At 49.8% G+C, this 67,613-nt stretch overlaps 6 protein-coding genes across 9 annotated transcripts in view; 3 read left to right on the top strand and 3 right to left on the bottom strand.

The window, feature by feature from the left end:
* The window catches only part of MAPK3 (mitogen-activated protein kinase 3), a gene marked incomplete at its 5' end in the record, with an annotated part of 6,626 nt that extends 492 nt beyond the window's left edge, over positions 1-6,134 (bottom strand). The window contains 9 exons of the mRNA XM_079718373.1: positions 1-101; positions 933-1,087; positions 1,184-1,293; positions 1,454-1,585; positions 1,966-2,080; positions 2,381-2,497; positions 2,696-2,885; positions 4,719-4,901; positions 5,959-6,134. The exon at positions 1-101 is cut by the window's left edge and continues 492 nt beyond it. Coding sequence (XP_079574499.1) covers positions 965-1,087; positions 1,184-1,293; positions 1,454-1,585; positions 1,966-2,080; positions 2,381-2,497; positions 2,696-2,885; positions 4,719-4,901; positions 5,959-6,134 — 1,146 coding nt within the window. The 3' untranslated portion in view covers positions 1-101; positions 933-964. The remainder of the gene's footprint in view (positions 102-932; positions 1,088-1,183; positions 1,294-1,453; positions 1,586-1,965; positions 2,081-2,380; positions 2,498-2,695; positions 2,886-4,718; positions 4,902-5,958) is intronic.
* Positions 6,135-38,584: 32,450 nt separating this feature from the next.
* Positions 38,585-42,385, top strand: CORO1A (coronin 1A). The gene is made up of 10 exons (XM_079719623.1): positions 38,585-38,783; positions 39,942-40,064; positions 40,155-40,284; positions 40,377-40,561; positions 40,709-40,828; positions 41,024-41,128; positions 41,242-41,387; positions 41,503-41,560; positions 41,654-41,869; positions 42,172-42,385. Exons 1-10 carry the CDS (start codon positions 38,586-38,588, stop codon positions 42,274-42,276), a joined length of 1,386 nt encoding a protein of 461 aa, XP_079575749.1. The 5' UTR covers position 38,585; the 3' UTR covers positions 42,277-42,385.
* Positions 42,386-44,462: 2,077 nt separating this feature from the next.
* Positions 44,463-45,287, bottom strand: BOLA2B (bolA family member 2B). Its single transcript, XM_079720133.1, has 3 exons — positions 45,094-45,287; positions 44,905-45,002; positions 44,463-44,605 (listed from the first exon to the last, which is right to left on the bottom strand). The coding sequence occupies exons 1-3, from the start codon at positions 45,154-45,156 to the stop codon at positions 44,506-44,508; spliced, it is 261 nt and encodes an 86-aa protein (XP_079576259.1). The 5' UTR covers positions 45,157-45,287; the 3' UTR covers positions 44,463-44,505.
* Positions 45,288-45,507: 220 nt separating this feature from the next.
* SLX1A (SLX1 homolog A, structure-specific endonuclease subunit) lies at positions 45,508-48,264 on the top strand. 2 transcript variants are annotated; one of them, XM_079720131.1, is made up of 6 exons: positions 45,508-45,801; positions 46,343-46,394; positions 46,487-46,816; positions 47,681-47,808; positions 47,970-48,057; positions 48,139-48,264. In XM_079720131.1, the coding sequence occupies exons 1-6, from the start codon at positions 45,614-45,616 to the stop codon at positions 48,166-48,168; spliced, it is 816 nt and encodes a 271-aa protein (XP_079576257.1). In that variant the 5' UTR covers positions 45,508-45,613; the 3' UTR covers positions 48,169-48,264. The 2 variants fall into 2 exon arrangements, with proteins under 2 accessions (XP_079576257.1, XP_079576258.1); XM_079720132.1 differs by lacking the exon at positions 46,487-46,816.
* Positions 48,265-49,213: 949 nt separating this feature from the next.
* LOC307063753 (sulfotransferase 1A1) lies at positions 49,214-52,610 on the top strand (the record flags this gene model as incomplete). 3 transcript variants are annotated; one of them, XM_079720033.1, is made up of 8 exons in its annotated part: positions 49,214-49,425; positions 50,199-50,382; positions 50,489-50,614; positions 50,704-50,801; positions 51,316-51,442; positions 51,547-51,641; positions 52,140-52,320; positions 52,490-52,610. In XM_079720033.1, the coding sequence occupies exons 2-8, from the start codon at positions 50,235-50,237 to the stop codon at positions 52,492-52,494; spliced, it is 780 nt and encodes a 259-aa protein (XP_079576159.1). In that variant the 5' UTR covers positions 49,214-49,425; positions 50,199-50,234. The 3 variants fall into 3 exon arrangements, with proteins under 3 accessions (XP_079576159.1, XP_079576158.1, XP_079576157.1); XM_079720032.1 differs by having other exon boundaries at positions 50,164-50,382; positions 52,449-52,609; XM_079720031.1 differs by having other exon boundaries at positions 49,215-49,425; positions 52,449-52,609.
* Positions 52,611-52,780: 170 nt separating this feature from the next.
* On the bottom strand, positions 52,781-65,661 carry SGF29 (SAGA complex associated factor 29). The gene is made up of 9 exons (XM_079719918.1): positions 65,572-65,661; positions 61,140-61,215; positions 60,414-60,486; positions 55,841-55,905; positions 54,793-54,922; positions 54,575-54,721; positions 54,302-54,337; positions 54,031-54,193; positions 52,781-52,978 (listed from the first exon to the last, which is right to left on the bottom strand). Exons 1-9 carry the CDS (start codon positions 65,644-65,646, stop codon positions 52,862-52,864), a joined length of 882 nt encoding a protein of 293 aa, XP_079576044.1. The 5' UTR covers positions 65,647-65,661; the 3' UTR covers positions 52,781-52,861.
* Positions 65,662-67,613: the final 1,952 nt, after the last annotated feature.

Genomic DNA, 67,613 nt, shown 5'->3' with positions numbered 1-67,613 from the left:
AGGCCCGCCCTCTGCCTCGACCTGGGCTGTCGGGGTCTGGGCTGGGCACAGAGTCCATTTTCTAACAGTCCGGCAGGGGAGGGGCAGGCAGGAGGCAGGGCCTAAACAAAAAGGCAGGCAGGAAAGGAACCATTAGCACCCCTGAGCGGACCTGCCAGAGCCCCGACCTCCACTTCCCTCATTTCGTCCTCACAGCTGAGTGTGATGCGGCTGGGTTTCCTTATCTGTGAATGCGGGACGACATTAGTACCCATTTCAAGGTACTGCTATAAGGACTAAGTGAGTTAATACATGCAAATCTCTTACAACAATGCTTGGTGCTCGGGAGGTGTTTGCTCTCATTATCAGGACTGTGTCCAGGAAACTGAGCTGCAGAAAGGTGAGGTGTCTTGCACAATATCACACAGCCCTTATTGAGTATCAGAGCCGGGCTTTGAACCCAGGTGTGTCTGCCTTGCTGCTATTAGGCCACAGCTGGCCAGAGACAGAGAGGAAACTAGAGGAGGGACGGAGAGCAGTGTGGGTGGCGGTAGCCCCAGCCGGGTCCCCCAAAGGTATGGGAACTGCTGACCTGGACGCCAGGTGTGAAAAAGCCTGGCATGTGGGTCAGGCCGGGTGCTGCCGGCTCCTCCCAAAGCAATCACTGCCCCACCTGCCTCTCTGCCCATCCTGGGGGAGCCAAAGCCTGGCTCCGCTCCTCAGATGGGTGAAGGGGGCCCTCAGTGACCTGGGGCTGGAGTGTGCAGGGTGTGGACAGGTGGGAGACATGTGGGGCTGGGCGACCACAGGTCTGTGGCCGAGGCAGGCTCTGGCCCTTCTGTTGCCACCGTACACGTGGCGCATGGACGTGAGCAAGCTTGTGACTGCGTGGAGGCATGCTGGGCACCCTGGTCTCAGGGTGAATCTGTGCATGGGCGGTGGGGAGCACTCACCAGGCCCCAGGGAGCAGAGGCATCTGACCAGGTTAGGGGGCCTCCAGCACCCCAGGCTGGAAACGGGCTGTCTCCTGGAAGATGAGCTCCTTCAGCCGCTCCTTGGGTAGATCATCCAGCTCCATGTCGAAGGTGAAAGGTTCCTCGGCCACTGGCTGGGGTGGCAAAGAAGTGGGGAGGCTCAGGACAGGGACTGAGGGATGCCCACCCATCCACCTACCTGCCAGCCCTGCTGCTGGTGGCTGGCCCACCTCATCTGTTGGGTCGTAGTACTGCTCCAGGTAGGGGTGAGCCAGTGCTTCTTCCACTGTGATCCGTTTGTTGGGGTTAAAGGTCAACATCCGGTCCAGCAGGTCAAGAGCTAGGGAAGCGCAGGTGTCAGGGGTCAAAGGGAGGATCAGAGGAGCTCCCAGAAGCATTGTTTTTCTTCTCTGTGTCCAGAGGCCCAGGTAGCTACTGGGCTCATGTACCTTCTTCTACACCCGGTTTTTATCACACACCAGCCCCCAAGTCTCTCTCACCTTTGGGGTCTGACTTGGGAAAAAGCTTGGCCCAGGCCACCTTGGTCTTGGAGGGTAGAGACTGTAGGTAGTTTCGGGCCTTCATGTTGATGATACAATTCAGGTCCTCCTGGGAGGGGGAGCCCAGGATACCTGTAGGTAAAGCAGGTGACTTGGTGAGCAATCTCTCCCTTCTGGGAACAGAAGGCGCCAGGAACAAGAGCCTCCACCAACCTGCTCCAGGCCACCAGCCAGTACTATGGTGGTGAAGAGCAAGGGGTCTGGATTCGGGCAGCCCTAGGTTCAAATCCCGGCCCTAGCACTTCCTAAGCATGGGGTGTATGTAGCCTTACTGTTCCCATCTATCAAATGGGGACAGTATCTATACCTCAGTGAACTACTGTGAAATGCTGTAGGGGCCCCACACATGGTCGTCCCCCTGACCTGACTCCCCCAGACTCACTGACCCTAAAGAACTCTCACCTCCAATAAGTGAAATCTCCCTCCCACTCGGCTGGCCAGTCCCCCCTCACCCAGAATGTGGTTGAGCTGGTCCAGGTAGTGCTTGCCCGGGAAGATGGGCCGGTTGGAGAGCATCTCAGCCAGGATGCAGCCCACAGACCAGATGTCGATGGACTTGGTGTAGCCCTGGGGAGGAGGAGAAAGTGGTGGGCTCCTGGGCCAGCCTCAACCTGTTGTTGAGCCAACCCTGATGTTTGGGCCTACCCACAACCCCCGACCTAGGTTCAACACCAGCCAGGGAGGCAGAGGGCAGAGGCCCAGAGGAGCTAATCCACAGTTCCTTTCCAGAGCCCAAGGACCAGAATAATGTGACAAGACCTGCGGGTAGACTTCCTGCATCATGGGGGATCAGTGCCTGGCTTAGAGGCGCCTCCAGGGCTTTGTGGGACACAGCCCCTTCCCTTCAGGGGTGGGTGGCCCCCCTACCTTGGAGTTAAGCATGATCTCTGGGGCCCGGTACCAGCGTGTGGCCACGTATTCCGTCAGAAAGCCAGTGTGGTCATGCTCAGGATCGGCGATCCGGGCAAGACCAAAATCACAGATCTAGAATGCAAGCCAGGCTACTGAGCTCGGTGCTCAAGGCCTCCTGGGCCCAAGTAATCATATCACCGCGTCTCTGCCCATGCTGTTCCCTTTGCTTGCGATGGGAACTCTCCTACCTATGGTGGGGGGGGGTGGTACTGGGCACCTGCAAGCCTGAGACCCCAGGGGTAGGAGGAGACCGGCCCTCAACCCTCTGACCTTAAGGTCGCAGGTGGTGTTGATGAGCAGGTTGGAGGGCTTTAAATCCCGGTGGAGCACGTTGGCGGAATGGATATACTTGAGGCCCCGCAGGATTTGGTAGAGGAAGTAGCAGATGTGGTCGTTGCTCAGCTGCTGGCTTTTAAGCAACTTGTACAGGTCTGTCTCCATCAGGTCTTGCACAATGTAGCTGAGGTTGGTGCCAGAGACCCCCCAGATGGGGGCAGCGAGAGGCACTTGGTTAAGAAGAAGAGCCTTTGGTGAACAGGTTCCATATCCCTCCAGCTGATGCCCCTGGGACTCAACAGATTTGCCAACTCATATCATGAGCTGGGCAAGGCCCATACTTAGCAGTAGGGCTCAAGGCCTCTGCCGGATCTCAGCCAGTGACCCTGACCAAAGCACTTCAGTTCTGTGGCCTCAGTTTCCCTACTGGGAGAATAGGGCTAATAAACTGTGGGAAGCAGGAGAATGTCCCATTTAAGAGCAGTAACTCTGGAGTTCACCTGCCAGTGTCTGAATCCCCACTGCCCTGCTCATTGGCTTTATGGCCTCAACCTGTCTGCACCTCTATTTCCTCATCTGTAAAGTAAGGGAAAAAAACTGTTCTTTAGAAAGTGGTTGTGAAGATTAGCTGAGAGATGACCCATATAGAGCAGCCAGCCCAGGGCCTGGCATGTTGTAAGTGCTCGGCAAACATGAACTAGTACTGCTGTTATAAAAGCGTGAGCCGCATGGCTCTTGAGAAGGTTAAATGAGATAATGTATGAACACCATCTGGCATGCAATAAATGTTTGCTTAAAAATAAATGCCTGCGTTATGGGTATGGTTTGTGCAAGACGATGAGGAGAAACTCCCCACTGCACGCTCCTACTCAGGGTGCTTGGCCATACATCCAAAGACAGAGGAGTAAATGTCCTTTTATATTCTAAGATAAAAAGACTACACATAAATAAACAAATAAATGTCATGTGGTTTGTTTCTGGAAGACTAAATTAGGGCTGTCTTTCAGAATCAGCCTCCAAAGGGCCTTCTGAGAACACCTGGACCAACCCTGCTGTTTTAAAGATGAGGGGGCCCAACACGATGCAGTGACCTGGTTAAGGTCACACGGCAAGCTGGGGGTGAGTGTGGAGATTTCCTGCCCACGGTTTGTGGTGGAAGCTGCAGACAGTGCAATACTAATCCTCACTCTTGGGTGGAGGACTGGGACTGGCTGGGGTGGGTGGGGCAGGGGAGAGGTGATGGGTGTTATAAGCTGCTCACTGAGCAGCCAGGCAGGAAGTGGACAACAAACTAGGAAAGCAATATGGGGGGAGGGTAACAAAGGCAAGGCTGTCCCTCCCGGGGCAAGGTGCAAGTCCACAGGGGATTGGGGTGGGGCTCTGAGCAGGAAGTCCCAGAGAGAGGACAGGTTCTCATTTGGGGGAAAGGAGGAGGTAGCAACAGAAGCACTTGATTTTATTGAGGCTTTCTGAGTCTCAGTTGCCTCATCTTTGAAATGGAGCTGATGAGACCCATCTCATAGGGCAGTTGGGAGTTAGAATAAGAAATGTCAAAGCACTCGGCTTGCACTGCACCAGACTCATAGTAGCCCCTCCAAAAAGGGCAGTTTTCTTCCTTCCTGCCTTCCTTCCAGTCTGAGGACCCAGAGGAGAAAGAATCACCGTCTGTTAAACAAAAAAAACTGACTGTGGGCAGAGGCTGGATCTCATCACAGAACTGCAGATGTCAGAAGACAAAGCTCCCATAGAGACCATCTTGCCCAGCCCCCTACTGAGGCAGAACTCAGAGAACAGACTTGCCCAGGGCCATACTGCCTGGCTGCAGCAGGCCAGGATTCATCTGAGGCCTCCCCGTCGTCCTCTTACACTCTGTGGCCTCTTTACTGCTGGAAAGTTTCTTTTACTGGGTTTGTTTTGGAGGGTGGTAGGGAAGAAGGAAACAGAAAGCAAGCCAACATTCTCCCAGCCCAGCTCTGAGGCTGTGCCTGGCCAGCCATCTGGCCAAGGTGAAGGATACACATCCCTCATGGCTTCCAGGGTGGGTGCCCGCAGAATGTCTCGGATGCCGATGACGTTCTCATGGCGGAAGCGCAGCAAGATCTGGATCTCTCGCAACGTACGCTGGCAGTAGGTCTGATGCTCAAAGGGGCTGATTTTCTTGATGGCCACTCGAGTCTTGCGCACGTGGTCGTAAGCTGAGCTGAGAGGGCCAGAGATGTTGTTGGCGTGGCCTTACGAAAGGGGGAGTCCAGGCCTGGTGGCCCCACCCAGGTCTTGGCAGGGAGGGGAGGGAGCAGGAGAGGCTCTGGCCAGTCATAAACAATGCTGGTTCCTTCCTGCTGTGAAGGCCTGGGATCTCCAGGGAGAAAGCTGGGGACCAGCCAGGCAGCCCTTCAGTGACTTCACAAACAGAGGAAGAGACTGACCGATCACTGACTTCCCCTCTCCTCAACCCTTTCCATTCTAGTTGCCCTGACCCCTCATCCTCCCCTTCCCAGGATGGGCTCCCTCAACCCAAGGCAGGTCCCGGGGGTGGGAGGTGTGGAGGACGTACAGTGAGGCAAATACAGTGAGAAGGAGGGAATCATAGGAGGGACTGGAGAGAAGGGATAGGCAGAGCAGGGGTGGGTGTCAGGGGGAGGTTCCTGGGCAGCAGAGTTATTCCCAGATGAACAAAGGCCCAGAGCACCCAGTGGGGCTGGGAGAACTCACAGACCCCTCGGAAAAGTTGCAGGAAGGCATTCCTGGACCCCTCATTGCTCACTGGGTCCCTGGCCCCAGGCCCAAAGCCCCACCCCACCCGGCCTAGCCCTGAGCTCTGCTCTTTTCTCCCAAACTCCTTGGCAAGCCTCACTGAGGGGGGATTCCAAGGCATCCTCTCCCCAGTGAAGGGTCCTTCACTCCTTCACTAAGGATATTACCTCCCCCAGAAGACTTATTCTCTTCTCCTCACCCGTGTCTATAGGGTCCTCAAGGTCCCCACAGCTCCCCCACATATACTCAGATGCCCCTCTCTTTATTACAGAATGGTGGGTTCAAAGCTCCCAAGCCCCCTCTCCTTAGATTTTACGCAGCGCCCCCTCCCCCAGAAAGCACTCAAAGGCCCTATCCCTGGGACGCTTCCCAGCCTCCTGAAGCCTCAGCTTCTTCAGGATGCTCAGAGTCCCCAAGGCCCAGAGAGCTCTCAGCAACCCTCCCTGCCCCCTCCCTCGGAGCCCCCTCCCCAAAGACGCCCCCTCCCCCAGAACGCCCCTCACCTGACCATGCCATACGCGCCCTCGCCGATGTACTGCAGCTGCGTGTAGCGCGGGCCCACGTCGAACGGCTGCCCCTTTACTATCTCTACTTCCCCCGGGACCCCCGGGCCGACCCCGTCAGTTCCCCGGGGCTCCCCGCCCCCGCCCCCCTGAGCCGCCGCCGCCGCCGCCGCCATCTCCACTCCTCCCCTCCCGCCCGCCCGCCCGCCTCCCCCGGCGGCCCCGCCCGAGGCCCCGCCCCTTCCCGCCCGCCCTGTCACCCGCGGAGCCTGGCGCGCCAGGCCCCGCCCCCGCCCGTCCCCGTCACGTGACCCCCACCCCGCGCCCAGCTTAAGGATCCTGGTCCTTGGCACCTGTCGGCTCCGTCTACTCCAGTCAACCTAGAAGCTCCCCAGGACCATCTTGAGACTGTCCAGACCCTCCCCCCGAATGCAGACCAGTAGGGCCGCCCGGTGACCTCACCCAGAGCCACCCAGCAAATGAGTGCTGGACCGGGGATCAAGACCGGGCCACGTGGCCCCACTGCCCCCGCCAGCCCCACTCAGCCGGAGGAGTGGCCCGGGCTTCGAGATGGAACCTTAAGGGAACCCTCACCAGCCCTCTGGAGTTTGGCCTCCCGGAGCCAGGCCCGATGCTAAGTGATCCAATGCATATTTCACAGTGGCGGTGGGAGATGGATGCCTCACAGATGTGGCGTGCTTTTCACAGATGAGGAAACTGAAACCTGAGCTGGACAAGGTGACTTGAGAGCTGGAAAACCCAGGCTTCCAGACTCCCAGCGTAATGGCTTTCAGAAGGAGGCCTATCTGAGTGGGCTAGGGACCTGGCCTCAGCAACCAGGCTGTGCCTGTATCCTGAGGACAGATACTCCCAGCCTATCCTTACATGGAGAGCAGGGGAGAGGTGAGAGAGCTGCGTTGACTGGGTTTGGTGAAAATATACTGTTAGGTTTTTCTCAAAAACAGCAAGATAGCTAACGTTTTTGTTGTAGTTGGGTTTGGCAATCCTGTCAAGATCATCATCTTTTGATTCTGTACTAGACTTTACACAATACTTGGTCCACTTCAGTTTCTTCATTGGGACAACCCCACAATGCAGATGTCATCTGCTTTTCTGAGCTGGATGAGCAGGAGCCATGTCTGTCTTGTTCATCGCTGTATCCCCCACCCCTCACCCCTACACTCAAACTCAGACCCTCAGAAAATTTTGAATGGATGAATCGACTCTTACAGAATGGGAAACCTGAGAGTTGGGGAGCTGAGACTCAACATGGTATCTTCTGACACATAAGTAGAGGCTCTTTTTAATTTCATTCTGTCTCCCGGAATCATAGTCTGTTAAAACTGAAGAGAGGGCCCTCAGAGACCATACAGTCCATCTCCCTCACTTCACAGTGAAAATGTGAGCTGGGACCTTCACAGAAACACACCTCCTAGGCTTAAGTAATGATGTTTTTGTCTTCCTTAGAAGCTGGGAGTAGGTCCTTGTATGCATTAAAGATCAAGAGACAAAATGGACCTGTAATTATGATTCTGAAATTGCTCATACTTAGATCTATGGTGAGGCTCTAATTCAGATTGAGACCAAGTTGCTGGTTCCCAATAACCCACAAGTCAGTGAAGGTTCAAGAGGTACTAATTAGGACTTCCCTGGTGGCGCAGTGGTTAAGAGTCCGCCTGCCAATGCGGGGGACACTGGTTCGAGCCCTAGTCTGGGAAGATCCCACATGCCACGGAGCAACTAAGTCCATGTGCCACAGTTACTGAAGTCCGTGCGCCACAGCTACTGAAGCCTGCACGCCTAGAGCACGTGGTCCACAACAGAAGAACAACCGCAATGAGACGCCCGCGCACCGCAATGAAGAGTAGCCCCCGCTCGCCGCACGGAGAGAAAGCCTGCGTGCAGCAACGAAGACCCAACACAGCCAAAAAAAAATAATTAATTACTTTTAAAAACAAGAGGTGCTGGGCTTCCCTGGTGGCGCAGTGGTTGAGAGTCCGCCTGCTGATTCAGGGGACGCGGGTTCGTGCCCTGGTCCGGGAAGATCCCACATGCCGCGGAGCGGCTAGGCCTGTGAGCCATGGCCGCTGAGCCTGTGCGTCCGGAGCCTGTGCTCCGCAACGGAAGAGGCCACAACAGTGAGAGGCAGGCCCGCGTACCGCAAAACAAAAAAACAAAAAAAACAAAAAAACCCAAGAGGTGCTAATTAGATCCTTTTTTTTTTTAGTTATTCATTTGATAAGCTATTGAATGGTACTGTGTGCAAAGCTCTGAGCTAGGCACTAGGGCTGATAAAAGATTACTGTATGGTGTGAATTAGTGGTGAAGAGCAAGAGCTCTCTGGTGTCAGATTGCCTGGATTAGAATCCCATCTTTGCCACTTGCTATGTTATCCTGGACAGATTACACACTGGCCTCTCTACTCATCGAGTTTCTAATCTTAAAAAGAAATGATAGGACTTCCCTAGTGGCACAGTGGTTAAGAATCCGCCTGCCAAAAGCAATTATACTCCAATAAAGATGTTAAGAAAAAAAGAAAAGAATCTGCCTGCCAATGCAGGGGACATGGGTTCGAGCCCTGGTCCTCCAGGAAGATCCCACAGGCCATGGAGCAACTAAGACCATGCGCCAAAACTACTGAGCCTGCGCTCTAGGGCCCTCGAGCCGCAACTACTGAGCCTGTGTGCTACAACTACTGAAGCCAGCACACCTAGAGCCCATGCTCTGCAACAAAGAGAAGCCACCGCAATGAGAAGCCCGCGCACCGCAACGAAGAGGAGCCCTGTGGCAACAAGAGAAAACCCATGCGCAGCAACAAAGACCCAACGCAGCCAAAAAATAAATAAATGAAATTAATTAATTAATTAAAAAAAGAGAAAAGATGCACATACAGAAATCAATTTAATACAGGATAGATGGATGTAATATATGTGATATATAGATGTGAGATCACTCTAGAGAAGTGAGGAGGGAATAATGGAGGAGGTAGCATCTGCCTCTCTGAAAAAGAAGTAGGGTTTCAGAAGGACAGTATGGAGGAAAGGCATCAAGAAGGAGCAGCATGAACCACCGCATAGAGGCAGGAGCATGATTTGTCCCGTGTGGCTGCAGTATAAAGGGTTAAGGGGAGTTTAGGCTGGAGAGGTAGGTTGGGGCCAGGTTGAGGAAGGCCTCCGATTCCGGCAAGAAGTTTGGATGTTACTCAGTAAGCAGTAAAAGACTTTCAGGGACTTTTGCCAGATCATTTTGCAACTATGGGAGAATATAGTGACTCAGAGAAAACACCATGGAGTTGAGCGTGGAGCCAGGTTTCCTGAGTAGGAGTGAGTTTCCCGGCATGGGAAAGGCTGGTGTATCCGGAGGGGTGCCTGCCACCTCAGCTGTATCTGAGCCTCATTTAAAGGCGTGTGACTGAGAGCCCCCTCTAGTGGCTGGGGTTGGTACTTCCTTCTTCCTTGGAGATTGTATTGGGATTTCTTAGTCTATTTCATAAATTCATATTCAACTAATAGAGACTGAACATCTATTCTGTGCCAGACACTTATTTTTTTAATAGTTGGAGACTTCAATACTCCACTTTTTTTGTTTTTGTTTTTATTTTTTGGCTTGCTGCACGGCTTGCAGGATCTTAGTTCCCCGACCATGGATCAAACCCGGGTTCCTGGCAGTGAGATCACTAAGTCCTACTCGCTGAACGGCCAGGGAATTCCCTGTGCCAGGCACTTTTATGTACTTTATCTCCTGTCATCCTCATAGCAGCCATATGAAGTAGATACTATAAATATTTAACAGAAAAAAAATAAGCAGCAGCTCACTGAACTACGGAGTTGGAAGGAACTTTAGAATCATTTCCTCTGTCAGGTAGTGCAGTACCTCCACAGCCTCTGGATCTACCCAGACTAAGTCTTTTTAAGTCCCTTTTTTTTTTTTGACCACACCACATAGCATGCAGAGTCTTAGTTTCCTGACCAGGGATCGAACCCTCGCCCCCTGCAGTAGAAGCATGGAGCCTTAACCACTGGACCACCAGGGAAGTCCCAACCTAGACTAAGTCTTAAACCAGCTCTTATCTCTTTGTGATGTCAAAGTCACAAGAGAGGCCATTTGGTAATTTGCTCAGGGTGATACAAGCGAGTAACATTGGAAGAACACAAGTGAACAATCCCATTTCAGCTAACTCAGCTCACCAGCACAAACCGAGAAAGGAGCAAATGTACAGGAATAGGGGTCAGAACACAATGAATAATTTATTAAGATTTAAATACTGATCTCTTTTTTAAATCCAAAAAAAACCTCATTATAATTTTCTTGTGACACTTCTTCATATATGAGAGATTAGCTGGGTCTAAACATCTCTCCCCTGGTGTAAGCATTCTTCAGCTGATCCCTTCTCTGAAATCTTTGTGGTCAGCTTTGCCTGCCCCCACTGGGCTCCTTGCCTGGGCTGTCCTCACCAGCCTTCTTTCTTGATGTCTCTCTCTTAGTCATATCATACTCCTGTGATGTCAAGCTTTTCCTTTATGTTAAATCTCTCCTTAGCCATTGCCTTTCATCCAAGTTCCAGTTCCAAAATTTCAGTGTTTGATGGACATATTCACCTGGAGACAAGCTGATATAGAAAATTCAGGATGTCCAATGAAAGTCATTCTTTTTACTCCCAAACCTGCTTCTCTTACAGACTCTGTTTCAGGCCGACCACCATTCTCTCAGAGTTGAACCCTGTTATTTTCTCATTTTCCATTTCTCTCCACGTCTAGCCAACTCCTTGTCATTTTATTATCACAATATTTCCCAAAGCCATCTCTTCTACCATTGATCAAACCCTAATTTCAGGGACTTCCCTGGTGGTCCAGTGGCTAAGACTCCACGCTCCCAATACAGTGGGCCAAGGTTCCATTCCTGGTCAGGGAACCAGATCCCACATGCCACAGCTAAGACCCGGCGCAGCCAAATAAATAAATAAATATTTTTAAAAACCCTAATTTCATGTTTTTATTCTTTTACTTTCTAACTCTTTAACTAACTTCAGAACTTACCAAAAAGTTGCAGAAATAGTTCAAAAAGTTTCTGTATACCCTTCATCAACACTCCCTAAATGTTAACATTTTAAATAAACACAGTACAATCATTAAAATCAAGACATTAACATGAACAGAGTTAATCTACAGGTCTTTTTCAGCCACCTGTCCCCATAATGTCCATTTTCTAGCTCAGGATCCAAATCAGGATCACATGTTGCATTTAGTTGTTATCACTCAATTTCCTTTAATCTGGAATAGTTCCTTAGTGGGTTGTTTTTTTTTTTTTTTTTTTTTGCTCCTTCTTGACCTTGACACTTTTGGAGAGTGTGTCTGATGTTTCCTTGTGGTTCCTCCTTTCACTTTGCCTCTACTATTGTATGATGCTACTACTATTGTACTAACTAGCCTCCTTTTCTTCGGTCTTCTTCCTCCTCAGATATGCCTAAAACACAGAGCTTATAAGGTGTGTATGAAGCAGGAATCTTTCAGTAACAAGTGGTTAAAGATCAGCTCAAACCCACTTAAATAAGAAAGGAAATTTATGGGTTTACTTACTGAAAAATATAGAGGTAGATGTTAAGGCACAGTTGCCTCCAGGGACTTAAACAATGTCATCAGGACTTTGGTTCCACCTCTGACCTCTGCTTTCTTCTGAATTGTTTCCATTCTCTGGTGGTTCCTTTCATGGTGGCAAGATGGCTGCCAGCAGGTCCAGATTCATGTCTGATGTTTATTCCAGTAACTCCAGCAGGGGAAAAGCTCATCTCTGTCTTTCTGTCTCCTTGTAACAAAAATGCCAGATTTGACTCCCATTGGTTATTGGTTCTGTTTGGAGCCTGTGCAAATCCCTGAACCAATCAATGTAGAACTGGGGATTTAGTTATCTCTACTTGCATGACATGAACTGGTCTGGGGGAGGGATGATTTTCCTAATGAAAATTGGTGTGCTATCCTCAGAAAGTGCTGGACAGGCAAAATAACAGTGTCATTACAATGTTTCTCTTTAGAGATTCTTCATTCCTCCTTTAACTACCAAATTAAGTCCAAATTCCTTACCAACATCTAAGGCCCTACTTCCTTTGATCCAAATCTTATCTTTCTCAGGCTCATTTCCTAGATGAACATTTCTCTCTAGGAAAACTGAGTTTCTCAATGGCTTGCATACCATACATATTCCTGCTTCTGTACCTTTGCTCATGCAATTTCTGTTATTTGGGATGCCCGTTATGCAGGTTTTTCAATAAAAGGAATCCTTTCCATTTCCAGGATGAAGTGTTTCCTGGTATCCTCCAGCTACGTATGCTACATCTGCAGCTCTTAAGTCTTAGAGCAAATGTCAAATGTGTATTATATTTATTTATGTGCTCATCTTGCCCTTCCTACTAGATGGTAGAATTTCTTGAAGGCTGTAATGATGGTGTCTTTACTTTGCAACCCTCTTCAGTACCAAGATGTGTTTTGCACTCAATAAATATTTGTTGAAAGAGAGAATTGAATATTTATGGAATGGTCTCCACACCCTTTGTCAGCTGGGATGCACTTTTCTGTATGAGCTCAGGGTTGACTATGTTCCTGTTAAAAATGCAGCACCCAAAATAGAATACCATTTTCTATATGTAGTCTGACCAGTGGGAGTATAGTAGGAGTATTGCTTCCCTTGTATTGGTCCAATATTTTATTCTCTTCCACACAGAGACTTTCCCTGAACCTCATATGCCTCCTCACAGTGTTCTTTTCTTTAATGGGACTTAGCACAGTTTGTCAGAGATTCACTTGTGAAGTGTTAGAACACAGTAATTAGAAGTGTGGGGACTGCAAGTTCCCTTCTCTTTCTGCCTCCGTGAATTCACTTTCCAGAACTGCGGAGAGATGAGCTATAATCTTATTAACTGCAGAGGCTTGGGTTATTTTATTTCAACACACAATGAAATTGAGTACCTTAGGGCCAGGTAGGCAATGGCTAAACTGAAGGGGAAAACTGAGTGCCTCCCAAGTGCTAGATTTTTGAGGGCACATGATCTTATTTGATATTCACACAAGCCTTGTGAAACAGATGTCATCTTCTTTTCACACATGGGAAAGCTGGGGCGGAAAGCTTGGGTGACTCGCTGGAGACCACACCTGTGATAAGTGTCAGGCCTGGGACTCAAACACCTGTCTATCTGATTCTTCACTGGAGGCTGTAAACAAGTAACCCAAGGCCATATTCAGCCTGCAGATGTATATTACTTGACTCATGTCATTTTGCTTTCCTTTAATTTAAAAAAAATAAAAAAACAAAGCAAAACAAAAATTCAGGTCCTGGAATCAAACTGCTGGAGTTTGAATCCTGTCACCACTAATCAGTTGTTTAACTTCTTCCTCAGTTTTCTCATCTGAAAAAGAGGATATAGTACTTACTTCATAGGGGTGCTGAGATTTAAATGCTTTTAATATGTGAACCTGGGTGGGTGGCATAACTTTTCTAAACTCTAGTTTTATCAAATCCAAATATGGGATCATAAATTGATTCTGTCTACTTCACAAAGTTAGGTACAGTAAAGTTTTAGAGATTTTTTAAAAAATAAATTTTATTTATTTATTTTTGTCTGTGTTGGGTCTTCGTCGCTGCGCGCGGGCTTTCTCTAGTTGTGGTGAGCAGGGGCTACTCTTTGTTGCAGTGTGCGGGCTTCTCATTGTGGTGGCTTCTCTTGTTGCAGAGCACGGGCTCTAGGCGTGCGGGCTTCAGTAGTTGCGGCACGTGGGCTCAGTAGTTGTGGCTCACAGGCTCTAGAGCACAGGCTCAGTAGCTGTGGCACAGGGGCTTAGTTGCTCCATGGTGTGTGGGATCTTCCCGGACTAGGGATCGAACCCCTGTCCCCAGCATTGGCAGGCAGATTCTCAACCACTGCGCCACCAGGGAAGCCCCTAGAGATTTTTAAATATGCAGGCCTTAAAAACTGCAAAAAATATATAGATGTTATATGTCTCTTATCATAAGAGGTAACTCCCTAAGGTGACATCAAATTTTTGTTGTTTTTAAAATTAAGATATTAGGGCCTCCCTGGTGGCGCAGTGGTTGAGAGTCCGCCTGCTGATGCAGGGGATACGGGTTCGTGCCCCGGTCTGGGAGGATCCCATATGCCGCGGAGCGGCTGGGCCCGTGAGCCATGGCCGCTGAGCCTGCGCATCCAGAGCCTGTGCTCCGCAACGGGAGAGGCCACAACAGTGAGAGGCCCGCGTACCGCAAAAAAAAAAAAAAAAAAAAAAAAATTAAGATATTAATTACAATCAATAAAATCCACCCATTTTACATATACATCATAGCTTGATGAATTTTGGTAATTCAATACAATTATGTAACAGTCACCTCAATCAGGATATAGAACAATTTCTTCAAATTAAAAAGCTCCTTTCCAGGGACTTCCCTGGAGGTCTAGCGGTTAAGACTCTGCACTTCCAATGCAGGGGGCATGGGTTCGATCCCTGGTGAGGTAATAAGATCCCATATGCCCGTGGTGCAGCCAAAAGACTTAAAAAAAAAAAAGCCCCCTTCCAGTGATTCTCTCTTCCAGGCAATGATTGATCTACTTTCTGTTACTTTAGTTTTGCCTTTTCTAGGATTTCACATAAATGGAATCACAAAGTAGTGTTTATGTTTGACTTCTCATGCTTAGTATATTTTTAGATTAAATTACATTGTGCATACTAATATTCAACTTTTGAATTGAGATATAATTCATATACCATAAACTTCACCTTTTTTTTTTTTTTAATTTTGGCCACAGCTTGCAGGATCTCAGTTCCCCAACCAGGGACTGAACCCCAGGCCACGGCAGTGAAAGTGCTGAATCCTAACAACTAGGCCACCAGGGAACTCACAAAATTCACTATTTTAAAGTGTACAATTCAGTGGTTTTCAGTATATTTACAAGGTTGTGCCACCATCACCACTATCTAATTCCAGAACAATTTAATTATCCCCCAAAGAAAGCCCATACCCATTAGTAGTTACTGCCCATTCCCCCAACCCTGCAGCCTGGCAACAACTGATCCCTTCTGTCTCTATGGATTTGCTTATTCTGAACATTTTATATACATAGAATCATATAATATGTGGCTTTTTTGCATCTGGTTTCTTTTCCTTAGCATGTTTTCAAGATTCACCCAGGGTTTGGCATATGTCAGTACTTCATTTTCATTTTATGCCTTAATGATATTTCATTGTATGCAGATACCACAGTTATATATCTATTCATCAGTTGGTGGACGTTTGGATTGTTTCCACTTTCGACTATTATGCATAATGCTGCTATGAACTTTTGTGTACAAGTTTTTGTGTGAATATATGTCTTCTGTTCTCTTGGGTATATATCTAGGTGTAGAGTTGCTGCATCATGTGGTAACTCTGTTTATCCTTTTGAGAAACTGCCAAACTCTTTTTCATGGTGGCTGCACCATTTAACATTACCACCAGCAGTGCATGAGGGTTTCAATTTCTTTACAGCCTTGCCAACACCGTTATTATTTGTCTTTTTTTATAATACCCATCCTAGCAAGTGTGAAATGGTATCTCGTAGTTTTTATTTGCATTTTTCTGAAGGCTTTGTGCTTACTGGCCGTTTGTATATCTTCTCTGGAGAAATGTCTATTCAAGTCCTTTATCCACTCTAAAATTGGGATGTTAGTCTTTCTGTTGTTGAGTTGTAAAAGTTCTTTATGTATTCTGGAATATTAGACCCTTATCAGATAAATGATTCACAAATATTTTCTCCCATTCACTGGATTCTTTTCATTTTCTTTAAGCACAAAATGTTTTACTTTTGATGAATTCCAATTTATCTAGTTTTTCTCTTGTTGCTTGTACATAGGTTTCTTAGATAAGAAACTGTTGTATATTCCAAAGTCATGAAGATTTATGCCTATGTTTTCCACTAAGAGTTTTATAGTTTTAGTTCTTACATTTAGGTCCAGCCGTTTATCTTATTGTAACCCCCTTGCATGTGATAAATCTTTTTTTTCTCTTGCTGTTTCCAAGATTTTCTCTTTATCTTTCAGTACTTTTACTATGATATGTCTGGATGTGGATCTCTTTGCATTTATCCTACTTGGGATTTGTTGAGCTTCTTGGAGGTATAGATTAACATTTTCCAGCAAATTGGGGAAATCTTTAGCCAAGTTTTCTTCGAATGTTTTTCCTCTCTCCTTTCTCTTTCTCCTCTCCTCTCCTCTGGTACTCTTATTGCACATATGTTGGTGTGTTTAAAGGCATCCCACATTTCTCTGAGGCTCTGTTCACTTTTCTTCATTCCATTTTCTCTCTGTTCTTTGGATTCCATAAGCTCTATCCATTTATCTTTAAGTTTGTTGATTCTTTCTTTTGCCAGTTCAAATCAACTGTTGAGCTCTTATAATGAATTTTTCCTTTTGGTTAACGTACATTTCAACTTCAAATTCAAATAGAATTTCTATTTGGTTATTAAAAAAATAATTTCCACCCCTTTATCTCTATTTGATAGTCTCTAGTCTCTATCTGATGAGACATCATCATCATACCTTCCTTTATTTCTTTAAGCATGGTTTCCTTTAATTCTTTGAACGTGTTTATAATAGCTACATTGAAGCCTGTTAAATTGGACATTTAGTCCCTCTCGCAGGCAGTTTCTCTGGCCTGCTTTTTTGCCTGTGTATAGGTTACACTTTTTCTTTACGTGTCTCATAATTTTTGTTGAAAACTGGACATTTTAGGTACTATAGCAACTCTGGATACTGATTCCCCTTCTCCCTCCCTAGGGGTTGTTTTCGCTGTTGTTGGCTTGTTTGTTTTGTGACTTGACTAGGCTATTTTAGGTAGTTTTCCCTCACCGTGAAAGCTCTGGTCTTGCTCCTTGAAGGGCATAGCCTTGGACTCTGCCTTCCTGTTTCAGCTCTTGTCACCTTGGGATGACAGGGGTTATAGCAGGCTCTCTTTGTCTCTTTCCCGATTTCTCTGGTAAGTTGTCTGCTTCATTTGATATTACACACTGCCTATTAGGCTCCACTAACTACTGGCTGATTGCTCTATTGTTTTTGACAATGCCCTGGGGCATATAGTGCTCCGCAGTCTGATTCAATTAAATTTGGGCAGGGGTAGGTGTTAAGCCTGGTCTTTGAGGTTTTTTCTGACCCCAGGAGGGCTCTTTTTAGCTGTCTCTTTCACTGGTTCTCTCTGGTGAATTAAGTGGCTTATGGTTTAGCCTCGTGGTTCTTAATTAAGAAGAGCTATTTTTTTTTTGAGAGTGCCCTTAGGCTTGAGCTTTCCTATACTAAATTTCAAATAAAGTCAATTCCTTTGGGGAGAGCCTCAAGTCTCTTTTCTATGGACTGTCTCTCCCTGGTCAAAGTCTCTCAACTACTACTCTGGGCACTGGCTAGGGCAGTAGCTTCTGGTCTTCTTGGCTTGCTTCTCCCAGCACTGGATCTCTGCTCTACAAGCAAGCTGGGATGAGGGTGGTTGGGACCCTAGTGTCCTTGGACCATCACACCAGGGACAGAGCCTCCATCCTATGAGTAGGGGATGCATGGGGGAAGGGAACCCCCTACTTCTCTGCCACACTCACCAGAAATTTAGCCTCTTCAGCTTGGAGTTGGAGGGGATGAAAAATCCTGGCAGCCTGTCCCTCGTGAGATATGGTAAGGCTTGATTGGGAGCTGAGGGGAGAGGGAGCCCCATCTTCTTGGCCACACCTACCTGGGGCAGAGTTTCCTTTAAGATGAGCTGGGGGGAGGGTGGGAGGGAGGGAATTCTTTTGGCTCAAATGCCACAGACTCTTCCTAGTTTTACCAAGTTTTAGTAGATTTTCCTGAGTAAATGTCTCTTCATTGGCTATGTGCCATTAGTACAACTTCCAGAAATTTTAAGTTTTTAAAAAAAATAATTTTCATCAATTTTGCTTGTTATTCTGGGGAACGGGAATGCAGAGCTCCTCACACCGTCATCTCAGAGCTTTTATCTCCCCTAGCTTTTCCTCTAAAGCTTTTTGGTTAGTCTATTGTTTGCCCTAACATCTATCTACTACCTCAGGCAGCTGCAAAGTTAAAACACTTGCCTTTAACTGTTTTTGACAAATGACCCCTGGGAAGAGGACTTCTCAAACTGGGCAAGCTCCAAGTGAAGTCAAATACAGACAGCCTTGGGGGCTTCCCTGGTGGCGCAGTGGTTGGGAGTCCGCCTGCCGGTGCAGGGGGCGAGGGTTCGTGCCCCGGTCCGGGAGGATCCCACGTGCCGCGGAGCGGCTGGGCCCGTGAGCCATGGCCGCTGGGACTGCGTGTCTGTAGCCTGTGCTCCCCGCAGCGGGAGAGGCCGCAGTGGTGAGAGGCCCACGTACTGCAAAAAAACAAAAAATACAGACAGCCTTGTAAGCTGGGTCTTCCAAGGAGCCACAAGACAGTGCCAATAATGGCAATTCTTTGGAAATAAGACTTGGAAGGAACTGTGATAAACCATAATGGAAAAGAATATGAAAAAGGATATATATAACTGAGTCACTTTGCTGTACAGCAGTAAGTAACACAACATTGTAATTCAACTATACTTCAATTTAAAAAAAAAAAAAAAGACTTGGAAAGTGCTCCAGCTCCATTCTGTTCCCTCCAGTGTCTGCCAGGTTGTACTGGGAATGTGGGCTATTTTTCAAGGTTTCAACAGAGCTGGAGAGTAGAGGACAGGACTTAAGCAAGTTAAAATGTCACAAAACTCAGTGTTCTCACCAAGATTCAGCAATTTTTCTTGAATAAGCATTCCTCAAGTTGCTGTTAGCCTTTGGTTAATTTATAGAGTTTTTAAAAAGTTGATTCTGACAATTTTTGCTGGGTTCTTTACTGCTCTTATGTAGGAGTGAATTTTCATAGGTCCTTTCTCTGTCATTTTTCTGACATCACCAAAATAAGCATTTAATTAATGTTAACATTCAAACTACTACAGACCCACCAAATTCCTGAACTCATGACCACGTTCTTTTATATGATCTGCAAGGATGTCCTGAAAGACTGTGCTTCTTCCTTGAAATCAAGGTAGAAAGCAAATAAAATCCTAAGGGTTCCCCTGTCTCATCGTGGGATAACCCTATCGTAACACTATGAAAAAGGGAAATGAGGTTTATTTAACATTAGTTCTCACTGTCCCCACTACTTGGTGCTCACAAGTAGTGCTCACAAATTATCTGAAGAATATAGAATCTAGAACCTTGTCAGGGAGACTAATACCAAAGTCATTGGTGAATAGTTTTAAAAATCACTTTTTAAAACTTCTTGAAAGTAAGAATGGTGTTTGCCTATCTCTGGTACTTTTCCTATTTTCTAAAATTTCTCAGAGTTTGTCTACCATGGTTCCCAAACCATATCTCCAGTTTCCTTCAGTATCCTGTGGATGGATTGCATGCAAATCTGGGGTCTTGAACATTTTAATTGAGTTAGTGTTCTCATATCATTATTCTTCACTTTTGGGGCTTCAATTTCCTCTGAACCACAACCTTAAACCATTTTAAAATCTTGAGCATCATTTTCTTTATAGAAGGCAAACTAAATGAAAGTTGAGAGGTTCTGCTTTCTCTTGGTCATCTGTTAATATTACACCATCTACCTTAAGCAATGGGCCCATTTCTTCCTTCTTCTTCTTCTTCTTGCTCCAAATATAGCTTTAAAAGCCCTTTTTGTTGTCTATAGCATGTTTCACAGTCTCAGCCATCCTGATAATATTCTTATAGGGTTTTTTTTTTTTTTTTTGCGGTACGCGGGCCTCTCACTGTTGTGGCCTCTCCCGCCGCGGAGCACAGGCTCCGGACGCGCAGGCCCAGCGGCCATGGCTCACAGGCCCAGCGGCCATTGCTCACAGGCCCAGCTACTCCGCGGCATGTGGGATCCTCCCCGACCAGGGCACGAACCCGCGTCCCCTGCATCGGCTGGCGGACTCTCAACCACTGCGCCACCAGGGAAGCCCTCTTATAGGTTTATACCAGTCTTGTGTGTTTATCCCTGAGTAGGTAGCTCTTCCATATTCTCTTGTAGAATTTCCTGTGCAGTCAATTTAGTTCCTTTAAATGTTCTCCCATTGCATCATCATCAGGATCTAAAAGGGATGAAGGAATGACTTGTTTTTCTTTGTTTGTTTTTGGTTGGATGTTCTTGAAGTGATAATTAAAATTACACATATTAGTTTAGTATTGGAACATAAAGCGAAAATTATTTAGTACGTGCAATGAAATAATTGTTCATTAATTTAGCACCCAAGCACCCAATGATTAACTTATGCATCAATTTAGCACCCAATGATTAATTCGGCATTGTAATGGTTGTAGACATTGTCTTCTTCATGCTGAGTACATTAATACATAATTACTTGTCACTATTGCCCTTAGCTTTTGTTTCATTTATTACTCTGTAACACACCATTCCAATATTTAGTGGTATAAAACATTTTTTTTAAATGCTCACTGACTCTGTGGGTCAGTAATTTGGAAAAGTCATACACTATACTCAGTTTCATGATGTCTGAGTCTCAGCTTGGATGAGCTGAACAGCTGGGAGCGACTCTGCTGGGGTTGGAACAGCTGGGACTGGGGGATCCACTTCCAAGATGGTTTCTTCACTCACATGACTGTGGCCTGGGCTGGGATGGCTGAAGGACAGGCTCAACCATAGTGCCTATGGGTGTCCTTACCAGCATGACTGTGGCAGGGTAACTGGACTTCTTACCCGGGAGTTCCAGACTCCAGGAACAAGTGTTCCAGTGAGCAAGATGAAAACTGCATGACCCATCCTTGGAAGTCACCCACCATCATTTCCACCACACTTTTTATTGAAGCAGTCACAGACAGCCTTAATTAAGGGAAGGGGACATAGATTCCACCTCTTTTTTTTTGGCCGCGCGGCACGACTTGCAGGATCTCAGTTCCTTGACCAGGGATTGAACCCGGGCCACGGCAGTGAAAGCCTGGAATTGTAACCACTAGGCCACCAGAGAACTCCCCCAGACCCCACCTCTTGATGGGAGGAGGGTCAAAGAGTTTATGGCTCAGAAGAACTGTTCAACCAACCCACAGAATTGTAAGCTCAATAAAATGGATATTGCTTTAAGCCATTTAAAAAAAAGATTTTTTGGCCATATTTTAAAACTGCCTCAGTTTTACAAATAATTATTTACATTTATAAAGGTGAAGTATATGTCCCTGGCTGAAAGGTTGCCAAACCAGTAACCAGAAATACTTTTCAACCAGTTTCTTCTTTTGATCCATTAAAACATCTTTTCATAAAAAATAAATATATGCTTCTTATAAAAATGCAGACATAGGGGCTTCCCTGGTGGCGCAGTGGTTAAGAATCTGTCTGCCAATTCAGGGGACACGGGTTCAATCTCTGGTCCAGGAAGATCCCACATGCCGTGGAGCAACTAAGCCCTTGCACCACAACTACTGAGCCTGCGTTCTAGAACCGGCGAGCCACAACTACTGAGCCCAAGTGCCACAACTACTGAAGCCCGTGTGCCTAGAGCCCATGCTCTGCAACAAGAGAAACCACCCAATGAGAAGCCCGCGCATCGCAACTGAAGGGTAGCCCCCGCTCACTGCAACTAGAGAAAAGCCCATGTGCATCAACAAAGACCCAACGCAGCCAAAAATTAAAAAACAAAAAGGATCCCGCATGCCACAACAAAGATCCCATGTGCCACAACTAATATCTGATGCAGCCAAATAAATAAATAATATTTTTAAAAATCATCTTTAAAAATATGTATATGTGTATAACTGAATCACTTTGCTGTACACCAGAAACTAACACAACACTGTAAATCAACTATATTTCAAAAAAAACCCCAATAAAATTTGTGTTCCTATGGTCTTCTCTCATTCTCATTGTTCTTGTGGTTTTGGGGTATTAGAAAAATCTTCTCACTGTCATTTTATTATAGTTCTGGCAGGAAGAGGGGTAAATACATGTGTTTAATCTACCATCTTTAACCTGAAGTGCTCCATTTTTTTTTTGGCTGTGTTGAGTCTTTGTTGCTGCGCGCGGGCTTTCTCTAGTTGTGGCAAGCGGGCGTTACTCTTTGTTGTGGTGTGTGGGCTTCTCATTGCAGAGCACGGGCTTTAGGCACGCGGGTTTCAGTAGTTGTGGCATGTGGGCTCAGTAGTTGTGGTGCGTGGGCTCAGTAGTTGTGCTGCACGGGCTTGGTTGCTCCACGGTATGTGGGATCTTCCCGGACCAGGGCTCGAACCTGTGTCCCCTGCATTGGCAGATGGATTCTTAACCACTGTGCCACCAGGGAAGCCCTGAAGTGCTCCAATTTTTAAAAGTAAACCTTTTCAAGGGAAGACTGCCTCCATGTCATGCCCGCTATCTGCCGTACATGGTGGGGTGTCACTCCACCTTGTTTCAGACATGTAAGATTCCCCCATCCATTAAACCATTGATGTCTCTGAAAGAAAAAAAAAAGTAAGGGAATTCCCTGGTGGTCCAGTGGTTAGAACTCCATGCTTTCACTGCTGTGGCCTGGGTTCAATCCCTGGTCAGGGAACTAAGATCCCACAAGCTGTGCAGTGTAGCCAAAAGAAAAGTAAACCTTTTCTTGAAGTATAAGATGCAGACATCCAGTTTGTTCGTGACTGAATTGTTTTGATTCCTAATAAATTATTTAGAAATTCAGAAAAAAAATAACTTCATGGAAAAAAATGGAACTTCAGGGAAATGGGCTGGGTTTGGGTAGGTAAAAGGGAGTGATGATAAATACCAGATGAATTTACCTGAAGTAAAGAGGTCAAGAATAAGAGTTGTGTGGAGAGGAATATGAGAGGCAGATTACAAAGAAACTCTGAGGACTAGGATCAGAGGGTTGGATTTTCTGCTAGAAGAGAGCATTTTATCACGTTACTCAGCTTCAGAGGGTTGCAAATAAAACATTTACACATCTCAATGTTGATGAAGATATTTACAAATATAGATAAGGTGTGATAATTTGTACTGTTTCCCAGGTTGGTGTTAGTGATGTCATTTGATTACACCAGTTGCAACATGGGTGAAAAAGTAGAGGTTCAGGATGTCAGGATTAGACCTGATGTTTGAGCATCCTAAGTGGATTTTAAGGAAAAGGAAGATGTTGTCAAGGGCTCAGCAATGCTGGAGACATGAATATGAAACTCATTTACCAACACATGCAGTCACTTTTAGGTTATGTGATAGATTTGAGGCAGAACATATCAGGTACTCATTTATGAAAGGAGGGAACCAGTGAGAGAAAGTATAGAAAACTATATACTTGTCAGTTCAGGGGTCACCATTCTCAACAATCTTTGGAAATTAATGGTGAACATTTTGAGCATTTGCCTCTAAATATGTGTGCTATAATATTACAACATAATTTTAATTTCAAGTCCAAAGACACAATTTTCTCTTCTTATTCAACTCGTACACCTTTATAGGAAAAGCCTAGCTGTACCCAAGAAAAAGCATGTGCCAACTCTGCTTGAACCAACAGATGGAATTAATGGTTGTGTGCAATCCTTTTAGCATTACTAGGCATCAGCATTATCCCTTAATCTTTGGTGTGTTTCCTGGGTTTGTGCTTGGTTTTGAGGTGTTTTACAAACATTGTTAACCCTGCTATGCCTCATCGGTGTTTAATATCCTAGTTAGAGGGCTGCCCTGGTGGTGTAGTGGTTAAGAATCCGCTTGCCAATGCAGGGGACATGGGTTCCAGCCCTGCTCCGGGAAGATTCCACATGCTGCGGAACAACTAAGCCCGTGTGCCTAAATTACTAAGCCTGCGCTCTAGAGCCAGTGAGCCACAACTACTGAGCCTGTGTGCCACAACTACTGAAGCCCGCGTGCCTAGAGCCTGTGCTCCGCAACAAGAGAAGCCACCGCAATGAGAAGCCCGCACAGAGCAACAAAGGGTAGCCCCCGCTCGCCGTAACTAGAGAAAGCTTGTGCGCAGCAACGAAGACCCAATGCAGCCAAAATAAATAAGTTAATTAATTTAAAAAAGACAAAATGGCAGTGACATTAAAAAAAAATCCTAGTTAGAAAATGTGGTAGTAGCAATAAATAGGTCATTAAAAAATGGTGAATGATCTTGCATACATGGGATGAATTTTTCCCCAAGAGAAATCCCTTCTGAAGAACAAAGATCCAAATATGCAAAGTGCAAAAATGTGTCATTGACATTTATCATCAAGAGAAGAGGAAAAGTGATTGGCAAATGCCTCTAAGACCTATTAGCTTGTTATTCACTAGGAAAACAGGCAAAGCTTGGTGAAGGTACTGTGCGGAAACTTTAGTCACCTGACTCTGGTAGTTTCATGCGTCAAGGCCCTTCCGACATAGCCAACATCCAAGTGAGTAACCAGGTGGCAAGTGTGGACATGTGTAGCTGCGAGGATTTCCCACTAACACCGAAATATCAAGGAAGGAGGTTTCCTTCTGCCACGGATGTCAACAATAGTATCTATAAAACATTAGCTGCGAGGAGGATCAAGGAGCTTGTTCTAAAGTTTGAGGTCTGATACACAGTCCTGTTTCATGGAAATAAACTAGGGAACACAGCCAAACTCCCACTTACTTCCTTACAAATGAATGGACATGGGAACAGCCTTCATGATCTAACCTCCTTGTAGATTAATGAACTTCTTTATTAGTTACCAAAGTTTTTTCTTCCAAATGGGACATGTAGGGACCTTCCTGGTGGTCCAGTGGTTAAGACTCCGTGCTCCCAAAGCAAGGGGCCCAGGTTCAATCCCTGGTCGAGAAACTAGATCCCGCATGCCGTAACTGAAGATCCCGCATGCGGCAACAAAGATCCCACGTGCCGCAGGTAAGACCCAGCACAGCCAAATAAATAAATAAATATTGTAAAAAAAATGGGACATGTAAATAATATTTATGGAGCATCCACCGTAGAGGGCACCCGGGAAGCAAAGATGAATAAGATTTGATCCTGCCCTGGAGGAAGTTACAGCCTAAGCGGGGATCCATGCAGTAAATGGTTCATTGTAATACTTTGTAAGTATGTCATTATTATTATTATTATATTGTATTATAATGAAGGAACCATTCAGCAAGTGCTATGGAACACAGATTGGAGAGTCTCCCTGGAATAGGTGATGTCTAGGTTTACTCCAAGAGAATGAGAAGGTCATACTATGGAGAGGAAGGGAGGTGAGAGGTAGCCAGGTGTGTGTGTGCAGGTGGGAGAATAGCCTCCAGCTAATGAGTGAGTCAGGGTGGGGTGGGGGTCAGGTCATGGAGGGCCACACATTCTGCATTAAGGAGTCTAGACTTTATTTGGTTTTAGGCAACAAAAAGTCATTAAAAGGTTTGAAGTGGGGTCTGACATCTGATTTATAATTTTAGTATTGTATTAGTTTTCTATTGCTACCCTAACAAATGACCGCAAACTTACAGACTTAAGACAACCCACATCTCCAGCCTCACAGTTCTGTAGTGCAGAAGTCCAGGTCGGCCCAAGTGGTTTCTCTGCTCTGGGATCTATGGGCTGAAGTCAAGGTGCTGGCTGGCTGGATGCCGGCGGGGAGGTGCTGGGAAGAATCCACTTATTCAGGCTGTTGGCGGAATCTAGCTGCTCGTGGTTGTAGGTGGGACTGGGGTCCCCACTTCTTTGCTGCTTCACATGGGGGCCACCCTGGCCTCCTAGGGGCCTCACTAGTGCGCGTGCGCAGAGCCCGGTCATCCCAGAGCCAGCAGTGGCTGGCGAATCTCCGCCTTCTTCTGCAGCATCCCTATTGCTTCCAGCTGGAGATAGTTCGCCGCTTTTAAGGAATCAGGTGATTCGATTGGATTCACCTGAATAATCCAGGTTACTCTCCCTATTTTAAGGTCTGTAAACTTAATCACACCTGCAAAGTCCTTTTATCTATGTCAGGGAACATATCACAGGTTCCAGGGATTAGGTGTGGACATCCTTGCAGGGGTGTTATTCTGCCTGCCATGGGTGTCTAGGTAGGTTCTAAAGGGCAGAGACCTCTGCTCACAGAGAAAACCAGACCCTGGTTTTCTTCCTATCTTCCTGGCTATTTAAAAAACAAGGCAACAACTAAACGGCAGCCAAAACAAAACAAAAGAAAAAACAAAAAACCATCCCAGCTTTATTGAGGTATAATTTACATTCACCCATTTTATGTGCACAATTTAATGACTTTTAGTAAATTTATGGAATTGTGCAGTTTCATTACCACAAACTGGCGTTAGAACGTTTTCATCACCCCCAAAAGATTTCTCAGGCCCGTTTGCAGTCCACTGACTGTTCCTTTTAATTCTCTTTTCTAGGTTCCTTTGCATGCTTATGTTATCCAAGACTTTCTTTGGCTCTCTGGGAAATAGCCACACTTAGCATATTCTTTGCCAGGTGTGCAGGAAAACACATCAAATTGTTGACATAGTTTACCTGAGGGCAATGGGAATGGAGGGTTAGTGTTGAAATGACTTTTTCTTTATGTATCTTTTGGGATTTAACATACAATTAGCATGTATTACTACTGAGATTAAAATGCTTAATTATGAAAACATTAAATATGTAATTCTTTAATATTCTGTGGCTGAACATTAAAAGAGGTGCTTCAAATGCCAAGGAGCAGGATTACCACCTGAATGTTTTGTGATGGACCCTTCAGACTCAGGTAGATGCCAAGGCCCCACTTCTCATACTCCTTGTCATTGTCTGACCCTGAGGGGGAGGTGAGCTGATGTTAGTCCACATCCAGGTCCTCAGATGGTCGAGGCCAGACTCAGGGAACACACTCTGTTTTCTTAGTTGAGTCTTTGAGATAGAAACTTCAGGAGAAAACCAGTTTTAGGAATGTTGGCAAGGTCAATACAAAATAGTGCCATGCAGTAGTTGTGAAATATTAACAAAGTTCTAAGATATGTTTAGGTCTAGAAAATGTCATAGGTACTGTTTTTGTTGTTTTAATTAAACTTGTTTTTTTTAACTTCTGCAGAAGGAAGATAGAAAATTGTGTTGACTATCTCAAAAACTAAAAGCTGTATCAGCTTTTTACAGTTTGAAGGAACAAAAGAAATTTTGAATGGGAAATCTCACAAATGTCATGGTAAATCAGGATCATCTGAAATGATGAAGGAGTAAAATTAATGAAATATCATTAAACTCCTACAGTAACTGTGATTAATAATTTCTCATAATTATTAAAATATATTTCACAATTCTTGTTTAAAAAAAGGTTTATATTTTAGAAGGGCAATAAAATAAGTTATTTTTTTGCCCAGCAAAAAGCCCTTATCTCTTTTCATTGAATGGAAGAAAAATACAGCATTTAATTCCTTAACTTTAGGAAAATTAGAGTAAGGCCACATATAATCTTTTTTAAAAAAACAGCATTCTTGAAATATACTATATATTATATAAAGTTTACCTTTTTAAAGTATGCATTTCAGTGGTTTTAGTCCTTAGTATAGTCACAAAGTTGTGCATCAATCACCACTAATTCCAGAACATTTTCATCTCCAAGAAAAAAAAAAATCTACACTCATAAGGAGTTACTCTCCATCCCCTGCCCAGACCCCATGTCCCTGGCAACCATTAATCCAATTTTTGTTCTATGGATTTGCCTTTTCTGGACAAGCCACATGTAAAGTTTTTCTTAACCGGATTAGTTAATTTCTGGATTCAATTTTTTGCAGGTAGCTTTTCTTGTCAGCAAAATGAAAGAGACTTAAAACATAGTATCTGACCCCCTCAAAAGTTATTTTAGGTTCAAATGATTTATTTCAGCTTCCATTTAATTGAAGCCAATTTCTCATTAGATACCTTAGGGGACATTACTACCAACTACATAAATAAAAAGGATTATAAAGGAATACTATGAACAATTATATGCCAATAAATTAGATAGCTTAGATGGAATGGACAAGTCCTAGAAAGACAAAAACTACCATCAAGAAAGTGAAAAACAGGGGCTTCCCTGGTGGCCCAGTGGTTGAGAGTCCACCTGCCGATGCAGGGGACACGGGTTCGTGCCCCGGTCCGGGAAGATCCCACATGCCGCGGAGCGGCTGGGCCCGTGAGCCATGGCCGCTGAGCTTGCGCGTCCGGAGCCTGTGCTCCGCAATGGGAGAGGCCACAACAGTGAGAGGCCCACGTACCGCAAAAAAAAAAAAAAAAAAAAAAAAGATGGCTGCAAATTCTTTGTAACTCTCTGCATCAAAAGGAGGAGTTAATTTTCCCTCTCCTGGGATCTGGGCTGGTCCTATAACTGCTTAACTAATAGAATGTGGTGGAAGTAACCCTATGCAAATCACAAATATCCTCTTGGAGCATTCTCTCGGGACGCTCCCTTTCCAAACCCTAAAATAATGAGAGCTAATAAAGCAGTTGTCATTTTAAGTCGCAAAGTTTTGGAATGGTTTACTCCGTACAGTTAAATGAAACACCCACCTCCACTCCTTCCCTTGTAGACATCTGAGGGCTCAGCCTCTGGACCAGAGGAATGAGGGAGCATGTTGAGCTTGGGTGATGATGAACAGCAAGGCCAGAAGGGTGGATGGGGGAAGATCATGAAGGGCTTTTGATGCCATGCTGAGGAAGTTTCAGTTTTTTCCCAGAAATGTTCAGGAGCTGGTAGCGTTTTGTAAGGTAGGCATAGTATGACTGGGGAGATGACTCTAGTGATGCTGTTGAACAGGGGTCCCCAACCCCTGGGCCACGGACTGGTACCAGTCCATAGCCTGTTAGGAACCGGGCCTCACAGCAGGAGGTGAGCGGAGGGCAAGCGAGTGAAGCTTCATCTGTATTTACAGCCACTCCCCATCGCTCACATTACCGCCTAAGCTCCGCCTCCTGTCAGCATTATGGTGAGTTGTATAATTATTTTATTATGTATTACAATAATTAAAATAATAGAAATAAAGTGCACAATAAATGTAATGTGTTTGAATCATCCCGAAACCATCACTTCCTGCCCCAGTCCGTGGAAAAATTGTCTTCCACGAAACCAGTCCCTGGTAGAAGATGAATCAGAAGAAGGCGATTGGTCAGGGAGCTAGCACAACGGTCCAAGCAGCACAGCTCAGGCGGTGGTGGTGGGCATGGAGAGAAAGGGAGAGATTCAAGGTCAAGACTTTCTCCTCTTGTGAGGCTCTCCCTGAGGTCCTAATGGGACATGCCGGTCGAGCCATGGAGTTGGTAGTCAGAACTAGGGAGCATAGGCAGTAGGACTGAGCCACAGAGACAGACTGGGGACTGTCAAAGTTTGAACTTGCGGATGTGGAAGAGATGGTGTAGGGAGATTGGGTGCATTGGAAGAGGTGGTGTCCTGGGGAGCATCATACAGACAGTGTGTTAAGCAAAGGGAGAGACACCCTGCAGGGGACTGAGAGAAAACTGCAGAGCAAAGAAGGGAACCAGGAGATGGTGGGGCCCAGACACAAAAGAAAGGAAAGATTCTAGAGGAAGGGAGTGGTAGGTAGCATCAGATGATCACCAGAACGTGCTCATTTGATGTAATGATCAGGAGATCACTGGTGGCTGAGGCAAGGGCACGTCTGTGCGGAAAGGTGGGAACAGAAGCCAGACTCATGAGACTAAGTAGGAAATGAGGAAGTGAAGACAATAAGTGTAAACAACTCTTTCAAGAAACTTGATTGTGAACAGTAAGACAGAGATAGGGAAGTAGTTTGAGGTTGCCAAGTTGAGAGAGGTTCCCCCAAAGACACAGGGGACCTCAGCTTGTTTTTAGATACTGAAGAGAGAGGGTCTGTGGAGAGGAGAACTTGGCAGTGAAGGAGAAAGGGGTTAAACGATGGAGTGAGGTCACTGAGGAAGTGGGAAGGAATGTGTCCCAAGAGGGAGGCATCAGCCTTGGGCCCTAGGAGGACACCTCCTCTGTAACAACAGTCTATGGTTGTTTCTAGGAGTTGGAGATTTTGTTGCTGTTGGGAGTAAAGGAGTTGAAAGAATTCTTGCCTCTTTTCTCCATAAAATAGGAGCAGTGATCATCTCATAAAGGTAAGGAAGGCAGCCTGAGTAGGTGGCTGGCGAGAAGTGGCCAGCAAGGTTGGCTTAGACCTGAGCCTCTGGACAAGGCATGTTTATGTGCCTCCTGCTTAAGGCCGGGATGGTTCCTGAATGTGGGTCAGGGCGGAGCCGGAAGGTGGATGGAGGACCACAACTGTGAGAAGGCCTGGGGGCCACAGGGGCAGGGTCCCAGCTGTCAGAGTAACTTCTTGCAAATGAGACCCTGTCACTTCTTTACTTAGAGACTTGCATAAGCAGCAAACTCCTTGAGAAGACACAGCTTGTGGTTCCTCATGAGCTGCCTCCTGGGGATTTTCCCAGCTTCACCACTTTCCCCTTCATCCCAAGCACCTGAGCTCCAGCCATGGTGAAGAGCTCACCATTCCCTTAAAACGTCATTGTCCCTTCCTTGCTTTTCTTCCTCTCTCTTCTCTGCTTGGCAAACTCTTATTCAAGACCCAGTATAAGTGTAATTTCATTCACCCATTCCACCACCATCTACAGACCATGCTTCAATCCTGGTTCGCCCTCCAGATCCCACTGCTCTTGGCTTTTGTGCCCTCCTCTGCTTCGAGAGGTCGACAAGTGTTGGGAAAATTAATAAAGTAGTCTTGTTCAGGCTTCAGAGGCAGAAGCAGGCCTCTGACCGACCTGTGACCCTGCCTGGACTGTGGGCCTGCTTGCACATGCAACAATTGCTGCTAGCAAGTCAAGCAACGCTTACGATAAGAAAGGGAGTGGGTCTTGGAATTTCTTGAGCCCTGGGGACCTGGCCAGTCCCCCAGGGTCTGGAAAATCTTGTGACCCACATGGTGAAACCAACAGCATTACTTATTTATTTTTTTAACGGTACGTGGGCCTCTCACTGTTGTGGCTTCTCCCGTTGCGGAGCACAGGCTCCGGACGCGCAGGCCCAGCGGCCATGGCTCATGGGCCCAGCCGCTCCATGGCATGTGGGATCTTCCCGGACTGGGGCACAAACCCGTGTCCCCTGCATTGGCAGGCGGACTCTCAACCACTGCGCCACCAGGGAAGCCCAGCCAACAGCATTATTAAAGTAAGCTCAGAGCTGCATTTTTTTTTTTTTTTTTTTTTGCGGTACGCGGGCCTCTCCCGTTGCAGAGCACAGGCTCCGGACGCGCAGGGTCAGTGGCCATGGCTCATGGGCCCAGCCGCTCCGCAGCATGTGGGATCCTCCCGGACCGGGCACGAACCCGTGTCCCCTGCATCGGCAGGCGGACTCTCAACCACTGCGCCACCAGGGAAGCCCCAGAGCTGCATTTTTGCACACAAACTGATCATATCAGTTTGCGGCCTGGAATTATAAACGGAAGCCCCCAGAACTCCAATCTGAAGTCTCACCCGTGGGGTGTACGAACCGCCCAGGACCCTTCCCAACTAGGGCTCCAGACTGCTGTTATTTGGATCTGGAAGTCGGTGTCGGCCCAATTTGGTGATGTATATACCCTATTATGTTTCTCTAATATTCTTGTTCCTTTCCTTCTAAAGATTGTATATTAAAATTAAGTTAAATTACCTTTCATTAAAGAATTGATTAAAGCTGTTTATTTGTGTGAAACGAGTGGTTATTTTGTCAACAAATTCAACGAACCTCAAAACCGAAAGCAGGCTTTCGGCAAAACAACTGGAAACCTTGAACGGACTCATGGGTTTCAAGGGTCAGGCAGACTTGTATTTGGATCCCAGTTTGTGTGACTGTGCGTAGGTCATTTACTGCCTGTGAGCCTCATTTTGGTCATCTGTAAAAGAAGGACAATAAAACATCTCACAGAGCTCTTGAGACTCTTCAGTGATGGAATGTTGGTGCAGCACCAAGGACCTAGTGCTGCTTGGAGCATTCAGGACTCTTGGTTGTAAGTGACAGAACCTAATTTTTAAAAATATACTTTTAGTGACTTCCCTGGTGGCACAGTGGTTAAGAATCTACCTGCCAATGCAGGGGACATGGGTTTGAGCCCTGGTCCGGGAAGATCCCACATGCCACAGAGCAACTAAGCCCATGTGCCACAACTACTGAGTCTGAGCTCTAGAGCTGGCAAGCCACAACTACTGAGCCCACGTGCCACAACTACTGAAGTCTGTGCACCTACAGCCCCTGCTCTGCAACAAAAGAAGCCACCACAATGAGAAGCCTGAGCACTGCGACAAAGAATAGCCCCCGCTCGCTGCAACTAGAGAAAGCCCACGCGCAGCAACGAAGACCCAATGCAACCAAAAATAAATAAATAAATAAATAAACAAACCAGGGTCTCCCTGCTTTAAAACTCATGCTTAAAAAAAAAAAAATCTCCTTTTACAGTTGATTTGTTTGAATCAGGATCCAAAGAAAGTTCACATGTTACAGTTAGTTGATATGTTTCTTAAGACTCTTTTAATATATTTCCCCTCCTTTTAATGCCATTCATTTGTTGAAGCCAGATCATTTATCCTATAAAATTTTCTACATTATAGATTTAGGTAATTGCTTCCTCCTGGTGTTGTTTAACCTTGTCTTCTATCCTTTTTATTTCCTATAAACTAATAGCTAGATCTAGAGGCTCCATTAGATTCTGGCTGGTGATGATGATGATGATGATGGTGATGATTTTGGCAAGAATACTGCAAAGGTGACGCTACATAATTATTATATCATTTTATGGGAGGCACGTAATATCTGGGTGTCCTACTTTTGGTGATGTTAAGAGTCACTTCTGGGTTCTTTTTTTCTTTTTCTTTTCTTTCTTTAGGTAATCATGGAGATTTGAACATAAATTAGGAATTAGATGATGTTAAGAAATTATTCCTAGGGACTTCCCTGGTGGTCCAGTGGTTAAGAATCCGCCCTCCAGTGCAGGGAACGCGGGTTCGTTACCTAGGTGGGGAACTAGATCCCACATGCCACAGGGTAACTAAGCCCACACACCGCAAATACTGAGCACGCACACCGCAACTAGAGAGAAGCCCGCGCACCGCAACGGAAGATCCCGCATGCCGCAAGGAAGATCCCGCGTGCCGCAACTAAGACCCAACGCAGCCAAAAATAAAATAAATAAATAAATATTTTTAAAAAAATGAGAGAGCTTCCCTGTTGGCGCAGTGGCTGGGAATCCGCCTGCCAATGCAGGGGACACGGGTTTGAGCCCTGGTCGGGGAAGATCCCACATAATGCGAAGCAACTGGGCCCATGCGCCACAACTACTGAAGCCCCCACGCCTGGAGCCCGTGCTCTGCAACAAGAGAAGCCACCACTGTGAGAAGCCCGCGCACCGCAACGAAGAGTGGCCCCCGCTCGCCGCAACTAGAGGAGGCCCCCGTGCAGCAACAAAGACACAATGCAGCCAAAAAAATAAATAAATAAATTTAAAAAAATTTTTAAAAAAGAAATTATTGCTAAACATTTTAGATATAATTATGTATTACATAGTGGTATTGTGCTTGGGTAAAATAAAAATCCTTATCTGACATACAATAACATGGATTAATTTCAAAACGTTATGCTGAATGAAAAAAGACAGACCCATACTGTATGATTTCATTTGTATGGAACATTCTAGAGCAGGCAAAACTAATCTATACTGACAGAAAGCAGATCAGTGGTTGCTGGGGTCTGAGGGTGGAAATTGATTGTAGAAGGGTGTGAACTTTTAGGAGTGATGGAAATATTTTATATCTTTATTATGGTGGTAATTACTTGGGTATATACATTTGTCAAAACTAATTGAACCATGCACTTAAACTGAGTGTGTTATATTGTATGGGAATAAAGATGTATTTTATTGTACGTAAATAAAGTTGATTTTTGAAAGGAAATAAAATAAGGTTACAACTAGAATGAGAAGAATCCATTCAAAATAGCCACAAAACTATAATACACCTGTTGGGGGGAGAAATTTAATGATATACTCGACCTTTATAGAGAAAATTATAAAATAATAAGGGACATAAAAGAAGACATAAATATACGGAGGAATACACTATAATCATGGATGGAAGTCTTAATATCCTTCTCAAATTAATCTATAAAGTTAATGCAATTTTATTAAAAACTCTAAGAGTTTAAAAGTCTTTATCTGTTGGAAATAAATGCAGAAGTATTTAAGTTGAAATGCTATGATGTCTTGGATTTTTTTAAATAGATGCCAAGAAAATAATGTGGAAGAAGGAATGAACGAGTATTGGCCATGTGTTGGTACTTGTTGAAGCTGGGTGACGGGTACACACTCTAGTGTAAGTGAGCAGTGCTGTGCACCTTTACAGGTGAGGAAACATCACTGCACTGGGGCAGCAGGAGAACCATGAAGGAAAGGTTCTCTGGGGCTGACTCCATCATGCTCTACAGACCTTTAGGGCAGGACAGACCAGAGGAGGTCTTGTGAGCCTTGCTAAGGAGTTTGAACTTTATCCCGTGCTCAGCATTTCAGTCCCTCTTTACTGTGTGTATCTGACACCTTGGAAGGGCCTCTGGTCCTGTCTCCCTCCATGGTGGGTGTACCAGTAAGAACCCTTTCAACTGTAAATGCCAGAAATCCATCTAAAACGTACTGACTTATGTGGAAAAAGGAACTTATGAAAGGTTAAGGGACTCAGGCACAGCTTGATCCAGATACTCAAAAGATGTCAAGAATATGTCTGTCTTCATATCTTGTGTCTGCAGTCCTCTGTGTGGGCTCATTCTGGCTGGCTTTTCCTACATGGTGTCAAGATGGTCACTAGTAGTCCTGGGCTTACAGCCTTTTAGCTTACTAACCCCCAGTGGAAAGAGGGCTCTTTTTCCTAGCAGCTCCAGTGAATCTGCTTCTGCATGCATAGACTTGATTTAAGTGTCCACCCCTGAACCAATCATAAAAGGTAGCTTTGACTGGGGAAATGTGGACCGTGTGCCTACCCTGGACACCCTCTCAAACTTCAAGGATTGCCAGTGCATAAAGGTTGGTTTCTTCAAGGAAAACCCAGATGCAGCCTCCAGTAAAGAGGGGATGGTAAGATGCTGGTCCAGTGGCATCTGGCAGGAACACCCTCCCAACACCCCTCACAGGAAGGACCAGCCTCATCTTAATCACCTGAAGAGCCTTCAGCACCCACTACTGAACTAACGCTCACTCTTGTTTTGCCGGGACAGCTGCTGCCTCACAACCTCCACTACCAGCCTCGCGTCTGTGCCCCCCGCCCCACAGCAGACCAGCTGGAATGAGAAAGTAGCCTTTGCGCATCCCCACCTTTCCCTCTCCATGCCTGTCAGGCTCTGCCTCAGGGGTCATGGTTTTCAGGCCCCTCACAACGTGCTTGTCCTCTGCCTGGAAATGAGATGTCCCAGGACTGAAGGTCATGGGTGCCTCAGTTTCCTCTCTTTACATTGGAGGTGGTACCTGCTCCCTGGGTGTGTTGTGAGGATTAAGTGAGTGCAGCGTATTTATAGTGTTAGAGCAGTGCCCAGCACACAGTAGGTGCTCAGTAAATCCCAGCCGTTATTCTCATCATTTCCGCTGGAGACTATACAACACAATCCCTGCCCATCCTCGTCCAGTCCAGTCCAGTAGCAGGCTCTCAGGTGAAATACAACACAGAGGTTCTTACAACTGAATGCTTGAGTGGAATAAAAGTGTGGAGGACACTTTTATAACCACTCGAGCCTCATAACTGTGAGCTGGACAGGACAAATCATATTTAGCCTCCATTTACAGATGAAGAAACTGAGGTTTAAACCTCTTGCCTAAGATCACGCAGCCAAGCCGTGGTGGAGGCAGGATTTGAACCAGGGGCTGAAGGATCACATCGTTGGGACTTTGCTCAGGCTGTCCCTCTGCTGACAAGACCTCCTCCGGTCACGCCTGTTGGCCCCTTCTCATCCTTTCAGGTTCAGTCCCAATACTCTAAACAGTAACAGTGGTGAGAGGTAACATTTATTAAGTGCTTGCTACACTTTGGATGAGGTGCAGAAGGCTTTCCGTTCCAATAAAGTCAGGAGGTAGGTATGACGCTGTTACAGAAAGAGAAACTGAGGCTGACAGAGGTTAAGGAACCTGCCCAACGTCACTCAGTAGGTGTGACGGCTGGGAGTCAAGCTCATAAAGCAGTCTGATTCTAGAGCGGACCTTTCCACATTGCTACCTCCGAGACTCTGATGCCAAGGATGGGAACGAACTCCTTCCTCTTGAGTCTGAAGTCTGGGCTTCGGCCTCTACTTAGCTCTTGGAGCTGTTATTTGTGCCTCTCCTTTCAGTAGACTGAGAGCTCTTTGGGGCAGGAACTCGACTCTGACTTTTTCATTTCCGTAGCCCCTGCGCAAACAGGCTCTCCATAACACCAAATTATTTCATTCGCCCCTGTGAGGCAGGCAGAGGTGCTCCTAGGTGAGGACAGACCCAGAGAAGTTAAGTGACTCTCCCAAGGCCACCCGCTTGTAAATGTAGGAGCCTGGAGAGGCCCCAGGCTTCCTGGGCGCAGGTGGGTGCAGGGTTCTCCCTCCTCCTTGTTCCCCCGCCTTCCTGTTCCCTGAGCGTCGTCGGTGGGGGAAGAGATGGCAGCATAGCCTTAGCTGGGGCGGGGAGGGGGGCGGGGGGGCTGTACCAAGGCCCGCTGGGAGAACTGATGGGCCCTTTTATGAATGCCAGGCGAAGGATGGCGAGTAGGCTGGGGGTGGGCTGAAGGAGGGAGGAAGGAACGGGTATTTTTTACATTTTGACATTAAAAAGTGCAGATCAGATTGTCAGCGACTGGCCAGCAGCATCTGTTTTGGTTTGGAATTGGCAGCTAAGGCGCTGAGCTTCTCCGCGGAGGGAGGGGAGGGGAGGGGAGGGGAGGCTGCGGGCTGGTGGGGCGAGGCGGCGCCTCTGCGGAGGGAAGGGCTCTCGGCTTTAAGAGCTCCGCCCAAAGGGGCGCTGCCACCCCTAAGGAGGCGGGCGCCGCCGCTTCTCATTCATTGTCTTGACAAGAGCATCCTCAGCCGGCAGTCGCAGGCTCCTCCAGCTGCTTCCTCCTCCTCCTCCTCCTCTCCTTCCTCCGTCTGGGGGGTCACTCATCTCTCAGCAGCAGGTAAGGCTGGAGCCCGGGGACGGGACTCGGCATCGCTGCCCTGGGCCACCTGTGGGGCAGGCGGGAGCCTGGCAGAAGCCCTCTGCGGGGGCCGACAGACTGTCAGAGCGAGCTGGCTCGGAGGCGGGGACAGAGCCCGTTGACGCCCCGCGTGGCGGGACTCGCCTGGGGTGTGGGTGCGCGGAGGAGGGTCCGTCTGCGTGTCTGAGAGCTCCGGGAGCGGGCGAGGGTGCGGGACCACCGCAGCCAAGATGGAGGTGGGGAAGCCCGGGGGGTCAGGACACACGCCGACCGGACTCTCCCCAGAATGGGAGTCTTTGGGGTGGCAGTCGGGGGCAGGGTGGGGTGAGCCCAGCAGCTGCCCTGAGCTTGGAGACAGGAAGGGGTTGAGAGCAAAACAAGAAAAGACCAAGTTCCCCTTTCCGTGGTTTCCGGGCCTGGTACCTGCGGTGGGGAAGGAGGTGGGGTGGGACGATGGCTTCCTGTCTCTCAACCTCCGATTTGCGGCTCCCCTCTCCCCAGACCCAGGCTTCCCACCCGGGATGGATCCCCTGTCCCCAGACTGCTTCTCCTCACGCAAGCTCCTCACGTGCTTTCCGGGCGGGTGGACCCCAGAGCCTCCTGGAGAGTCATGGGATGGGCGAGGCTGGCTGGAGCCCCCAGTGAGAAGGGCTAGGCCTGAAGGGGGGGCAAAAGGGTGAAGCTGGGGCCGTGGAGGAGAGGCCCTGGGGGGGCCCCCACGGTGAGCTGGAAGGCGATGCTGTTGGGTGCCAGGATGGCGGCCTGGAGCCTGGGGAGCCAGAGGCAGGCCCCTTGGCTTCGCTGTCACCCAGCCTGGGGGGAAAACCATCCTAGCTGGACCTCCAAGAAGTGAGCGCTGGCCTCTGCCTTCCTGTGGACAGCTCCACTGGGGCTGGAGAAGGCACTAAAGAGCACCTGCTTAAGCAGAGGTGCATGGAGGAGGAGATGCTGGGACCCTAGCCATCCGCTTGTTTCTGGTGCCCAGAGACCTGCTGGGGAAGCCCTCCTGCCACTGAGGTTTGCCCTCCCAGGCAAACCCACACGCCTCTTCCCTCAGCATGTCCAGCCCTGGGCCTGGAGGCAGGGAGGGCCCCTGCCTTTAGGCAGCTTCTTATGTGGGTGTGAGGGTGTGAGGTCTGGACACGGAGGCTGAGAGAACCCACCCTCCAAGCTGTTGCACTGAGGCCCCGGAGTGTGACCTGTCAGAGAGGGAGGGCTCTGTGTCCGTCAGCCATTCTGTGGTCAAATCGGCACTAGGTGCTACCCCACATCAGGCTCTGCTGGGGAGGCTGAGGGTACAGAAGCTAGGCCTGGGGAGGGTTGAGAAGGTGGGCCTTGCAGGTTAGCCAGGGGTGAGGAGGTGTGGGCAAGGCGAGTGTGAGCGTAGCAGGATGTCAGTTACAGAGGAGAGCGGCAAGGGGCCAGGGAGACATGCTGGGGAAGTTAGCTGAGACCATGACTGCCAGGCTGAGGGGTGTCCTGGGGGAGATGGGGACCACTGTAAGGTCAGAGTTGACCTGAAGGGAGAAAAGCCCTCCACCTGTGTGCCTTCCAGGATGAGCCGACAGGTGGTCCGTTCCAGCAAGTTCCGCCACGTGTTTGGACAGCCGGCCAAGGCTGACCAGTGCTATGAGGACGTGCGCGTCTCACAGAACACCTGGGACAGTGGCTTCTGCTCTGTCAACCCCAAGTTCGTGGCCCTGATCTGTGAGGCCAGTGGGGGAGGGGCCTTCCTGGTGCTGCCCCTGGGCAAGGTGAGCCCCTGGAGCCCTGGGGGGGCCTCTGGTCATCTAGTGGCCCCCTGGGGTTCCTGATGAGGTGATTCACTATCCCCAAGCCTTCCCGGGCCGCAGTGTTGTCGTCTGTAAAATTGAGCTGAGCCAGATGAACCTTATGCTTCCTTCAGCTCCTACGTGCAGTGGTCGCATGGAAGCTAAAGCTCAGGGGGGATGACATGGGAAGGGACGTACAGTGAGTCCTGCAGACCCAGGGCCAGGCCTCCCAATTCTCAGCCTGGACCTTTCTCCCCTCGGGAGCATGAAGAGGGCTGGGATGGAGTCTGGGCAAGCCCAGCAGTGCTCTTAGGGTTTGGAGGGACCTTTCGGAGCCCTTGGGAACACAGCAAGCTCTGGCTCCCAGCTCACAGGCAGGGGTGATGTAAGAGACCCTCTCCGCTCCCCCAACCTGGGCCCCGTCAGATCTCGCCTCCCCAGCCCTGTTGTCTGCTGACCCCACCCCCAGCACACTCCTGTGCTCTTGGGTGGTGAGACAGGAAGGGGAGACAGGCCCTCAGTTGTTACCTTAAAAGGGCCGATGGAAACAAGAGAAGAGGAAGTGGTTGTCGGGGTGAGAGCTGGGCCTGCTCTTCACACAGGAAGCCCTGCTGCAGCAGCTGTCCCCGGAAGAGCCCATTTCCAAACCTCTGCTCCTGCTGGGGGTCCGGTTATGGCAGACTTCCCCATCCCTGTCCTTTTGGAAGGACCCATCCCTACAGCCCCATCATTCACACACACTTCCCTGGGGAACTCCAGCCCCAGTATAACTAGCCCCCGCCAGCCTGTCCCATGCCCAGGGCCCTGGCCTGTCTTCCCATGGGGGCCTCACCTGGGGAAGCTGGGGTGGGAGTACCAGGCCACGGGGCATGGATGAGAAACTGAGCTAGAGATGGCAGGAACTTGGCAAGGCTCTGACAGCAAGGCAGGACCAGCCCCGTGCGCCCATCCTGTGCTACTGAGTTGCCCAGACAACTGTGGGGCTGGGGCAGAGGCCCAAACCCTCCCACCCCAGGCCCCGCTCTGCCTCCCAGGGACCTCACAGCTTTTCTCTCTGTGCCTCGTGGAGGGGAGTGGGGAGGTTGGATTGGGTTTGGAGGGCAAAAGCACCTCCCTCAGAGGCCCCGCTGTGTCCTCTAGACTGGACGTGTGGACAAGAACGTGCCTATGGTCTGTGGCCACACGGCCCCGGTGCTGGACATCGCCTGGTGCCCGCACAATGATAATGTCATTGCCAGTGGCTCCGAGGACTGCACAGTCATGGTGAGTGTGGGGACACACGGGCCAGGAGGGGGCTCCAGCACTGGAGCTGACGTTTGGAGCCCCCAAGACTCACTCACCGCTTCTCTGCAGGTGTGGGAGATCCCTGATGGGGGCCTGATGCTGCCCCTGCGGGAGCCTGTCGTCACCCTGGAGGGCCACACCAAGCGCGTGGGCATTGTGGTCTGGCACCCCACAGCCCAGAATGTGCTGCTCAGTGCAGGTGCCCGTGGTGGGGGGAGAAGCAGGGAGGGCTGGTCCCCTGACAGCGAGGGTGGGAGGCTCACGGCTTCTGACACTGGGGGCATCGCCCAGGTTGCGACAATGTGATCCTGGTGTGGGACGTGGGCACGGGGGCGGCCATGCTGACGCTGGGCTCGGACGTGCACCCGGACACAATCTACAGCGTGGACTGGAGCCGAGATGGCGCTCTCATCTGTACCTCCTGCCGCGACAAGCGATTCCGCATCATTGAGCCCCGCAAAGGCACCATTGTAGCTGTGAGTTGCCTTGACCCTTGACCCTGAGAGCTTTGCCCCTCCTACCCACCACCAACCAGGCCCCTAGATGCTACCCACTCCCAGCTGAGGCCTGGCCCTTAGGGGGTGCGTGCGGATGGCTGACCGGTCCCCTCCCTTTCCTTCCAGGAGAAGGAACGTCCCCACGAGGGGACCCGGCCTGTGCGTGCCGTGTTTGTGTCAGATGGAAAGATCCTGACCACAGGTTTCAGCCGCATGAGTGAGCGGCAGGTGGCGCTGTGGGACACGGTGAGTGCCCGGTGGGGAACAGGCTTAGTCCCAGCCCTGCCAAGTGTCTGGCTGGAAGGCCATGGCCTCAGTTTACCCACCGCGAGATGGGGTTTTCCGCTGGTCTATGAGCCCCCCACCCCACTCCTCCATCACTGGACCACACCTGGGCCTGACGTGGCCCAGCTCATTATAACCCCCTGCCCGTCTCTACAGAAGCACCTGGAGGAGCCGCTGTCCCTGCAGGAACTGGACACGAGCAGCGGTGTCCTGCTGCCCTTCTTTGACCCTGACACCAACATTGTCTACCTCTGTGGCAAGGTGGCCCAGTTGGGCAGGGGGTCGGGGGAGCGAGGTGGGCAGGGGGACTGGGAAAGGACCACAGCTGGAGGCATCTGCCAGTGTTGATCCTCCCTTGCATCCACCACCTGCAGGGTGACAGCTCTATCCGGTACTTTGAGATCACTTCCGAGGCCCCATTCCTGCACTATCTCTCCATGTTCAGTTCCAAGGAGTCCCAGCGTGGCATGGGCTACATGCCCAAACGTGGTCTGGAGGTGAACAAGTGTGAGATTGCCAGGTAACCACCCCTGCCCCTGACCTGAGTATGCTCCTTGGGCAGTGCCGACCGCACAACGAGCTTCAGTCCCAGCCCAGCCATGCTGTGGGTGCTGATCGCCTTCCTGTTTCCACAGATTCTACAAGCTGCACGAGCGGAGGTGTGAGCCCATCGCCATGACGGTGCCTAGAAAGGTGATGCTCCCGTGTCCCTCCCCGGGCTCTCGGAGTGGCGGGTGGTGGTGTGGCCCAAGCACTTTCTTAACCAGCCTTGGCCTTGCCCCACAGTCGGACCTGTTCCAGGAGGACCTGTACCCGCCCACTGCAGGGCCTGACGCTGCCCTCACAGCTGAGGAGTGGCTAGGGGGTCGGGATGCCGGGCCCCTCCTCATTTCCCTCAAGGATGGCTACGTGCCTCCAAAGAGCCGGGAGCTGAGGATCAACCGGGGCCTGGACACTGGGCGCAAGAGGATGGCACCTGAGGCCAGTGGCGCTCCCAGTTCGGTGAGAGGCAGATGGGAGCCCAGGAATCAGGACAGGAAGATGGGGTAGGGCAGGGGCTGCTACTGATGTGGTCATTGACCCAAGTGGAAAGAGGCTGGCATTTGGGGCAGCCCAAACTCACAATGTTGGGGATCCTGTGGGGGCTGGGAGTGGATAATCCTGAGGCCTCAGAAAACAGGTTTCAGGCTTATAGGCCTGCAGCTCTCTGGCTGAGAGACAGAAGGGCCCAAGCCCTGGGGCTCTTGGGAGGAGGCCTAGTGGCCAGGGAGGAGCTGGGCCTGATGCAGCCCTGGATCCCCCAGGATGCTGTATCCCGGTTGGAGGAAGAGATGAAGAAGCTCCAGGCTACGGTACAGGAGCTACAGAAGCGCCTGGATAGGCTGGAGGAGACAGTCCAGGCCAAGTAGAGGACCACCGGCTGAGGCCAATGGCATCACCTCCCTCCCTTCCACTCCCACTCCCCAGGCCACAATGGCAGATAAGAAAATACTAATAAAATGGCTTTATTTTCTGGTACCTCTCAGACTCCAGTGACTGGTCACCAGATGCTGGGTCTGCTGAACTGACCTGCGCTTGAGCTTCCCTCTCCATAGCCTTGATGAGGTTGACCCATGGCAGGGGCGGGCTGGGGAGATGCCTCTGAATGCCCTAGACCACAGACAGGAAGAGGCCTTTGCGGGTGGGAGCCATCCTGTGCTGATGTTGGTTGGGAGCCTGCTCTGTTTTCCAGCTGGTAGGTCGAAGCTGCTCAGGGCTCTAGCCTGGAGCCTCGGTCATTCTGTTTACCCCAAATCTGCCTTTGCCGGTCAACCACACCACCAGCTTGTATGCAGCTGTCCTGACACTGCTGCTTGTTTGTGGGGAAAATGAAGCAACCAGCACTTACATGACATCTTTCAAACTGTAAGCCCAAGGGATCAAAATAAGGGGTCCTTTTGTAAGAAGAAAGCTTAGAATCAAAGCAATAGGCCCTGACCCTAGTTTACAAGCGAGGAAACAGGCTGAGAGCAGGAGCTGGGCTTGCTGAGGGACAGATCCCGAGTCAAGATGCAAGTCCCCCCCTTCTAACTCAGAGCCTTCCCTGCACGGCGTGGCTGCCTCTTGAACCCTGTCTGTGGCTTCCACCTGGGTCTGGCCTCGATCTGTCAAGCCCTATCAAGGGGGGACTTGGAAATGGGTTCCCGATGGCCAACTTAGCAGGTGATCCCCCCTGAGCTGGGACACAGGACTATTGGGGATGGGTGTCCCGGCCACAACAGGGCTTTGTTCATCCACATAGGGACCACAGCAAGGACTAAATGTCCCCTTTGAACCCCCATTCCCCTTTGGCATGCCGTACAAATGTCCCTGTCTGCCCATTTGGGTCTCTATCTCTATGCAAACCATGTGCCCCTGGGCAAGTCACTTCTCTCCAGGCCTCAGTTGCTCATCTATAGAATGGGGAGGGATTCCACCACAGCTCTGCGAACCTAGGGGGTGGATCCAATCAGGGGTGTGGTACAGAGAGAAGGAGACCATCTGAAGCCTGGGCCTCAGGCTCCCACACAAAGGGATGATGGGCCCTCCTAGTGAAGCAGACTTGTGGGTAGTCTGGCCCTAGTTCTCCTGGCCCAGGGAAACGGAAAAAAGTTCAGGGAAGGATCCCTGGAACTCAGAAGGGTTAGCCCCTACTCACCATGATTTCCAGCTTCCTCTGAGAGAAACAAGAGAGGGAGATGGGGGTGGGGGGTGGCGGTAATTTAGGGGCCAAGAAACCGGCCTTGAAAACAGGAGAACAGGGTGGGTGGGATGGTTGAAATCTGCAATTTCTCACCCCCAAAGAGCTCCATCCCCAATTAGCACACTTTCTATTCCTCCTGGGTCTCAGGGCCCTCATCTATGCAAGGCCTAATCAACCCTGGCACCTGTGTCGACTCTAGGGCCTCACATGCCCCAATTTTGTGGCTCTGGTTGGCCTTACTTTACTGCTGTAACCCTAGCCCTATGCCCATCCCACCCCTCCGTTCCTGAAAAACCTCACCAGCTCTCCAGGGTCAGCTGTGGCCACATCAAGCCCAGGGCCAAAGGGTCACTGGACCTTCTCCAGGGGCCAGAAAACACCAGCATTCCAGGTGTTGGGAAGCCCCTGCTGGGGTACCAGGTCCCTGAGGCTGTGAAGGGCTTGGGGAACCAACAGGGGAAGTGTGGAATCTTCTATAATGCCTCTGACATTGGGATGATATTAGGGAGAGGGAGAGGTTTGTTAAATTGCCCAGGGCCCTAAAACCCTGAGCACTTCTGATCTATGCATCTTGAAGGAGGACAGAGCAGGAACCCCCAGCAATGGTCAATGAATGGGTGGGTCGGGTGGGTAGTGGCCGTACCCCTAGGGGGTCCACCAAGGATTACAAAGAAGACCTGTGAGGCCCACCCTGGAAGGGACTTTAAGAACTGAACTTTCACTTTCTAAGTGGGGACACAAAGGCCTGTGTGTGGAGAGGGACTAGCCCAAAGTAAAACAATGGAGAGTGGAGGGCAGGGAGAAGCCAGACCCTAGACCCGGCCTCTGCACACCTCCCACCCTCCTACACACAACACACACTGACACAGAAGCTGGGCCTGACTCATAATTTAATAGATGTGCAGGTCCGGGTCCCTTATTTCTGCTGCTCACGGGTCCACTGCTCTGGAGTCAGGGTTTTCTGCTCAAAGGCATGGATGTGCAGGAGCTCTTCTGCTAGGCAAGTGTTCACAAGCCTGAGAGAGAGATGGGATTAGAAAACGGCAGGCTGGGGCCTGGGTCGCAGACCCCGAAGCTAGGGTGAGCCGGGAGACTGGAGGTGTCCCCCAGGTTGTAGTCCCCGGAACCTGGCAACAAGAGAGGTAGAAGGCTGAAGTCTCAATATTTGAAGCAGAGGCCATGAAGGCGGGATCGCTGGGGTCGTGGTCTGCGGTGCTGGGCCGCATTGGTGGGGGTAAATTAGGTTTCGGGGAGCGGCCGGGGATGTGGTCCTGGAGCTGGGGCCGCGCTGAATGAGGTGTTCCTGGGGTCTCACCGGTGTCTCTGAAGCAGCGGCTTCCCCTCGAACTTGGCCGACACCACGAGGACTCGGAAGCTAGACGCGCAACGGTTGGGAGTCGTGTCCTCCACTTCCTATGGGGCAGAATGGGGTGGATGGTGCCAAGCCCGCCCCTCAGGAGCCCTGTTCCCCTCGCTGGGCGAGTGTCCACGCCGCTCAACTCACCACGTGTTCCGCCTCCAGGTCCCGCTGCAGCTTCTCCCGGAGGTACTCGGCGCTGAGTTCCATTGTGGCAGCACAAAGGGGGCGACGGCCCAGCGGGGAGAGAACCCCTGCTCGGACCCCTGCCACACTGCTTCCGCCCTTACTAGGGCCACTTCCGTTGAGGTCTCTACTTCCGCCCTTACTAAGGCGTCAGTAAACACAGCACTTCCGCCCTCTTGCAAGCCCAGTTTTCCAACAGTCTCCGGTTTCTGCACCTACCATCAGTCAGCCAATCAGAGTCTGCATAAGGCCCCTGCGGACGCTAATTGGTACCCGCCGCCTGCACAGCAGCCCGGGTTCTGTGCCCCGGTTTGGACACCCTAGCTCCAGCTAGGCGAGGGTGCACGAGCCTGCATTGCTGTGGCCTCTAGGGTACCTCGGGATTGCCCCCAAGCGCTTTTTCCGAGATAAGCATCTTGCGGCCCTGGCAACCCAGCTCTCCCCGGGGTCACAGGCCAGAGCAATCAACCCCCAAGTTCCGATGGGCCCCACAGGGGGCGCGGCGAGGCCTGGGCGCTTCTTCGGCGTGTACCTGCTCTACTGCCTGAACCCTCGGCACCGGGGTCGCGTCTACGTAGGGTTCACGGTCAACCCTGCTCGTCGGGTGCAGCAGCACAACGGGGGCCGCAAAAAAGGCGGGGCCTGGCGGACCAGTGGACGCGGGCCCTGGTAAGAGGCAGCGGATCACTGTCAGGAGGAGGGCTTCTAGGAGAAGGCCGGAGCCGGCGGAGGGGAGGCCCGCTGAGAGGGGCGCGGCCGGCGTGGGGGCTGAAAAACAGGGCTGCGGGCGGGGTCCTAGTGACGAGGGTGGGACTGTCGCGGGGGAGAAGGGGTAGTGGGGAGGCGGAGCCCTGTGAGTCTGGGCTGTGGGCCTCAGAGGAGGGGGTTGGGTGGGAAGGGGACTGATGATCTAGGTTTGGTCCACCGACAGGGGGCTTGGTGAACAAGGCTGGGTTGGAATAGAGAAAGCCTGGAAGGGAGAGGAACTGAGGAGGGCGGTTAAATACCTGTGACTGGAGGCGGGGCCTGAGGTTAGCAGGTGCGAGGGGACATACCTCCATGGAGGGGGCAGAGCCTCGTGGGCTAGGCTTGAAGCCAGGTGTGACTCCCCTCTCGGGTAGGACCGGAGACGCATCATGGCGAGGGGATTCGGTTTGACACGGGAAGGGGCGAGGGGCTCACAGGCCGCGCCCCTCATTCTCTTCCCCAGGGAGATGGTGCTCATCGTACACGGCTTCCCCTCCGCAGTGGCCGCCCTTCGGGTAAGAAAAGAGACGGGGGTGCCGGGAGGACGGGCGCTAGGGCTTAGGGCCTTCCCCGGGCGGCCCTGAAGCTCAGTATTCCCCGTCTGCAGTTCGAGTGGGCCTGGCAGCACCCGCAGGCCTCGCGCCGCTTGGCGCACGTGGGTCCGCGCCTGCGCGGTGAGGCCACCTTCGCCTTCCACCTGCGCGTGCTGGCGCACATGCTGCGCGCGCCGCCCTGGGCGCGCCTCCCACTCACCTTGCGCTGGCTGCGCGCCGACTTCCGCCAGGATCTCTGCCCGCCGCCGCCGCCTCATGTGCCGCTGGCCTTCGGGCCTCCGCCGCCCCGGGCCTCAGCCCCGAGGCGCCGCGCAGCTGACACCGAGTCCGAGCTGGAGCACGACGCCGAGACCCGCTGCACCTTGTGCGCGCGCGTGCTCCAGGTAAGACTCTCCACCTGGTCTCCGGGTCAGGGCAGTCTAGGGTTCAGAGGACTCAAGATCAAGCTGTTTCTTGAGGGACTGGGCAGCCCATTGACACCCTTTGGCCAGTCTGCCCCCATCTCTAAAACGGGGATCATAGTGCTTGCGGCCATTCCTCGACGGCAGTATCCTCCTTTCAGGGCCTTTGCCCTTTCCCTTTGACTGGAAGGTTCTTCCCTAGACCTTAACGTCTTGATAAAATGCCACCTTTCCTCCGTGAGGTCTTCCTTGGCTCTCCATCTGAAATTGCTACTCTTTCTTGTACACTTCCCTGGCTTCCTTTAACACTTATTATTGTCTGACATACTGTATATTTTATTTACCTTATTATCAGTTTCTACCCCCACCCCGTTCTAAACTCCACTGGGGCATTTAGTTCCTTTTCACTACTGTAGAACAGGGTCTAGTGCAGAGCAGATGGCCAATAAATATTTAATAAATTAATTGAGATGATGAGTCTGGCTTCTACTGAGCCCTCAGTAAATGTAAGTTGAGCTCTTGCCATTCAGAGATTAAGTGACCTGCCTGAGATTGCTCAGCTTTTAAGGAACTCTACGTCTGGCTGCCCTGCCATGGTGTTATATAATCGCTGCTAACACTCAGAGAAAACTGGCCAGCTTAGTCCCTGTGGGCCAGTATTCTAACGTCTCCGTGCCTCAGTTTCCTCATCTATAAAATACAAATAATAGTATCAATAGCGCATGTCTCATAAGATGGTTTTATGTAAAGTCTTGGAACAGTGTCTGGTCCATAGAAATTCTTCACCATTGCTAGCTACATCATTACTCCCCATTTTCTCTCTTACCTGCGTGCCACCTCTGACAGGATGAAGAAGACCCCCTGTGTTGCCCCCACCCTGGCTGCTCCCTGAGGGCCCATGTGATCTGCCTGGCAGAGGAGTTCCTGCAGGAGGAGCCAGGGCAGCTTCTGCCCCTAGAGGGCCGATGCCCTGGGTGAGTCCAGCACCCCTACTCCAGCCTGGTTTAGCTCTGGGAAGACGGTGCCGAGTTGTCCAAGTCCAGGCCTGGGGTAGTCCTCATCTTAGCACCCAGGTCCTGGCCTGGAGGAGGCTTGTGATCCTGACTCTATCTCCTACCAACCACACCCCTGGTAGCTGTAAGAACTCACTGCTGTGGGGAGACCTGATCTGGCTGTGCCGGATGGGCACCGAGGAGGAAGAGGAGGACTCGGAATTAGAAGAGGTGAGAGGTGGCTTGGGCCCCAGCCTCACGACCCCACCCCACCTCCTGGGCTGCCTTTCACCAACCCTCTTGTCTCCACAGGAACACTGGACCGACATGCTGGAGATCTGATCCTCAGCGTCCCCAACCTCTGCCCACTCCTTTTCTGTGCCACCCCCCGTGGGTCTGGGCAGTTTTTACTTGAGTACAATAAAAAGTCTGAGTTAAGGTACCTTCTGGTGTTTGCTGGGAGGTGGGAGAGTGGGGTAGGAGGCAGAGGCCCTGCCAGTCACTGGGGCCTGAGGAGGACAGAATGGGGAACGGGCACTGGCCCCAGCACGGACCAGCCTCTGAAGTCACATGGTCCTTTGAGGGCTTGGGAGACTCATACCCTGCACACAGAGCCCACCCACCTCTGGTGCCCAGCTTGACTCTGGACTTTAATCCAAACAGTAAGGACAAAGGCCGAGGAGGAGAGGGGGGATGCTGTCCCCCCAAGGGATCCTGTGGCTCTCTAAGCCCCAACTCCTTCTCATCTCTGTCTGCAGAGCCTTGTTCAAACCCACAGAAAGAAAAGCACCTTCTGAGGGCTGTTGTTTTACCAACCATGAGTGAGGCTCCGTGCTGTCCCACGGGAACCGCCTTCACACGGGAGCCATGGAGCTGGGGCTCACTCCCAGGGTTATTCGACTTAAGCATTCTGGCTCTTCCCTATCTTTTGCTGCCTCAAAAAGAGCCTGCCCTGCTCGGCTCCGCCCCAAACTCCATGACCCGGCCCACGCACATCCCTCTGGACTGGCCTCGTGGTCAGAGCCAGAAGTTCCTGGAACAATGTTTGGGCTGCTGGGGGCCTGTGGGCTGCCTTCCACCTGAACCCTTGGCCTCTTCAAGACTGGCCGGGAGCCAGCAGGAGGGTGAGTGTCCCACGTTTACCCTCCACTCCTCTGCCCTTTCTAGACTGGGTCCGTTAGGTAAAGCTGTCTTTTGGCCCCCTTTTCAGGGGTGGAGTTTAGAGGGCAGGTCAGGAGCCAGGATTACAGCTCGAAACACCAAAAAACAAAACTGTTGCACCCTTATGTCTAGTTTCAGCCTTCTATTTTCTACACACTAAACCCACATCTTAGGTTTTCAGGCCCATCTAAGCTTGATTCGAGCTGGGCACTGAGCAGGGTAGCACAGAGGGGCCCTCCCACCCCGAACTGCACCCTTTCCTTCCTGGACAACAGCCAAGTCCCAGTGCTGGCTCCAGATCCCTCCCACTTTGGACCTACAAGACCTTCAGCTCATAGAGCAGTTCTGCCTTCACCATACCACACCCGTTCTAAGCCGCAGCACGCAGCACGCAGAACAGAACGCAGACGTCAGGAGGCCAAAATCCAGAGAAGTCAGGTGAGAGTGAGGTGGTGGGCTGGCTGGGCTGGATCTCCCTCAGCTTGGGCTGCTGGCTCTTATCCTGTCGGTTGATCGTTCTGGTCCAGCTTCTCACACCCTGCCCTTTCCCCATGGATTGCCCATCTCAACCTACAGCCCGGCCTGAATAATCCCCCTCCTCCTCCTTCGCCTCCCACTTCACTGCTCCCTCCCCTCCCCCTCCTCCAGTGAGTCATCAGTTTTGCCCATTCACATACCAGATTCTGGCTTCCCAAACAGTTGCTCAATTGGCTGTGTTTTTCTCCAAGCTGGGGAGGGTAGCTGGGCAAGCAGGGTCTCAGGCCCAACTGGCCTTTTTGGAGTTTTCCAACATATGTGAGGGGCCAGGAGGGGAGCTGAAGGAGGGGACGTCAGGGAGGAGCCCACCAGGATTAGGCCCAGAGGCAAAGCAGGAAGAGAAAGCAAGCTGGGGGCTGGCAGGAAGTTCAGAGAGGCAGGACCTAGAGTGGGTTTTCTCAAGTGCACAATGGAATCCCCTGGAGAGCGTCCAAAAAACTGCTATCTGGGTCCCATCCCCAGAGAGTGTTTTAATTGGTTTGGGATCTTAAAAGCTCTGCAGGCAAATAAAAATGAGCCTGGGTGTGACCCACTGCGTGAGCACTGGATCTGGCTTTGAATCCCAGCCCCACCACTCACTAGCTCTGTGAGCGTGGGCAAGTGGCTCCCTCAGCCTCAGTTTCCTTACCTTAAAGCAAGAATTCAACAGCTGGCACCATTGTGATATTGTTAAGGGAAGGAAGCTACACTCTGGCCCCTGACGTGGCAGCATGGAGCTGGTCCAGGACACCTCCCGCCCGCCACTGGAGTACATGAAGGGGATCCCTCTCATCAAGTACTTTGCAGAGGGGCTGGGGCCGCTGCAGAGCTTCCAAGCCTGGCCCAGTGACCTGCTCATCAGCACCTACCCCAAATCCGGTAGGTGATGAGGGCAACAATGCCTCTCCTGGGCTGCAGTCCCCACCTGGGGCCGGGAAGGGCGTGCCCTCAGCCCTGCTCATCTCCCATTTCCCTCTCTCTCCAGGCACCACCTGGGTAAGCGAGATCCTGGACCTGATCTACCAGGGTGGCGACCTGGAGAAGTGTCAAAGAGCCCCCATCTTCGTCCGGGTGCCCTTCCTTGAGTTCAGGGTCCCTGGGGTTCCCACAGGTATGTGGCGGGGTGCTGGGGGCAAGCATAGCGGAGGGAGGTAGGACTCGGGCTCCAGCTCAGCCGACTTTTCCCTACCTACGGCTTAGGTGCTGAGCTTCTGGAAGATGCACCAGCCCCACGGCTGATCAAGACACACTTGCCCCTGGCTCTGCTTCCACCATCCCTGCTGGATCAGAAGGTCAAGGTGAATGGCAGAGGAAGCCAGGGAAGGAGGCTGCTGGGGCCATCCCAGCTTTGGCCCTACCTTCTGGGAAGGTCTCCTCACCTCCTCCAGCCTGGTCTCATCTTAAGGGAGGCGGGGGGCATCTGCCTGATGGCTCTAGTGGGGTCAGATAATCTGGTGAAAAGGAGACTCCTCTGTGCAGAGTCGGGCTCACAGGCCCGTGGAAGAGGGGCTGGTGGGAATCCAGCATGCCTTGTTCCAAATTCAGGCAGATTGGCATTGAGGGGATTAGATTAGTATAAAATATGGTTTCAGGGACCAGCCCAGGGTTCAGCATCAGAGCAGGGTTCAAGCCCCAGCTCAGTCTCACCCACACCATGGGACTGCAAGTGAGGCAGCCTCTAGACCCGTTTCTCCCTCAGCCAAACCGAGAGGACCTCCCTGGCAAGGATGCTGTGAAGGGTGGGACACCTAGTGCCCGGTGTGCTGTGTGGTGATGGTGCTGGGGTTGGGGGGGGGTCATCTGCCCCTCCAGGTGGTCTACGTTGCCCGCAATGCAAAGGATGTGGCCGTCTCCTATTACCACTTCTACCGCATGGCCACGGTGCACCCTGACCCTGGCACCTGGGACAGCTTCCTGGAGAAGTTCATGGCTGGGGAAGGTGGGGCCGACTCTGGAGGAAGGAAAGGGGTGGGGTGGAGCTGAGGGGCATCAGCTACAACTTATGCCAACCTCTGTGTCCGTGCCCCCTGCCCTTTTCCCCAGTGTCCTACGGGTCCTGGTACCAGCACGTGCGGGAGTGGTGGGAGCTGAGTCACACCCACCCTGTTCTCTACCTCTTCTATGAGGACATAAAGCAGGTGAGACCACCTGCTTCTGCCTCCCTCCATGTCACATGCAGAGAGGCAGGAACCTCACAGTGACCTGCCAGGGCCCTCTCAGCCCCCCTCCCCTATGACAGCCCACAGCCCAGTCCTCCTGGATCCCCTCCGCAGGACTGAGCAGCAGTGCCCCCTTGCAGCAGCGCCCTGTATAGCTCTTATCTCCTAGCGCTCGAGTCAGCAACACGTGCACTCATCCATCAGCTAGTTACTGCTGTTGCTTCTCCTGGGGCCACGGTTATGAAAGAGGACTGTCCCTCCTCTCACCCAACAGGAACCAGACATCTGTAATAAAGGACCACAGGGCAGAAGGCAATCAAACCTGCCCTAGGGAAAGAGGACCAGAGAGTCAAGGAACAGGGTCTGAGGTCTCTAAGCAGAAGTGGCCAGATCCCCACAGGGTTAGAAAGGGGCCTCCCTTCTGTTTGCTCAGCAAGCAATCCAAACCTCCACTGAGGAGCCCCTCTGCTGCTCCAGAACCCCAAAAGGGAGATTCAGAAGATCCTGGAGTTTGTGGGGCGCTCTCTGCCAGAGGAGACCGTGGATCACATCGTCCAGCACACGTCTTTCAAGGAGATGAAGAAGAACCCCATGACCAACTACAGCACCATACCCACCAAAGTCATGGACCACAGCATCTCTGCCTTCATGAGGAAAGGTGAGGGCTGCCCCAGGGAGCGGGCACGGGCATCTGGGGGGAGGGTGGGGGAGCAGCAGCTAGAGCCGCCGTTCAGCCACTTAGGGCCTCCTCTGCGACGGGGACCTCTCTCCTTTCGTCTCTCCCAGGAATCACTGGGGACTGGAAATCCACCTTCACTGTGGCCCAGAATGAGCGCTTTGAAGCCGACTATGCTGCGAAGATGGCAGGCTGCAACCTCCACTTCCACTGGGAGCTGAGTGGTGCTCATCAGGATGAGCGTGAAACAGGCCTCAACAATAAAATCTGATGTGTGTTAAACAGAGCCTCTGCTGGAAGCAAAGGACAAACCTGAGCTGAAAGGGTAAATGCCCACTGGGACCAAATGAGGCCATCTTCCCTGGTGGCCTCCAGCTCGCCCTAGTGGGGAGGGAAGGAAGGGTCTAGAGAAGTAAAACCCAGGAGACATGGACAAGGGAGGAGGAATATTTATTTGATCACAAAATCTTGTGTTGCATCCCCCTTCGAGGGTGTCAGGAGATTGCGAGTCTGCTAGGCTGCTTCACTTTTTCTTGGGCTCCTTACAAGCCACCACGTACCGCTGGGCCACATTGAGGGGAGGGGAGTAACCATCTGCATAGGAGGTGTCTTCAAACAGGACCGAATAGTCATCCTGGGGCTGCAGTAGGGGGCAGACAGGAGTGACTGGTCAGAGACCTCCAGGCGAGGCCCCCCCAAACCTAGATAGACAGGAACCTCTGGCTCGTGGGCCCCCAGCCTCTCCTGTCCTCATAGTCACTCAGGAAGTCTAGACGTTTGAACCTAGTCCCTGTTACTACAGAGCTCTTTCCTCAGCAACAAAGGGACAAGGGTAAGGGATGAAGAGCAGGGAGAAGGGAGACTTGCCACCTACGTGGATGGGCCATAACTGGAGGGTCTGGTACCAGGGAGCCCGTGTTAAAGGGATCAAGGACAGCCTAGAGGGGGACTTCCCTGGTGGCAGAGTGGTTAGGAATCCGCCTGCCAGTGCAGGGGACACGGGTTCGATCCCTGGTTCCGGAAGATCCCACATGCCTTGGAGCAAGCAAGCCCGTGTGCCACAACTACTGAAGCCCGTGTGCCTAGAACCCATGCTCCGCAACAAGAGAAGCCACCGCAATGAGAAGCCCACGCACTGCAACGAAGAGTAGCCCCCGCTTGCTGCAACTAGAGAAAGCCCGCACGCAGCAATGAAGACTCAACGCAGCAAAAAAAAAAAAAGACAGCCTAGAGGGCAGCAGGCAGGTATCCTGGAGGAAGAGGGGAGAACAGCCTTTAAACTACCATCAGGTGATGGGTGACCAGGGCGTCAGCAATGTCAGGAGCTCGAAAGAAAGCAGCTCAGCCACGGAAAGGGCAGTGGTGCAGGAGTCAAGGGTTCCAAAACAGGCCCTGGGCATTGAACTTTACATCTCAGTGCAAAAGCGAGGTTAGACTAGAGTATGCTTCGGGTCCATTCCGCTCAGGGCTTGCTAAGGCTCTGAAGCTTGGAAAGAGGAGGGTTGGCTGGTGCTGCCCTAGAGGGCAGGGCTGTAGGGCAGACTAAGCAGAAGACAAAGGCCGATTTGCAGGACCCTCCTATCTCAGAGAGGCTGTAAGATGAGGAAAAGGGGACGGAAAGTGGGAAGATGTTCCATGACCCAGCTGGTCCCTGTAGTGGGGCCAGCGTCTCTCCCGTGAAGGCTGGCTTACCCGTTGCGGGGGCGTGTGGATCAGGGCACGGTAGAAGCAGGTGGTCTGGGGATACAGGGCCAGCACGAGCTGCTCCTTCTGGAATAAGGCTTCGGGGTCCGTCTCCGGGTTGGCCTTCCACTGGGGCAGTGGGATGATCCGCCGGCGGCTCAGGGTGTGTCTCCTGGTGGGGGCGAGGGGGAGCTAAGGTCAACCCATGGCCAGGGGGGGGCCCCATCCCAGCAGCTTAGCTGCCCCCAGGCTTCCATGGCCCCCCCATGAGCACACTCACTCTTTGCCTTCTTCGTCAATGTCATCTACCTCATACCTGTGGGTAAACAAAAGGAAAGCGGTGGATGCAGGGAGGTGCATAGTCTAAGGGAGCCCCGAGGAAGCGGGGGAGGAGGGCGGGGAAGGGAAGTAGCCCCCGGAGCCCACTGCTTCACACACCATCCCCACCGGCACCCAGGGGAAGCCGCTTTTCTCCCATCTTGCACACGGGTGAGAGTCGGAGCCCAAGTGGGTGTGGTGACAGAAGAGCCCACCGGGCTGGGCGTCCACTCACTTGTTGGTGGCATGGCTGTAACTGACCACCTCGGCCAGGATCCACTGCTCATCCCCATCCACAGCCTTCACCCGGGCAGCCACCTTGTCTCCAGGTTTGGCCACGTAGTCCCCAGAAGCTGGAATGGCCCCACAGAGGGGCGGGGGCCTGAGGGTGGAATAAAATGTCACTTCCAGTCCCTTCCTTGCCAGCGCCCCCAGCCCTGGGCCCGCCCTCACTTGTCACCAGGCTTCCCGATCCACAGGGGCAGGGTCATGGCTGACTGCTGCAGCAGGGTCATCAGCACCCCCCTGCGCATGGTCTTCCGAGGGGGCTCCGAGTCATTGTACAGGCCCGCGATCTTGGCCGCTGTGGGAAAGAAGTGAGCCCTTGAGACACCAGGGACAGGGTGCCCGCCCCCAGGCCCACCCTAGCCTGCCTGCATCGGGCTGTCAGAGCTCAGCCTGCAGCCCCACCGCCCAAGTTAGCACCAAGGGCCCAGGTGCCATCCTGCCCCTTCCACCAGATGCCCACAGTCAGACCGCCCAGATGGTGAGACACCAGGAGGGTGGATACCCTAGGGAGAGGGAACTAGAAAGGGCAAAAGCTGGGATTCTGGGGTGCTGGTCACGTTCTATTTCTTGATCTGGGTGCTGGTTACATCCGTTTTGTTCAGTTAGTGAAAGTTTTGGTGAACTGTATGTCCACTTACGTGTACTTTTCTATGAATATATGTTGTAATTCAACAAAAAGTTTAAAAAACAAACTCTCAAATGTGGACAGACCCCTGACCTCCTCAGGCATGGTTCAACACACCCAGCCACTTCATACAAACCCAGCTGGCAGTGTGACAGCATTTTTGATGGGTGAGGAGTTGCACACGGGGGGTTCACTGGGGCAAGAGAGGTGGGAAAGCCACAGCAGCCTGAGGGATCTCCTGGAAGCCAGCGCCTCGTGTAGGTAAACTCCATGTGGAAGGCTGGCTTCAAGACACCCAGGGTGCAGCTCTGGTTCTCCTCACAGCAAGAAATGGGAGGGGGCGGCAGTAGGAAGGAGGGAGGTGACTGACCCAGACAGAGGGAGCAGGGGAATCAGCGTGGTCTGCAGGGAGCTCTGGGGATGACCCCCATTCCCTTCCCAACCCCAGGCTGCCCAGGCGCTTCTCTGTCAGAAGCCCCTGGGAACAATCCCACCGGACTGAGGTCACAGGCTCCCCTACAGGGAGACCTGACTGCTGCCCTCACTCCGCCTGGTCCAGGAATGCAGGCCTGGTCGTCTCCAACTCACCAATCCGCCTCTCTTCCAACAGAGACTTGATTTCCGCAATCTTATCTAGGGCTTTCCGGAGGATGCTGAGGGCAGGGAGAAGGGAAAGAAGAGGTCTGGATGAAGCACAAAGCGCAGACTTCCTTTTCTCATTACGGCAGGCTGGCTAGCTCAGACCAACCCTGATGCTGGAAACTATAAACCCTAAGCACGTGTTTTTTAATCCTAAAAGCATAAAAGAACTGATGAGGCAAGAGGAGGTGGCAGGCCAAAAAACCTAAGAGGGTCCTGGAGAGGTAAGCAAAGCAGAGAGCTGCCTTGGCCGGAGTGCATCCGACAAATCCTGAAGAAGTGTTGCTGGGTGCCAGCAGACTCTAACAACCTCTTGTGATTCGGAGGACAGAAGTTAAAACTTGGGGTCTGCCCTAGTGGCACCTGTAAAAGAGACACTCCAGAGGACTGTGGGGAGTTGTCTCGGCTCAGAGCAGGGCTGGGGGTGGAGGGAACTCATCCCTGAAAGACTGCAGCCCCAGGAAACCTCTGGAGTTCGATTACGGGGGTTCCAGGGTGGCTGGGACCCAAGCAACCTGGCAGAAGTGCACACAAATCCTTGCGGGAAGAAGGCGGCTTTATCCTAGACCTTCGGGAACCTCCCCCAAAGAATATCTCAACAACAATAAGCAGCAGAGAAGCCACTTCAGGTCATTTATTCTCTAGCACATTCCTCTAGCAAACCTTTAGTAAATGACCACGTGTTTCTGAAGGCCTTGGTTCAGACCCATGAGAACACAGCACAGTAGTGTCACAGGAGGTGTCCCAAAGGGTGTGACTCTTGTGGACTCATCAGGCAAAGAAAGGCCAGAAGATCGGGCAAGGGGCAGCCTTGGCAGAGGGAACTGTGCAAACCAAAGCAGGGAGGGATGAACACCATGCTGACAGGCTTGAAGCACTGAAGCTCAGAGTGGCTGGTGTCGGACGCCAGGATGACTCAGCCAGAGCCACCTCGTGCTTGTGAGTGAGCACTGGGACACGGGGCAATCAGGCTTCCAGGAAAGCAGAGGAGGAGTAAAAGCCAGCAGGCCAAAGGGAACTTGCAAAGTCTGATCATTGGTGCTGGGCCTGTTTGGAGGACATCCTTTTACATAGTATGTCTAAGCTGTATTCTGTGAGATATTAATGGAGTGGTTCTCAACCCTAGATGGACATCAGAATGCCCTGGGGAGCTTTTTAAAAAGAATCCCAATTGCTTTAAGTAAGAGTCATCAACAGATGCCAAAACTAGTGGGTCTGATGTGAAACGGGATATGTACATAGTCTCCAGGTATCTCTCATAAGATACTTATTAATCACACAATGGAAAACAGCAATAACTTGACACAGGAGAAACCTGGAAGAGCCCACCTTAACCAGTGGGAGTCTTTCTGCCTTCTAATATGATGACGGAGGACATCACTTCCATGCTATTACTTCCAAAAGCATAAAACCTGAACCTAATCATGGGGAAACATCAGACAAACCCAACTGAGGGACATTCCACACTGGCCTATAATCTTCAAAATGTCAAGGTCAGGAAAAGCAAAGACAGCCTGGGAACTGTTCCAGATTGGAAGAGACCAGAGAGACATGAAAACTAAACACAGTGCTGACCTGCACTATAAAAATGTTCTGTTCTTTTGCTATAAAGGTCATCAGTGGACAGTGATGAGATCTGAATAAGATCTGTAGATCAGTTAATAGTTTTATACCTGTAATTTCCTGATTTTGAGAAATGTACCGTGGTTGTTTAGGTTTTTAGGTTTTTAGGAAATGCTGACTGATGTATTTAGAGGTCAAGAGGCATCATGCATCATGTCTGCAACATAAATGATTCAGAAAAAAAAAGATTCTAAATACATATATAGAGAGAGAGTGATAAAGCAAATGTGGTGAAAATACATTTCTGTAAGTCTGAAATTATGTAGAAAGTTAACACCAATGCATGAACTCCACCCCAGTTAAAGCAGAACCTCTGGGCGCCGCCAGACTTGAGAACCAGTGTGTAAATGTATTCCACTGTCAAGTAAGTTTGTGAAATACTGAGTTAAAGAAATTGCTGTTGCAGAACTTGGCAGAGCCTTCAATACTTTAATACTGCAGTACTTTAATACTTCAGTACTTTAATTTGCATTGTGAACCTCTAAGGAGAGGAATGTAATATTCCATTTCCTAAAGTTACTGAAGTTCCACTGTAGAGATCTGAGGAAACAATGTTTTAAGATCATTTACTATTTAAAGAGCAGTTTTCTGGAGCTGAAACTTCTCCATCTCAGAACCATAGAGGCTTCAGGTCAACTAGGATGACCACCCAGCAAAGCGTGGGTCCCTACCTTCTGGGAGGCAACCTGCCAGCCTATCAGCAACCCTCAGGGATGGTGCCATCCCAAGAGCCTCACTTCACCTGGGACAGCAGAGGAAACGCCTTTTGCTGGCTGACCTTCCTTTGAAGGGTCCTCAGCCAAGAACCCTGAGCCTTAACCTCCCTCCCCCGCCAAACCCAGCACCCCTCCCCAACCATTCGTAAGGGGCTAAATGGCGTGGGCTCTTTAAAGTAATCCAATACTGCTGCATACCAATACACAGTAATTATTTGATTAGGGTGAAAAATAATTCCTTGTGGGCCTTCTCTCCTGTGCCCTCACAGAGCTGCACCTGGAGAAGTGCCTTCTGAACCAATGTTAGAAAATATCTTGTTCCCACCCAGAATGGCTACCCGTCTCCACTGGAACACGGAAAGTGACATCTTTGATCTGTTTCCCTTTGACTCCTGCTGCTAAAAGAGATGATTGTTAAATGAAGACACAGGGGTTCCTTTCTGTTTTCTGCAAAAGCAGGAGGAGGAAAACCAGCCAGGACTGGATAGAAGGAACAGCGAAGCATCACAGGCTTGGACTAGCTCATGAAGCAGGCTCTTGGCGCCTCTTCATTTTCCCAAGAGGTTTAATGCAAATATTTAGAAGATGAGCTGATAGGTGCTGCAGCACCTGGGTCAGTGCCACAGGCACACACAGTACCATGTTTTCCCCACCCAGACGCGGAGCTCCCTGCGGGTAGGGGTGGCATCTTATCTGTCTCACCCACTCTCCTGTTCCCAGCATGGTATCTGGAGGTGAGGACACCTTATTTGTTGTTCAGTGAATGAACGTATGAAGGTCTGAGAGTCTGAAAAAGTGAAATGACAGCAGAACTGCAAGGGACCTGCACTTATGAAACAAGCTTTAAGTGTTAAACTCTGGTTAAGTCAACGCCAGAGAAGAGCTCACACCAGCTGGTTGCAGAAGCAGCCGCCTCACTCTGCCGGCAGTTAAGCTGGGAAGGGAAAGTCTGCTTTTTACTTTCAAATGAGCGTTGAGTCACTCTGACTTATACAAGCCAAACTCCAGACCCACTAATGGGAAAGGGCCCAACTATGGCTACCCGATGAATCTGCAAATCAAGGAGAAGATGGGGGTGGGGAAGGCTGGGCTGGAAAGCCAAGCAAGCAACACCTCCAACCAGAATTCACCGTGTCCCCTTCCCTCCAGTCGGCCCCACCCTTTTGTTCTCTTCCCACCCTGGCAAAGGGAGCCCCATCAAACCCCTTTGTTCAAGCTAAAAACCTTGGAAATCTTCTCTCCCAACTCGTCCTCCAGTTTGATCTCAGAACCCACCCTTGTTTCTCTATCCCCACTGCCATTGTCTCAGCTCAACTCCGTCACTATCTCTTGCCTGGTCTCCAAACTAGCCTTGAATCTCACCCAGTCTGCTCTCCGTGCGGCAGCCAGGGGTTTCTCTCCTGCTCTTACGTCGTCTTTGGCTCGGTATGGCCTCCAAGATAACGTCCAGGTATTGGAGGTCTTCCACATCCTGCCCTCCCCTCCCCCAGCCATGCAAGGACTAGTTCTCATTCCCCAAATGCGCTCCTCCATGGCCCTGGCACACTCTGTCCTCCGCTTGGGCTCTCTGACTTGTCTGCCTACCCATCCCCAGCTCACGTTTCTCCTCCCCACTGAGAGGGTCTCAGATCCCCAGGCACAGTGAACACCATCTCGGCTGGCCCACCAACTACACTGTCCTGTAACTTTTTTAGGGTGTCTCTCTTTCTGGACTGCTTGCCCTTGAAGGCAGGATCTCACTATCCTTGTGTCTCTCTATGGAGACTGCCCAACACCAGGCATAACCATGGGTTATGGTCAAAAGAGTTTGAAAAATACTGGTATTAGGCACTTCATGTGCATTATCCCATTTTATGCTGACAATTCTACAGGTAGTTATTATCTCTGTTTTAATGACGGAGTAACTGAGTCTCAGCTGAAATGACTGCCCAAGGTCAAGTGACTAGAAAAAGGCATCACTGGGATTTGAGCCACACCTTTCTGCCATCTATAAAAGAGCAGGGCCAGGGAATAGAGGCCAGAGTGGGCTCTAGGGAAAGTGGGCCCTAAAGGAGAAGCTGGGGAGTCAGAATCTGCTTATCCGTGGGAGGAGAGGCAGGCTGGGGCTATGGTCCACAGGCTCCTACAGCCCAGCACCTGGATGAGGAGGGGAGGCGATGGCAGGGCAGTGGGACGGTACTCACTTGCACTCAGCCTCTGCATCGGCCTTGGCGGTTGTATAGAGGCCACGCAGCTTTGTCCGGTAATAGGGAGAGACTGCAGAATAAACAAAGGGAGAAAGACGCATGGGTGAGGGGCAGCCGGCAGCAATGTGGCACTGCTTCCAGTCCGCCGGAATCAGACTCTGGGAGGCACTGAGGGGCCATGGGCTGAGGGATGAGCTTTACTAGCTCAGAAGTGCCCCCCGAGGCTGATACCTCCATGTTCACATTTTCATATGGTACAGATGCCATCACAACATCTAGGAGAGGACTCTCCAACCTATGCCAGAGTGTGACGCACGCAAACAGAAAACAATTCTCCAAGCTCCTCAGAGTTGGAAAGCACCAGTCCGGGAGACTGACCTCAGGGCATGTGCAGGGCACACAAGTAGGGAAGCTCTAGAAAATGCCGGCTAACTGGGGGGTCCTGTGCACTGTAAGGGGGTTCCCGAGATGCAGCGTCATTTCCTGACTTCCCAGTCCTCAGAGTTGGGGGATTTTAAGGTCCCTTAGTGGCTAGGCAGTCTGTCATCTGTCTCCTGGGTCATCTTAGGTCACCCAGCCTAAGGGAAAACTGTCCCTCAGGGCTAGGGAGCAAGCAGTTCATTTTGGATTAGGCAGATACATGCAAAAGTCCCTTTCGAAAATGATGACCGCCATGTTCCCAGTTTTGGCCCACTCCTTTCTCTCCCGAGCCCAGCTACTCACTCTTGTTCTCTGTCTGCATCCGCTCGTGGGTCTTTTGGATGTTCACTAAGTTGTGTTCGCTCCTCGAACGCTCTTCCTGCAGGACGAGGTCAACAGGACATGAGGGGAGGCCCTTCATCCTGCTGTGGCAACTACCCTGCAGCCCAGGCCAGAGGCCCCATAAATATGACCCTCATTTTGTAAATCCAACTTCCAAATCCGTAAGTTTAAAAGCATTTTTCCCCCTGACTAATGCAAAAGCAATACAAAAGGCATTAAAGTTAACTTACAAGTTATACATTTAATGACTCTCCTTTATCAAAAAGACAAACTGATCCACAGATTCAAAGCAATCCCCATCAAAATTCCAGCTGACTTCCCTGCAGAAATTGACAAGCTGATCCTCAAGTTTATATGGAAATTCAACTGACCCAGAATAGTCAAAACAATCTTAAAAAAAAAAAAAAAAAAAAAAAAAACACTGGAGGACTCATGTTTCCCAATTTCGAAATTTCCTACAAAGCTGCAGTAGTCAAATGGTGTGATACTGCCATATAGGTCAACGGAACAGAATTGAGAGTCTAGAAATTAACACATGTATCTATGATCAATTCATCTGGGGAAGCGGGGTAGGTAAGGATGCTGATACAATTCTTCCCCACATCAGTGGTCCTGGGACCAGGGCTGCAAATGAAGATGCCGGAAGCAGGGATGATTCCTAAGGAAGAAATTGTAACTATACCTTTTAACCTTTATGTCAGAATTTCTAAGTGCCTGAGGGGGTAGGTACTTTCACCCCACCTGGCAAAATGGAGTTAACAGTGAACGCAGCTATAATGCCTAGTAGTGAAAACAGCCCACTAGTTCCATACCTAAGTAACCCTACCTTACATGAATGGGAATGGACGGGGGCCGGGGTGGGGATAGGGGGAGAGTCGGAGGAAGGTGAGGCACTTGCTAGACTAGTGTTGTGGCTGGCAATCAGGACCAGCACGGTGGCCGAGCCTAATGTCCTTCGAAGGTAGAAAAATCTGGGTAAAAATCAATGACAAATGCAGAGAAGGAGAAAGAGTAACCGAGGGTAAAAGAATGAATAAATGGGTTATGCAATGATGGAAATTCAGTATTACATTAATACCTGAGAGAGGCTCAGAGCAAGAGAATAACATTGACTCTTAACTCAGTCATACCAGATGCCCTGAAGGTGACGCTGTGTGTCTGCCAAGACCACCTCCGCTTTTAGACCCTGACAAAGTCAAATGGAAGCCTGAAAACCCTCTGAGAGACATTTTGGTTATACAGTATGATGATAAACTACACAAACTGTTGACGACTGACTGGAATTCTAGTAATGTGCCAGTATCTTTTTTTCTTTATCTTCAAAATTTTATTAATAAACTATTTTTAGAGCAGTTTTAGGTTTACAGAAAAATCACGCAGGTAGAAGACAGAGTTCCCATATACCTGCTTTCCCCTGCACAGCTTCACCTATTACTAACATCTTGCATTAGTGTGGAACATTTGTTACAATTACTGAACCAATATTGATAATTATTATTAACTAAAGTCCATAGATCACATTAAGATTCACTTTTTGTGTTTTACATTCTATGGGTTTTTTTTTTTTTTTTTTTTTTGCGGTACGCGGGCCTCTCACTGTTGTGGCCTCTCCCGTTGTGGAGCACAGGCTCCGGAAGCGCAGGCTCAACGGCCATGGCTCACGGGCCCAGCTGCTCCGCGGCATGTGGGATCTTCCCGGACCGGGGCACAAACCCGTGTCCCCTGCATCGGCAGGCGGACTCCCAACCACTGCGCCACCAGGGAAGCCCCATTCTATGGGTTTTGACAAATGCAAAATGTAACGTGTCCACCGTTACGGTATCATACAGAATAGTTTCACCTCCCTTAAAAATCCCCTGTGCTCCCCCTATTCAGCCCTCCCTCCCTCTAAGCCCTGCACAATCACTGATCTTTTTATTCTCTCTATAGATTTGCCTTTTCCATATTGTCATATAGTTGGAATCATACAGTATAGAAAACCTTTCAGACTGGGTTTCACTTAGCAATATGTGTGCCAGAATCTTCTGACTCTTATTTTTCAGGTCACATTCCACTACAAAGGATACCATTTGGAAAGGAATCTCTGGAAACTGCTCCCATTGGGTTGTATGGCGGCTCCCAGCAGACTGATCATTGTGTCACTACAAGCCTGGATGATGGGATGCTTAGAAAGGTCCCTGGTTATAATGGACACGATATGCCACAGCATGCTTGCACAAATACATATCATCCTTGTCTTTGTGAAGGAAAAGCAAGTAAAAACAATAGGGGAAAAGTGGGTTTCTGACAGGATTAGAGCAGTAGGCACATGGTGGGTCCAAATTCCCCTGGGGAACAGCCCCATCCCCCACTCCCCTAGACGAGGAAGGTTTTGAGAGGCCTAAGAGGCCATATGATATACTTAGGCTAAATTACATCTAGGTGCGACTACCACTCATCTAACTCTAGTATGGGGCACCCAACATTTTTGGGTACAAAATATGTATCCTAACTGCAGTACCCAGGCCATTGGTACACAATGGAAACAAAATGCATGGTGGAGTAAGCAACATTGGCCCATAGACAGAAAAAGGCTTTAGGGGACATAGGTACTGTTGTGTTCATTGTGGGGCAAGCTGAACTCATTTTCAATGAGAAGCAGCAATCAGGGGGAAAAGACTGTTGATTAGAATAAACGAACAGAAGTGAGTTCTCTCCTAGGAGGAAGGCAAGGGATGGGAGTCAGCCTGGAAAGGTGATGAGGCTTTAGTGAAGTGGTTCAGGCCAACCCAACAGGTAATGTGGATAGTTCTAGGACCCACCTGTTGCTGGGAAAGGGCTTGCACCTTGACCCACCAGGGTTTCTTGACTATTTTAAAATGGATAATAGTTTAATAAGTAGCCATGAGCAGCGGCCCTCCATCCTAGCTGCTGAGCCCCAAGGGGCACACTTATGGGAATTTTGTGGACCTCTAAACCTATGGAAGCCCTCAAGGGGCATGTGCAATTTACATCAATGCACCATGACTACCCTTGACCCAAGAATAGATCAAAATAAGACATATCCTGAAGTCCAGTTAGCAGAGGTAGGACTTGTACTCTGAATACTACCTGTGTCCTCCCCATAGGAGGGAGGTGGACTCTGCTATACAACAGTATGCAATGGAAACCAATCTCAATATGAGCCTGAGCTGAGACAGAGTGACTGGCTTTATCCCCAGCTGACTTGGAACCCAGAAATAACTGAATCATGGCCAACTGTAATAAAGCCTGTCCGTAATAAAATCTGGTAAATGGGCAGGGCCAATTCTGTTGCAAAGGCCTAACAAATAGCTCTGTAATTCTTACTGATTTGTTCCGTAATGAAACTGAATTTTACCATGAACACACTTCAATATGGTGGAACACACTGGCACTGTTGGTAAGATTCAACTACCTTATGTAAGTCAGTCATAGGATAATACTGATATTGATGACCAAATGTATTGGAAGATTGAGTCAAAGTCTTCTGAGAATGTAATGCTGATGGAAAATGACTGGCCTGAGGAAGAACTGGATTTAACTCACCATCAGCTAATTTCTATGCTAAACAGTTTCACACAAATTTATCATAAGGTACAGATGGTGGTAGATGAAGGAGAAAAACAGGTAATCAAATTAGTACAAAAATATGAAAGTGTATGTAATGGCTCTATAGGACAGAGTAGTTGTTTCTTTAAGTCTATCCCTACCCTATAAGGATTCCTGCAAATGTTAGGCATATTTATCCTGATACTATTGCTGTATCTGTTATATAAATGCTATACTAAAGGTAAATGCTCAAATGACTGTTTTGCTGTAACAGAGCCTAGGCCAAGGGCCAGGGGGGTGGCAGGTGCAGTTAAAGACCAATTCAGCAGGCCTGGGTTTTCAAATACTACACATTCCAAAAAAAGGGTTGGCCCTTGACCAGCTCTTAGTAGATAACCTCTAAACATGCTTGGAATATCTTGCCTGATAAGAGTATCTCTGTTTACCTGAGGTGGAGGCACAAGGAGAATGACTGCTATTGGGTACAGGGCATTTTTGTCAGGTGATGAAAATGTTCTGAAATTGATCATGGTGATGGTTGCACAACTCTGAATACTGATTCAAATTGGACTGTACACCTTAAATGGGTGAATTGTATGGTATGTGAATTATACCTCTCAATATAGCTGTTACTAAACAAAATGAATCATGATATCCTGCACATGACAGAAAATCCAATAGGAATGGAAGTCATACCCTACATTCTCCTTCTCCTCCCACCTTCATTACATCACCGTGGTTCCTGCATGTCCAATCTCTTTGAACACAACCACCCCCGCCCCCTCCACAGCTCAGCATCACAGCCCACGTTCCCCTCTAGGAGTAGAGGGCTGTGGATTTTTACCTGAGTTTGCTTGATCAGCTGATGGAGCTCTGTGAGCAGTTCTGCAATGCGGGAATCAGCAGACACGAGGGCCATGGTGTGGTATACGGGGGCGCCTGGGGTAGAGGGGGAGCAGAAGAGAGCCTTGTTAGTGGCTGTTGTGGGTTAAACCATTCTCCTGAAAGACATGCTGAAGTCCTAACCTCTGGTACCTCTTACTTGGAAACAGGGTCTTCGCAGATGTAATTAAGATATATGTTAAGATGAAGTCACACTGGAGTAGGGTGGGCCTTAATCCAACATGACTGGTGTCCTCATAAGAGAAGAAACAGAGACACACATACAGAGAATGCCAGGTGGAGAGACAGACACACACAGAGGGAAGACAGCCATGTGACAGACGCAGAGAGAGAGTGCAGTTATGCAGCTGCAAGCCAAGGAATATCAAGGATTGCTGACAACCACTAGAAGCTGGGAGAGAGGCACGGAACATACTCTCCTTCTGGGCACCCAAGAAGGAACCCACCCTTGATTCTGGAACTAATACAACCCCTTGATTTTGGAATTCTAGCCTTCAGAACTGTGAGAATACATTTCTTTTAAGTCACCCAGTTTATGGTCGTTTGTTATGGCAGCCCTAGGAAACTGATACAGCGGCAAGTTGTCTTGGATTTCCTCCCTAATCCAATGATGCTCGTATTCGATATGTTCAACCAAGTCAGGAGTACTTATTAAGCATCTTCAAAAGCAGTATGTCCTAGCCCCAGCTCTGCTGCTACTATCCTGACAAATGATTCAAGCATTCTGGTTTCCCTTTTTTTTTAATGTGTAAAATGAGGATTCAAATAAGATTTTATATGAAGACACTTTCTAAGTCATAAAGCATTATTACTTTTTTTACTGTAGAGGGAAGAGAAATTAACTACTAAAAATATCTGACTTAAGGTAAGATAAATGTATTGTGATGAAAATAAAATACAACAGTAGGTAATTAGAAAAAGAATAAGAGACAATAAAAGGTAATTTTAAAAGTAAGCTATTGTACAGCCAACACATGGAAACAACCTAAATGTCCACTGACAGATGAATGGATAAACAAGATGTGGGGGGCTTCCCTGGTGGCGCAGTGGTTGAGAGTCCGCCTGCCGATGCAGGGGACACAGGTTCATGCCCCGGTCCGAGAAGATCCCACATGCCGTGGAGCGGCTAGGCCCGTGAGCCATGGCCACTGAGCCTGCGCGTCCGGAGCCAGTGCTCCGCAACGGGAGAGGCCACAACGGTGAGAGGCCCACATACCACAAAAAAAAAAAAAAAAAAAAAAAACAAGATGTGGTACATACACACAATGGAATACTACTCAGCCATAAAAAAGAACAAAATAATACCATTTGCAGCAACATGAATGCAACTGGAGTTTATCCTACTAAGTGAAGTAAGTCAGAAAGAGAAAGACAAATATATGATATCACTTATATGTGGAATTTAAAATATGACACAAATGAACCTATCTATGAAACAGAAACAGACTCATGGACCTAGAGAACAGACTGGTGGTTGCTAAGGGAACCTATCTATGAAACAGAAACAGATTCGTGGACATAGAGAACAGACTGGTGGTTGCCAAGGGAACCTATCTATGGAACAGAAACAGACTCATGGACATAGAGAACAGACTGGTGGTTGCCAAGGGGGAGGGAGTTGGGGGAGGGATGGAGTGGGAGGTTGGGGTTAGCAGATGTAAGCTTTTATATAGAGGATGGATAAACAAGGTCCTGCTGTATAGCACAGGGAACTATATTCAATATCCTATGATAAACCATAATGGAAAAGAATATTAAAAAAAGAATGTATATATATATATGTGTGTAACTGAATCACTTTGCTGTACAGCAGTAATTAACAGAACATTGTAAATCAACTATACTTCAATAAAAATTTTTTTTTTAAAAAGTAAGCTACTGGGCTTCCCTGGTGGCACAGTGGTTGAGAGTCCGCCTGCCGATGCAGGGGACACGGGTTCGTGCCCCAGTCCGGGAGGATCCCATATGCCGCGGAGCGGCTTG

This window comes from Hyperoodon ampullatus (genome assembly GCF_949752795.1).
Source record: "Hyperoodon ampullatus genome assembly, chromosome: 14".
In the NCBI taxonomy this organism is placed as follows: domain Eukaryota; kingdom Metazoa; phylum Chordata; class Mammalia; order Artiodactyla; family Ziphiidae; genus Hyperoodon; species Hyperoodon ampullatus.
This window is presented reverse-complemented; position numbering and strand designations above follow the sequence as displayed.

Coding starts and splice junctions, on each gene's coding strand:
- CORO1A (XM_079719623.1), top strand. CDS start 38,586: ATGAGCCGACAGGTGGTCCGTTCCAGCAAGTTCCGCCACGTGTTTGGA. Junction 38,784..39,941: donor TGGTGCTGCCCCTGGGCAAG/GTGAGCCCCTGG, acceptor TGTGTCCTCTAG/ACTGGACGTGTGGACAAGAA. Junction 41,870..42,171: donor CCAGTGGCGCTCCCAGTTCG/GTGAGAGGCAGA, acceptor TGGATCCCCCAG/GATGCTGTATCCCGGTTGGA.
- BOLA2B (XM_079720133.1), bottom strand. CDS start 45,156: ATGGAACTCAGCGCCGAGTACCTCCGGGAGAAGCTGCAGCGGGACCTG. Junction 45,003..45,093: donor ACCTGGAGGCGGAACACGTG/GTGAGTTGAGCG, acceptor TCTGCCCCATAG/GAAGTGGAGGACACGACTCC. Junction 44,606..44,904: donor CCGCTGCTTCAGAGACACCG/GTGAGACCCCAG, acceptor TCTCTCTCTCAG/GCTTGTGAACACTTGCCTAG.
- SLX1A (XM_079720131.1), top strand. CDS start 45,614: ATGGGCCCCACAGGGGGCGCGGCGAGGCCTGGGCGCTTCTTCGGCGTG. Junction 46,395..46,486: donor CCGCAGTGGCCGCCCTTCGG/GTAAGAAAAGAG, acceptor CCCCGTCTGCAG/TTCGAGTGGGCCTGGCAGCA. Junction 47,809..47,969: donor CTAGAGGGCCGATGCCCTGG/GTGAGTCCAGCA, acceptor CACCCCTGGTAG/CTGTAAGAACTCACTGCTGT.
- SGF29 (XM_079719918.1), bottom strand. CDS start 65,646: ATGGCCCTCGTGTCTGCTGATTCCCGCATTGCAGAACTGCTCACAGAG. Junction 54,923..55,840: donor GTTGGAAGAGAGGCGGATTG/GTGAGTTGGAGA, acceptor TCTTTCCCACAG/CGGCCAAGATCGCGGGCCTG. Junction 52,979..54,030: donor TCCACACGCCCCCGCAACGG/GTAAGCCAGCCT, acceptor CCCCTACTGCAG/CCCCAGGATGACTATTCGGT.